The 72089-nt window shown below is 37.4% G+C and overlaps 2 protein-coding genes and 1 pseudogene across 5 annotated transcripts; 2 read left to right on the top strand and 1 right to left on the bottom strand.

Moving 5' to 3' along the window:
• The first annotated feature begins 16453 nt into the window (after nucleotides 1-16453).
• Nucleotides 16454-16945, top strand: LOC308252740 (nuclear distribution protein nudE-like 1; annotated as a pseudogene). Its single transcript has one exon. The product of its transcript is annotated as a nuclear distribution protein nudE-like 1 (transcript).
• Nucleotides 16946-20972: 4027 nt separating this feature from the next.
• On the top strand, nucleotides 20973-62938 carry WDR36 (WD repeat domain 36). 3 transcript variants are annotated; one of them, XM_080681511.1, is made up of 23 exons: nucleotides 20973-21267; nucleotides 23629-23656; nucleotides 25555-25655; nucleotides 27299-27416; nucleotides 28939-29071; nucleotides 31479-31533; nucleotides 33664-33796; nucleotides 34050-34225; nucleotides 34557-34677; nucleotides 35163-35228; nucleotides 36414-36500; nucleotides 37674-37819; nucleotides 43636-43750; nucleotides 44233-44398; nucleotides 45114-45222; nucleotides 47192-47271; nucleotides 53925-54032; nucleotides 55696-55793; nucleotides 56165-56310; nucleotides 60027-60146; nucleotides 60336-60417; nucleotides 61445-61632; nucleotides 62762-62938. In XM_080681511.1, exons 1-23 carry the CDS (start codon nucleotides 21106-21108, stop codon nucleotides 62912-62914), a joined length of 2691 nt encoding a protein of 896 aa, XP_080537637.1. In that variant the 5' UTR covers nucleotides 20973-21105; the 3' UTR covers nucleotides 62915-62938. The 3 variants fall into 3 exon arrangements, with proteins under 3 accessions (XP_080537637.1, XP_080537638.1, XP_080537639.1); XM_080681513.1 differs by having other exon boundaries at nucleotides 21242-21267; nucleotides 23629-23652; XM_080681512.1 differs by lacking the exon at nucleotides 53925-54032 and having other exon boundaries at nucleotides 20985-21267.
• Nucleotides 62939-69880: 6942 nt separating this feature from the next.
• LOC308253607 (large ribosomal subunit protein uL15-like) lies at nucleotides 69881-70321 on the bottom strand (the record flags this gene model as incomplete). Its single annotated transcript, XM_080679227.1, has 1 exon — nucleotides 69881-70321. The coding sequence occupies one exon, from the start codon at nucleotides 70319-70321 to the stop codon at nucleotides 69881-69883; it is 441 nt and encodes a 146-aa protein (XP_080535353.1).
• Between the last annotated feature and the right edge of the window lie 1768 nt (nucleotides 70322-72089).

Raw genomic sequence — 72089 nt, 5'->3', positions numbered from 1 at the left:
TAGTGATCAGACAAGAAGAAGAAATAAAAGGCATCCAAATTGGAAAAGAAGTAAAACTGTCCTTATTTGAAGATGACATGATACTAAACATACAAAACCCCAAAGACTCTATCAAAAAACTACTAGACCTAATAAATGAATTCAGCAATGTAGCAGGATACAAAATTAACACCCAGAAATCTATGGCCTTTTTATACACCAATAATGAACTCACAAAAAGAGAAATGAAAAAAACAATCCCATTTACCATTGCACAAAAAAAATTAAGATACCTAGGAATAAACTTAACTAAGGAGGTAAAAGACTTGTACTCAGAAAACTACAGGTCATTGAAAAAAAGATAGAGGAAGACATAAACAAATGGAAGAACATACCATGTTCATGGATTGGTAGAATCAACATCATTAAAATGTCCATACTACCCAAAGCAATCTACAGATTCAATGCAATCCCCATTAAAATACCAATGGCATATTTCAAAGATCTAGAACAAACTCTCCAAAAATTCATCTGGAAAAAACAACAACAACAACAAAAAATCAACCCTGAATAGCCACAGCAATCCAGAGTAAGAAGAACAAAGTTGGGGGGATCACAATACCAGATATCAAGCTATATTACCAAGCCACGGCTCTCAAAACTGCCTGGTACTGGCCCAAGAACAGACATATAGACCAATCGAACAGAATAGAGAACCCAGAAATCGACCCAAACCACTATGCTCAATTAATATTTGGCAAAGGAGACAAGAGCATACAATGGAGTCAAGAGAGTCTCTTCAATAAATGGTGCTGGGAAATTTGGTCAGATACATGCAAAAAAATGAAACTAGATCATCAACTTAACACCATACACAAAAACAAACTCAAAATGGCTAAAGGACTTAAATGTAAGACGGGAAACCATAAAAATCCTACAAGACTCCACAGGCAGCAAAATAGTAGACATATGTCCTAGCAATATCTTTATGGACACAGCCTTTAGGGCAACAGAGACTAAGGAGCAAATAAACAAATGAGACTACATCAAAATAAAAAGCTTCTGCACAGCAAAAGAAACCATCAACAAAACAACAAGAAAGCCCACTTTGTGGGAGAACATATTTCCAATGCTATTTCAGATAAGGGTTTAATCTCCAAAATTTACATAGAACTCATACAACTTAACAAAAGGAAGATAAATGATCCAATCAAAAAATGAACAAAGGACCTAAATAGACACTTTTCGAAACAGGACATACAGAAGGCCAAGAGACATATGAAAACATGCTCAAAGTAACTAATCATCTGAGAGATGCAAATCAAAACGACAATGCGATACCATCTCACACCTGTCAGAATGGCTATCATCAACAAATCAACAAACGACAAGTTCTGGTGAGGATGTGGGGAAAAGGAACCTCATGCACCACTGGTGGGAATGCAGACTGGTGCAGCCACTGTGGAAGACAGTATGGAGTTTCCTCAAAAAGTTAAAAATGGAACTCCCATTTGACCCAGTAATACCACTTCTAGGACTATATCCCAAGAAACCAGAAATACCAATCAGAAAGGATATATGCACCCCAATGTTCATAGCAGCACAATTTACAATAGCTAAGATTTGGAAACAACCTAAGTGCCCATCAGCAGATGAGTGGATTAAAAAACTGTGGTATATCTACACAATGGAATATTATGCTGCTATAAAAAAGAAGGAACTTTTACCATTTGCAACAGCATGGATGGAACTGGAGAACATTATGCTAAGCGAAATAAGCCAGTCGGAGAAAGATAAATATCACATGATCTCACTCATATGTGGGATATAATGAACAACATAATTTGATGAACAAGAATAGATCCAGAGACAGATGGTGGGGGGGAGGGTGGGTTAGTGAGCAACCAAAGGACTTGTATGCATGCATATTAGCATAACCAATGGACACAGACACTGGGGTGGTGGGAGCTTGCTCAGGGTGGGAATGGCTGGGGCGGGGAGGGTCAAGCAGGGAAAAAGGAGACATATGTAAAACTTTAGACAATAAATAAATAAAATAATAATAAAAAAATTGGGGAGAGGAAAATAGAAATAAAATACAGCTATGTTTTTTTGACATCCATTGTTTATAGAATAACAACTAATAAAGTTTCACTGATTACTATTATGTAAAAGTTATCTGTGCCTAAACCTAAAGATAATAGTTAAACATGAGGATAATAGCTAATTAACTTTCTTGACTCTCAGGTTCTGCACCTCTGAAATAAGGATGATGAGGTCTACATTAAAGAATTATTGTAAGAATTAAAGTACATAATAAATACAAATGGTAAAAAATATTTTAAATTAAGTATCCAAATGCCTATTTCATTATACAGATGAGAAAATTTGTATTTTATTTTATTTTATTTTTTTATTAATAAATCTTTATTCAGATTATTACAATTGTTTCTCCTTTTTCCCCCCATAGCTCCCCTCCACCCGGTTCCCACCCCACCTTCTGCCCTTACCTCCCCCCTCCACTGTCCTCATCCATAGGTGTATGATTTTTGTCCAGTCTCTTCCTGAACCCCCCATACCCCTTTCCCCCTGAGAATTATCATTCCACTCCCTTTATATGCCCCTGATTCTATTATATTCACCAGATTATTCTGTTCCTCAAGTTTTTAATTCACTTGATTTTTAGGTTCACTTGTTGACAGATATATATTTGTTGTTCATAATTTTTCTCTTTACTTTTTTCTTCTTCCTCTTCTTAAAGAATACCTTTCAGCATTTCATATAATACTGGTTTGGTGGTGATGAACTCCTTTAGCTTTTTCTTATCTGTGAAGCTCTTTATCTGCCCTTCAATTCTGAATGATAGCTTTGCTGGGTAGAGTAATCTTGGTTGTAGGTTCTTGCTATTCATCACATTGAAAATTTCTTGCCACTCCCGTCTGGCCTGCATAGTTTCTGTTGAGAAATCAGCTGACAGTCGTATGGGTGCTCCCTTGTAGGTAATTAACTGTTTTTCTCTTGCTGCTTTTAATATTCTCTCTTTGTCTTTTGCTCTTGGCATTTTAATTATGATGTGTCTTGGTGTGGTCCTCTTTGGATTCCTTTTGTTTGGGGTTCTGTGCACTTCCTGGACTAGTAAGTCTATTTCTTTCACCAGGTGGGGGAAGTTTTCTGTCATTATTTCTTCAAATAGGTTTTCAGTATCTTGCTCTCTCTCATCTGGCACCCCAATAATTCTGATGTTGGTACGCTTGAAGTTGTCCCAGAGGCTTCTTACACTATCTTCAACTTTTTGGATTTTTTTCTTTTGTTTTTGCTTTTTCGGTTGAGTGTTTTTTGCTTCTTTGTATTTCAATTCTTTGACTTGATTCTTGTGTTCCTCTAGTCTGTTTTTGGGTCTCTGTATAATATTTTTTATTTCAGTCAGTGTATGTTTAATTTCTAGTTGGTCCTTTTTCATATCTTCGAGGGTCTCGTTATATTTATCGGCCTTTTCTAGGATATTCTTGAAAAGCCTTATAACCGTGGTTTTGAATTCTATATCCAGTCATTTGCTTTCTTCCATTTCTTTCATTTGTGATCTGTTTCTTTGTCTCTGCATTTTCATTGCTTCCCTGAGTTTGAAGGGTAGATTTGTGTGCTAGGTTTCCTATATGGCCTAGTGGGTCGGCCTCCCCAGTTAACCTGAGGTGGACACTCTTGGTGCACCCCTTTGTGGGCTGTGTGTACAGCCTTGTTGTAATTAAGTCTTGATTGTTGTTGGTATCACTGGGAGGAATTGACCTCCAGGCCAGTTGGCTGTAAGGATCAGCTGTGTCTGTGCTGGGAGAAGTTTGGTGCTGGAGACAGCCTTATAGGATTAGACTTGCCAAATTGCAATAGCCTCTGTGCTCAGCTTGGATGGGGTGGAGTCTCAGGGCGGAGCAGACAGTCTTGGCTTCCTGTCAGCCTTGCCCTTGCACGCACGCGCGCACTTTCAGTCCTCTAACTTCCCCGGCTCCCGAGTCTCCGCCCGAGAGTCCAGATTCCCCCCACAAGAGCATGGGTCCCCAGGGGCTCGCCTGGAACTGGGGTCCAGTGCAATCAGAAATGGGGCTCAGTGCAGTCAGGAGCCTCCGACTCCCTTCCACTAGGGAAAGCCTGTGGCAACCTCCGCAGCCTTTGTGCGCACTGGCATGCGCGCGCCTTCAGATTTCCGCCTTCCCCGGCTCCCGAGTCTCCGCCAGATAGTCCAGACTCCCCCCACAAGAGCGTGGGTCCCCAGAGGCTCGCCCAGAACTGGGGTTCAGTGCAGTCAGAACTGGGGTTCAGTGCGGTCGGGGGCTTCCTTCCCCCTTCCACCAGAGAAAGTCAGCCAGGCTCTCAGCCGCCCTTCCTCTCTGCGCGCACAAAGACCCTTTGCCGTACCTCCAATTCTCTGTGAGCTTTTCTCTTTCCTTCTAGTTGTAGAATTTTCACTCAGCCAGCTTTCCTGTGGTTCTGGATGGTGTCCATTCTGTCTTTTAGTTGTAGTTTTGAAATTGTTGTGCGAGGCAGCAGTTTAGGTGCTTACCTATGCCGCCATCCTGGTTTCTCCCTCCCAGATGAGAAAATTTGTTGCAGAGTTTGGTATATCTGTTTTTAGTTTTTTGCTTTCTGTCTAGGACTGCTTTGTAGCAATGGAAAGAAGGCTGCTCAGAAGAGTGTTATCTCAATAAAGGAGAATAACTAGACCAAGCCTAACAGTTGCAACAAATCTTAACTATAAGACTTGAAAGGATCAACCTGTTTCCAAGTAACATAGCTGAATTTCATAACAAACCTCAAGAATATGTATAGGAATAAAAATATGCAACAAGGCAAAATTCACTATGTTTGGCATGTGATTTAAAATTACTAGAACTGAGGAAATAGGGAAATAGAACCCATGCTGAGGAGGAAAAAAATGAAACTTATCCACAAATAACAGAGGTTAAAATGGGCAGGCAAGAACTTTAAATAAATTTTTACAAATGTTTCAATATGTCCTAAATGTTAGAGAAATGGAAAATATAAAGACTCAAATCCAACTACAATGTGTGAGATGGAAAAGACAGATGGCATTAATGGGAGATTAGACATTGCAGAAGAAAAGATTAGTAAACTCTCATGCCAAAGTATTAAAGCCTTGGAGATGCTAGTTAAGATGCTACTTTTCCTCAATGTCCTCATGGCGGACCCTTCCCCCTCACCTTCTACTCTCTCTTCCACTACCTATAAGTCTAATGGGGAGAGGAATGACCGGGATTTCAAATTGTATTGAGAATGAACATAGGTTGTGTTTCTTATATATCTTAGATATGAAAAATTGCCGAATAATTTGGGGCAAATAGACCACATGGATGTGGAGTTTGAAGAAGACCTGGTGAAATCTTATGTGTAGTGCTCATACTTTATCCTGGTACAGTATCTAATATATAGTGGATTCTCAGTCAATATGCTGAGCAAATGAACAAATGAATTAAAATGAAATTAAAAGTCAAATGCCTGTTTCCCAAGAATAAACCGTCCAGGCCATTGTGAGTCAGGAGTTGGCAGCAGTAACTATCAGATGAGATATCAGATGTATGCCACTTGCTTTCTTCCTCCATTATTTCTTCAGGTATGTAAAATAAAAAGAAATTATCATACCCCCAAATTACCAATATTATTGTAGTCTGCTACTGTTCCCCACAGGCTTCTTTTCCAACAAGCCTCCACCACACACCTCCCCCCCACACACACACAAAAAAACAATATAAAAATTAACTTGCATTTATTCAAGCATCAAACATCCACAGAGCCTTTATTTGCATCACCCCTGGGCACACAGCTGAAAACATAGATAAAATTTGAAAATTCTAAAATCATACCAAGGATATTTATTATTTGTGAATCTTGTACACCCCCCTTCTATAATGCAGCTTTACTACTTCTAGAAAGAAAAACAAACTATCTTTTTTAAAATTAATTTTTATGTGATAACTTTCACACATATAGGCTTTCTCCAGGTTATATGAGAAAATAAACAACCACCAACATCTGAAGGCTTGCAACAACAGTTAATTCTCACTCACGTTACAATTGGCAATTGCAAGTCAGCTCCAGGTCTTCTGCATATAACTTGTCTTTCAGACTGAAAAAGCAGCCCCTGTCTGGGAAATGCTTTTCTCTGGTGCAGAGGAAAAGAGCAAGTGAGTTGGCAGAAACATGCAGTGACTTCAAGCTTCTGCAAGGACACAGTGCACATCACGTTAGCTCATATGCGATGACCAAAGCAAATAAAATGTTCCCTTCCCTGTCCACAAAGGATTTGCTACAAGGCACAGGCCAAAGGGCAGGGATACAAATCTTTTTGCAAGTTGGAAACATAAATGCATATTGGGAATGCTAAAGTAATATACACAATTTATTAGAAGGAAACATTTCACATTTTTAGCATTTTATATATTTAAGTGTAGGTTATTTTTCTTCCTGATAAATATTTATTGAGCACCTCTTTTTTTTCTAGGCACTGTTCTGGATGTGTGTTATGTATCAACAAGAAAAAAAAAATCTCCAGCATCAGGCATAGACTTAGAATAAAATAATAAGCCAATCATGTAATAAGAAGCTGTTATTCTCTTTTTGAATTTGAATAAATATTTATAAATAATTAGCATATTGGTCATTGTCAAGGCATGCCCCAAACATGGTAGAAATATGCACTGCTATTGAGAAATCCGGAGTAAAAATGAAAGTTCACGTAAGTACAACATGTCAAGGACCAAATAACAAGCTATCATTCTTGTTAGCATCTGCTCTTTAATTACCCAAATATCCAAATGTTTGATTCTTGTGTGCCAAGTATTATAAAATAAATCATTCTTGCTTAAGAATGCATGGGTGAGATATTCAAGCTAGCTAACAAGTTATTCTCATCTCCATAATAAAATAATGACATTTTAGAACTGGAGGAAACCTAAGAGATTATTTACTCATACCTCTGTTCATTAGAAATAATTGGTAAGACTTCTCATTACTGCCCTAACTGGTTTGGCTCAGTGGATAGAGCGTTAGCCTGCGGACTGAAAGGTCCCAGGTTCAATTCCGGTTAAGGGCATGTAACTTGGTTGCGGGCACATCCCCTGTGGGAGGTGTGCAGGAGGCAGCTGATTGATGTTTCTCTCTCATTGATGTTTCTGACTCTCTATCCTTCTCCCTTCCTCTCTGTAAAAAATCAATAAAATATACATTAAAAAAAAAAAGACTCATTACTGTCAAGTACAAATAGAGACATGCACATTTTTACTTATTATATAAGTCACTTGTCCCAAATCTTATTAGGGTGCTAAATTTCTTTTCATAAATGAAAAGCATATGAAAATAGTAAATTTAAAAAAAGAGGTTAATTTGTATGTTTAACTTTGGTCCTGGATTTAAGGTCACTGCTGTTTCAGTTCACTTTCACATGCTCAGACATTGTTGCTCAAACCACATCCTGTTAGGACAGCTGGCTCCTGAGAGGTGGAGCCTCTGCTACCTATTATAGCAGAATCAGCCCTCCCCAGGATGCTAAGGCACTTCTTAGTTCTACTCATCTGCCCAGACTCCCCTTCCCATTAGAATGGGCTTAGAGCCCTCTTTAGAGTCTACTGTCTGCTCTTGACAGAAGAACTCCGAGTATTACTTCAATCCACAGATCCCAATAACATTTAACTTTGATCCTATATTTTTTCCAGGAGGCATCTGAACTCCTCCAAGTTGCCCAAGTAACCAGTCCCATCCCCCAAGTCATCAGTTCTATTCAGCAGGCAGTCTATAAGGGCTCCCCTTTATTGAGTTTGAAATGTCCTATGTAGCTTTCACCCAGGACAAGCCAACATACTGGCCTCCCCTCTACATTACTGAGTTCATTCAGCTGATTTTTAGCATAACGACAAAAAGCTGCTCCGAGGGTACTTGCCTTCCCAATTCCCCAGCACCAATTAAAGAGGAAACCCAGGCCTAGTGAAGTTAGGTGATGTGGATCAAGTCGTTATCCATGGAAGTGGAGCTCTTGGGGGTACTGCTGGAATAAGAATTTCCCAAGGCCCCTATGAGAGGATGAGGTATTGTAGAAAGCTTTCTTTCTGTGGAATTACACCCCTGAGTTTCCAAAGTGCCCTTTCCCTTCATATCCCCAAGGAGGAAGTGTAGCTTCGGCTTCAACAGAGCTAGAATCAAAGTCAGTGTCCAGAGTTTTTACTCAGTGCTGGAGCAGTGTCCAGTCTAGCATCCCTTCCCCTATGAATTTGTGCTCCCAGTTGCAGTCCGACAGTTCACTGCATGTGTGGTCTGCATGGCTACATGGCTCTGGGGGGGAACACGGGTGAATGCAAGGCAGCAGGTGTAAAACAACAAACAAAATAGAGAACCAAGAGAAAGAGCTCTTTGTCTGGGGGATTATGAATCCCCAAATGTTCATGGGCTTGCAGTGGCCCTGCCTACTCTGGCCAATGATCTTTGTTCCCAGGTGTCTGACTGACAGACACCTTCCCTAGTCACCCCCACTTCACTGTACATGCATCTATCTCCCCTTTATTGGATCCCTCCCCCCATTAATTTTCAGGGAATGGGCCAATGGTTCCCTGTGGAGAGTGAAATTGCAGTTTCCTGGTGACGCTGCCCAGATGACATGCCTGTAATGTCTAGCCTTCCCTTGCTCCTTTTCTATCATTAATAACTAGCTGATTACAATGGCATCAAAATAATGGATAAAAGGCAACACCTAATTCAGTCTTCTTTCTATTACACTGCACTGTCTTTCTTATTTGACTGAAATGTCCATCTTCTTATTAACTGCGTCTGTATTCCTGAGGCTCTCCCACATAGTTTGGGACCAGACAAAGTCAGTCCATGGAGTTCTCCCAGGCTGCCTCATGAAGAATCACCACCCTATCAACACTGCTGGCACACACTTGGGCCACACTGATAGCCTGGCTTGGCACCCTGCACAGGTGCCGTCAGTTATGTTGCCTCTATCGATTTATTTTCTTTGTTCAGTGACTGGCAGGTTGCCGGCTGGGAAAAATCATTCCTCTACCTAATTCTCTGCCTTCTGGGAAGTCTCAGTTCTAATGTGAGGATCTTTACTCAATATAGGATATTTCCTGCATCCATAACATGGTTTGTAAGAATCATGGCATGACCTATTTTCCTGCTTTTCTATTAATAACAGTGTCTGCAAATACAAGCAGATTATTTGTACTCTCACATTGATGGGGAGCATAAGACATTTTTGGGGGGCTAGCAATCTGAATTTGTTCCAGTAACCTGCCTTCTATTGCATACTCTTGCTAGCCGATAATTAACTCCATTTGTGAAAGAATGTAGGAGACTAGCAGCCGGACTCTGTACCTAGCCAATCAGTATCCCTAATGCACATTCCTGATAGCCTATACCAGTGGTCAGCACACCGTGGCTCGCAAGCCACATGCGGCTCTTTGGCCCCTTGAGTGTGGCTCTTCCACAAAATACCATGGCCTGGGCGAGTCTATTTTGAATAAGTGGCATTAGAAGAAGTTTAACTTTAAAAAATTTGGCTCTCAAAAGAAATTTCAATCGTTGTACTGTTGATATTTGGCTCTGTTGACTAATGAGTTTGCCGACCACTGGCCTATACTGAAGTCACTGCCCCTTCCTTAATTATCTGGTCTTGCAAGAGCTATATACCTAAACACTTCCAATTTACAAGGGCCATAAACCAAGGATGTAACAGCTTAACTAGAGGGAGGTCAGTGGTGCCATCCAGTATGGCCATTAGATACAATCTAGTAAATTAGCCATTCTAACTGACTCGAGGGGGGCTGTGAGAGTCCACTACAGAAGCTTGGTAGTTAGGAAACAAAGAAACTCAGAAATATATAAGGAGAAAATCTCATTGTCTCAGTTGTTCAGGACCTGGATCTTTGAGTCCACTGAACCAGCAATGCTACTTTGAATAAAGGCTTTCCTGAACGTCCCGTGTGTTCAACTGTCTTCTTCCATGCCAATTCCGTAACAACATACTCTCTTTACTACTAAGTGGGACTAAATCATCAGGGAATTTTTTTAGTTTGCTTCTAATTATTTTCTATGTCTACATATTAACTCACCTCAGAGAACTGCAACCATGAATTATATGTTCTAGACCAAATCAGAAAGATATTTATTTATTTCTTGTATTGTTATTGATTTCAGAGAGGAAGGAAGAGGGAGAGAGAGATAGAAACATCAATGATGAGAATCATTGATTGGCTGCCTCCAGCACACCCAACGCCAGGGATTGAGCCTGCAACGTGGGTATGCCCTGACTGGGAATTGAACTATGACCTCCTGGATCACAGGTCAATGCTCAGCCACTGAGCTATGTATGCCAGCTGGGCAGCAAGATATTTAAATTATCATAATACTACATCACTTATATTCAAAATTCAAAAACAAATTTTAACAAAAAACAAGGATGTCTATGTAGTAAAGTAAAACAGAAAAACTATGGTAATTTTGTACTTTTAATGTATACATTTTATAGAGCAAAAATAATTAGATTTTATATAGAAGCACATTTCTGAAAAATGGAAGAAAAGGAACAGAAATTGATAGCATGAAGTTGACATTGAATGTTTAAATATATTTAATATATTCTTAAGATGTGTCTGAGAAATGTATTACTCTTTCTTATAAATGAGTGTTTTGAAGCAGCTAAGCATTCCAAAATACACAGTTATATTGTTAGGACATTGTTTGGGGTGATTTATCCTGTTTTTCCCGACACTCTGTTTTGTAACAAGAAATTGATTTCCAGACAGGATCAAACATGTAAACTTAACTGCATATTCAAGTTTAGTTCTTGTAAAGATAGCCAATTTAGATAAAATAAGTCATAAGAACCAAAGCTGTCTCTTAAAATTCAACATTAATTCATGTTTCCTGTCTTTGTTTTTGATAAAAAAAAAAAAAGAAGCCTGTATACTTGTTGACTCTCAATCCTGTCTCCATTTTACTCCCCCTGACAACTTGTTTTGTCTTTCTCTGCCCTAACTCTACTTTTAATTTTCACTATCAGGTTATATTGTATGTATCTTTTTAAACCTTTAAGATGTCCTGCAATAAGGTAGAGTGTTAATGTAAGTATACTACATAATAAATAAAATAGTAGCATGTTTATTCCTTTCCTTTTATAATTAAGAATAGTTCTGGGCAAAATGCCAACAGAATTTTCTTACCAACCTTGTTGCTCTCCATCACTATTATAGAGTGTTCCATGAAGCCATCTATGTTCCCTGACCATGCAGGTGGGTGACCTATTTGGAAAAACTAACAACACAAATGGTGGAGCAATTAAGTTATTTTCAATGTTCAAGAGATCCAGCCAAATACTTAATTAGATGTGGAAAGAAAAAATAGAATAGCAACAAGTATGGGCCTCAATGTTTATCCTAGGAGAAGATATGATAAATATAGACTTTTTAAATCCCTCCTCCAGAAGATCTTACTCATTTTTTTTCCTACTCCTATCTTCCAAAGAAGGGGAAAACTAGAAGAATAATTTATCTCATTTCTTTATCTTTTGCTGAAAAAGTCTCCTAAAATACCTTTGGATTGATAACCAAAGCATTTATTAAAACTGCTTGTTAAGTCAAAGGTAGAATGGATGTGATGAGGAAAATAAAACATTTTTGTGGGGGAGACCAGCAGCCTGACTCTGTACCTACGGTAGTTAGTCAGTATCCCTAAGGCACATTCTTGTTAGCCTATAATCAAGTCACTGCCCCTTTTTTAATGATCTAGTCTTGCAAGACCTATTCACCTAAAATACTCACATTTTACAGAGGCCATAAACCATGAACAATACACAACCCCCGGAGGGGTTATCAGCGCTGGTGCCAGGCCAGGCCTTTAGGTGTGGTCTTACGTTCCCCATCCCAATACTCGGGGGCTTTTTGCAAAGCCTGCAAATGGTCCAGAAGTCTGATCCATACATAGGGGACAAAGAAACCAAAGGGTATAAAGAGAAAGCTTCCTCCATATTGGTTTGCTCAGGCTTTGCAGAACTGTCCCCTGAGTCACTGTACTAGTACATGTGAAACATCTGAAAATAAATGTTTTTTTCCTGTATCTCTGGGTACTCCTGTGTATTTTTCAGTCGCTTGGTAAATTCTGTAACAGTTGTGCCATTATGAATATTCTAAATATCAAGTGTCAAATCTGATTAAGTAATTATCATTTAACACCTGTCTTTCCTCAATTTCTTACAAATTATAACATCCATTTATAGCTTTCAAGTAATTTTTTAAGAGAAAAGACAATATCATTAGTTTAAACACAGTGTAAATCTACATTAAGCACAATTATACACACATTGTGATCTCCAAAAAAATTAAAATTCAGAAAAATGAGCAAGTTAGAATTGAGAAATTATAGAACTACTAATTCAAATGTAATTAATTTAAGTGATTATTGTAAGTTTTAAAACTATAGCCTATCCCCAATTTTAGGTATTATGCTGTTTTTTCAACATTTCTTTCTTCCAAAACTGGCAGAACAAAAAAACATCAAATTGTCTAGGTGGCCATTGTATGAAGAGTTTCAAAACTGCAATGTTCTTGTATCAATAAATACATTTTTATTCGAATTAAGATATAGAGCTGACAATGCTTAACATTTCCCCTGTAGTTATTCCAAACCCACAGTTTAAATGATTATTGGGGCCAGTAAATGAAGACTAACATTGCAAGTGAAATTTCAGGTTATGAATATTTTTGCTTTAGTAGATAAGGACACTTGCTGGAACTATGAGTCAGAACTCAACACCTCATCTGCAAAATAAAACAGTATCCTGTTCTTAAGTTTTGGTGTGAAAATAATGCCAACTGCAAAAGCATTTTTGTTTTCTGTAAGTAGTATTAATATATCTTTTTACTAGAAAGAGAACAAAATAAATCATATTAAATTATTTCTCCAATTAAATCTACAAGTAAAATTGTGTTCGATAGATAATCTTTGTGCTGTTAATGCTAACAAATGAAATTTCGGAGTCTGGCCTTAGAATGCAATTTTAAGGGGATTTAGAAAATTATTACCAAAGGGGGTTTAGAAAAAAATGAAGGAGCTCTTTCATTCCTGCACCCACAGAGGAGAAGAGATCACTCTTTGTCATAAACTATTCCAAAGAATCTTGACTTGATAAAATAACATATTATAAATTTTTACAAGAACAGTCTGGTTTTCCTATGAAATATATAGACTTAAGTAAATAATCATAAATTTTTATCTATTTCTTTCTTGTCTGTTACTATAAATTATTTTTAGAAGTAGTTTTCTTTTGTTTGAGGGCTCTTATTAAGACTGAAGATTTTAGAAATTGTCCATTCTGTTAAAATAATTTCTAAAAATAATCTGTACTTCTGATTTGTGCCATTTTCAAAAAAAGGAGTAATATACTAGGAAGGAAAATCAGTAAATATAAATTACAATTTTTAATAGAACAAGACACAAAGTTTAGTGGAATTATTAATTAATATTGTTGTTAAAGTATTGTGGTTTGTTATTTTAGTTTAGAACCATGGAGTTTTAATTTTCTACAAGGACATAGTATAAAAAGATAGAACCAAGACTCTTCTTCTAAGATCTTGCCCTGTTTTATTTTTTTAAAAAGAGCTCAACTTTCATGTTTACCTATTATGAATAGCTCTTTGGATTGGAATATGTCAGAATACAAGGGGGAAATTCTATTTACTGGTATGCTTCAAGGATGCTGCTTTGATTGGTGACAGAGAACATCTCTCTCTAGAGATGCTGAAAATGCCAAATAGTTGTTTTTCCAGTCTCCCTTGCCACTAAAATGTGAATATACAACATAATTTTGACCAAACGGCTTGTTTTTATCAATAAGACTTGTTATTTTGTGCTTTCAACCCAAACATTTTCAACCAATTCAGGAAAAAAAAGGTACTAGGGTAGTAAGGGAGGATGGGTTGGGGCAAAAATAGTTTACTTAGGAACACCAGCTTCTTATTTTTTAAAAATATTCTGATACAAGCTTTATCTTGAAAAATAACTTCTATAGAATTCTACTTTTTTAGATTAACCTCTTCACACAAGCTCCTTTTTTGGAATAGAGCTAACCTCCTTAACATTATCGCTATAGCAAATTTCCCTTTGAAAATCACAATATCTGATTTACATGTGACAAAGGGGAAGTGAATGGTTAGCACATGTTTTCCTTTAATCCAAATCAGACTTTTCAGGTAGTTTGAGCATTTGACACAGGGTACTTTTGTTTTCTCTTGTTTCTTAAGGACCAGACATCATGCAAATTCACCAATATTTTCTTCAGATAAAAAGATGACTTGTTTGAGAATATAACCTTTTAAACATTCACTCATTCACAAACTCATACACTCATTTGTTTATTGTTCTCTTGTTAATTTCTTAGTGTGTAGTGAGCAAGCATCTGATTCATAAGAAAACTAAAGAGTAATAATAGTTACCCAAAGAAACAGTAGCTTAACTAGAATTACAATCCAGGGATCCAATTTGTAATAGTAAAAATTAGAAACAAGCTAACTGTCATATGATAAGATCTGATTAAATTATGATACATGGATAAATTAAAAAGCAAAAGAATAATTATCACAAAAGTTAGCAACAATTATGTAATACTGGACATTCACTTGGGAAACTTTTAAGTTACTATCAATGTTTTTTTTAATATATTTTTATTGATTTCAGAGAGGAAGGGAGAGGGAGAGAGAGAAGTAGAAACATCAATGATGAGAGAAAATCATTGATTGTCAATGTTTACTTTTTTCATCTGAATGGTGGTTACATTAACATTTGTTTCATTAACATTATTTAAATTGTGCATGCAATATAAGAATTAAGTAATATTGTCAATATTTAGTTATATGAGAATATAGTCATGATATAATAGGATACAAAAAAATATATTCTGTGATCCCAATCTGTTGTTCAAAGGTCACCTTCTCGATGAGAATTTCCCTGATAACTATTTAACATTGCAACTCTGACACTTTCTATTCCTCAACATGCTTCTCCCCTTCCCCCCCTCCTCCAGAACATTTATCAACATTCTTCAAAGTTATTGTTTACTTCTTTTTTTTATTGTCTGTGTCTCTTTCATAGAAGACAAACTCCATGAGCTCAAGTTTTTGTATGTCTGAAATGTCTTGTAAATCTTTTTTGATTTTAGCAATATCAGAAGCATCTGGAAGTGTCTGGTATTTGTTAGATGTTAAATACTTTTTGAATGAAATGTACATCACTCAGGTGACAAAAGACATATCAGTGCAAGATCACCAAGTGGCAGCTTCTGTCTGTGTTTTCTCTGGGACTGTTGAGTTTTCCTCAATCTTCTATTTGGAGGTAAATATAGGCCGAAAGGTTGGCTTTCTGGGAACATGGTGTGGAAGGAACTAGGAGGCCCACTGGTCAGTGTGTGATGTTCACTTGATCTTCCAGTCTCAGCTGCAACACCTCTTTGAACATGCTGTCCAAATCTGGATTACTTAGGGTTCATTTCCCTAGCAAGTAAACCCTCGTCTCCATAAGAATAAAATAATAGCCTCATTGTTCTTATTTTAAAGAGCTGTAAATAATTCTTAAATGCGATTCAGTTATTCCTTTCTCTGGAATTTACCTGAAGACTTCAGTGAATGTAATGAATTCAGGACCACATGTGACTGAGGTTTTCCATCATACAAGACTGTTATTTCAGTGATGCCTTTTTCAACTGGCGCCAGAGAATTTGAGGCCCTGATAACATGTACTGGCAGCACACATTCCATTATCTCATCCATTTCCAGTATCAAATAGCATCTCTGTGCCAGCCATTTCCTTAAAGGTCAATAGGTCTCAAAGTGGCTTGTGAACTACCGGCATCAGAATCACCTGGGAAGCCTGTTTAAATGCAGATTCCTGCCCCCCCCCCTTTCTTTCTGAATCAGAATATTGTTTTGTAGGGTCTCAGTGATTCTTTTGCATAGTGACCACCACCAGTGACAATTTAGTCAGACAGCCAACCATGTATTCAGTTATTTAGAATTTAAACTGACCCTTAAACATAGTTTAAACATATGGTCTTTTGAGGTATATGACAGACAAGGAAAAGAACTACAAGAACCCATTATTCCTTAAAATTTTCTACTTTTAGAGGGGTCTTTGATAGTCAGGGTATTGCTTCTGAGGAGGCCATTTTTGCAACCATGGGTACTGATTCTACACCAATGAGATAAGCATGGGAAATTATGCCTTCTCACCTCTATTGGTTAGAGAGAGAGAAAGAGAGAGAGAGAGAAATACTTACCCTCTAAAAAATTTCACACAAATAAATTTCACACAAAAAAGTAAAAAAAAAACAACAAAAAACGGTGGAACTCAGGCTGGGAGGCCAGCAGAGCAGAGATGTTGGGTGGCGCGAATATGTGCTTTTGATATGTTGGAGGCTTTCTTGATCATGGATGGTGAAGATATGCCAGATTTTTCAAGTTTAAAGGAGGAAATTGCTTATTGGAAGGAACTGTCCTTAAAGTATAAACAAAGCTTCCAGGTAGCTCGGGATGAGCTAGTTGAATTTCAGGAAAGAAGCAGAGAATTAGAAGCAGAGTTGGAGGCACAATTAGTACAGGCTAAACAAAGAAATAGAGACTTGGAAGCTGATAACCAAAGGCTGAAATATGAAGTGGAAGCATTACAGGAGAAACCAGAACATCAATATGCACCGAGCTACAAGCAGGTCTCAGTATTAGAAGATGATTTAAGTCAGACTAGGGCCATTAAGGAGCAGTTGCATAAGTATGTCAGAGAGCTGGAGCATGACCACCTAGAGTGAGCATCCATAGTTTCATTGGAAGACTTTAAGCAAAAGCTAAATCAGGCCATTGAATAGAATGCATTTTTAGAAAGTGAACTTGATGAAAAGGAGTCTTTATTGGTCTTGTTATTCTAACAATTCTCCAGATTGGTGGACACCTATAATCATAATGTCTTCATTTTGTGTGCCTTTTTTTTATGCTACTCTTAGTCCCTTAGTGTCAAAAAGGTGTGGTAATGAATGGAGAATAAAGGCTCTATTTCCATCAATGTAGCATGGGATATTCTTTCAAATCAGGATGAAAGAAAGGTAGTAGTCTCACTGTCAGTGAGTCTGCATGGGTCTAATATAATATCAAAAATCTATTCAGGGAAAAGGCTGTATAACATACTTAGGAAAAGCTGTTACATAAAAAGCAATGTGCTTTGGGAGCTGCATTTTATAGATCATTTGGAGGGGAGCTAGATTTCTGGCACTCAAGTCAGAACATTGAATGGCATGTTCTTAAGAGAACAGCAGAACATTGAATGGCATTTCCGTAATATCATCCTTTGATGTCCTTAGCCTACATGTCCTATTATACAAGCTCATTACAATGGAGTATTTCAGCTTTGAGCTCCCAGCATAATTGAAAAGGAAGTAAAAGGATCTTTAAAACCAACAGAATTTATCCAGCCAGACTATCGGACAAGATACTGTTGAATGACGCTGATAGTGATAGCAAACCTAAGCACAATCCCTCCAGGGAGCTGACTCTTCTTTCGGGCTAAGTACTAGCATAGGTACTATTGGAGAACTGTTTCATTTGCTGTTATTTTATCAGGCAAAGTTTGTTTTGAATTTTGGGAAAAGCAACCACCATCCATTTCCATGTTAAACTTTAATAAAGGAAGCAATTTTGATAATTCTCAGGACTGACTATGTAGGTAGTGCAATGTTATCAAAGTAAGTGATTAGAGAAACAATCAATCCAGATCTGGTCATAGACAAAACTGTGAAGCAGATTAATTTAAATTCCTTATTAATTTGAAAGCAGAGAGTAGTGTTTGATATGTGAAAAGGGATTTACATGAAAAGAGTTGAAATAAATGGTGTGCTAGTAAAGAGGTTTTCTATGCAACATTTAAGTGACATTTATCAAGGAGGCTGGCTAAAACAAGCATTTCCTACAGTCTCCAAACTCCAGATCAGAATTCACATGACAACATTTTAGTGATATGTACATGCTTATCTGTGGAAAAGTCAGATCATATTTATTCAGCCAACCTCTTCTTTCTACCCTGGTTAACATTTTGTTGGTGCAATGTGTATTCTAGTGGTACTACTGAGCCAGTAACAGACATGCTCTCATACATCTTCCACCACCAGGGAAAAAATGAACAACTCCCCAAAGTGGAAAGAGTCTTGGATTGAGAATAAGGAGAACTGACATGTGGTATGTCCTCTTCTACCACCACACTGCACATTAGTTCACACACCTATGAATTAAGGGGATGGACAAGAAAGATCTTGAAGCTTCCTTGTGTTTCCGATATGCTTCTGTCAACACAATGAAATGAAGTGTAAGAATTTCTAAATTTGATTAGCAAGCTAACCATAAATACATTAGTTATGTATTAATGTGTAACAAATTACCCTCAAAATTAGTGGCCTAAAACAGCAATAAACATTTATCATGTTACACAGTTGAGACAGAAATACAAGTGTGGCTTAATAGGGTTGCTCTGGCTCAGAACCTGTCATGAAGTTGCAGCCAATATGTCAGCACAGTTTCAATCATGTGAAAGTCTGGCTAGGGCTGGAAGATCTGCTTTCAAGGTGCTTACTGGCCCATCTAGCAAGGTAGTGATGGTGGTTGGAAGAGGCCCTCAGTTCCTTGGCATATGAAACACTCCATAGGACTGCTTGAGTACCTTCCCAGCAGGGCAGTTGACTTTCTGAGGAGTAAATGACTCAAGAAGGAACAAATCAAAATGTTCAGTGTCTTTTATGACATAGCCTAGATATACATGCCAACCCTATTTAGTATGAGAGGGGACTATACAAGGACATGAATACAAGGAGGTAAGAATTATTGAGGGCCATCTTGAGGGCTGGTGATCAGAGTACATGAAGTTAGTAACAAAAAGGAAATGGTCATTATTATATAAACTATTCAAAAACCATCCTATTTAACCTTTTTTAAAAAGTTATAAATGACATAGCTATATATTTAATTTACCTGAATATTGTGATGCCTCAATGCATTGAATAAAATTGAAAATGATCATCTATATATATAAAAGCCTAAGCTATATATCAATCATTCAACCCTTTGTCTGTTCGACTGGTAGCTATGACGTGCACTGACCACCGGGGGGCAGACAATTAACACACAAGCATGGAAACATGGAAAAGACTGATGAATCTCAGAGGGAAGGAGGGAGGTCGGGAAGAAATTAACCAAAGATCTTATATGCATACTAGAGGTCCAGTGCACCAATGGTCCCTCGGCCTGGCCTGTGGGGATCGGGCCAAAACCGGCAGTCCAACATCCCCTGAGGGGTCCTGGATTGTGAGAGGGCACAGGCAAGGCTGAAGGACCCCACCAGTGCACGAATGTGTGCACTGGGCCTCTAGTTTGTTAATAATATACGACATCAACTTTTTATTTAAATCTAACTTGGTATCAGCATCCTTGGGAACATCCCTAAATAAAAATAATAATAGCTATTCCTTTTCTCCCAGCACACACTCACACAATTTGCTGGCAGCTGAATAGCAAGTAACTCAGGGAGGTAACTGGTAGGAAGAAATAAACTCTCACGGCTATTAAAACTAGAAAATTCACAATCAGTTCATAACATCTTCCCTTTAAAGGATCACAGCACAACAGCCAACATGTATACCTATTGCTACTAGGTTTTTCATGACAGTTCTAATTTTTAAATTTGTGTCTCACTGTCCAGATTTAGGTCAAAAAACATAAATCTGATTGTCAGACAGGCCTACATTCAAATTGCTACACTACCTTTAATTAATTGACAAGTTAGGTAATCTCCAGGAACCTCATGTCCCTCATCTAATGTGAATCTACACCCATCATTAGACCCATTTCATCTTGATAATATGATTGCTGAGTGCATATTTCTCCCATCCTCCAGCTGCCCTTCAGTGATTCCCCCTTTTCCTTTTCTAAAAACTGTGTTACTCTGATTTGGGGCATTAAATAATCTTGGAACTTTGGACAAATCACTTAACCTCAATGCATCAATTCCCCATGTATTAAACAGCCCTACGATTTTTGCCATAAACACCTCTGAGACTTAATTTGAGGGTTATATTAAGATAAGTGTCAAAGGCTCTGTGAACTGTAAAGCCTGGTTGGGAAACGTTTCAATTTTCTCCCTAAACTGCCAATAGCTGCAGAAGTCTTTGCTTCTGATTATTAAAACAATGTGTGTATTATATACAATTTAAAAAATTATTTAAAAATGTTAATCTAGTAATTAAAATTGTGTGTGCATGTTCTGTAACAGAGAGGTAAACAATTAATAATCAGTTAATATTCCAGTCTTTTCCACTGTAAACAAACTCGGCACAAAGCAAATAAATAAATAAAGATTTTTATTATGAAAATTTCCCATTTTATTGGAAGTATCAGGATAGCATTACGAACACTCATATATCTATTCCCTAGGTTCAACAATTATCAATCTGTTTCATCCAAACCCGACATTATATCCCTAATTATTGGAAAGCAAATACGGGTATATCATTTTATCCGTAAATATATCGATATGTATATCCAAACCATAAGGGGCTTTAAAAAACATAGTAACAATACTACTATCACATAAATATAATAATCATCAAATATCCTGTTAGCGTTCAAATTTTCTCAATAGCCTCATGTTTTATAAGTTTTCATATTCACATGTTTAACCTGACTCATTTTGGTTTTAAGACTTGGATCTCCCATTCAACCTCCTGGACTTTAGCGCTCTCCTCCCCCAAGGTCCTGCTGAAAAGTGACCAATCAGCCGCAGCCGCACCAGAGCTGGGAGCACCGCTAACAATCTGGAGATTGTGGCCCGCGGAACCGGAACCGAAGTCGCGCCTCCACTGTAAGTCCCAGAGGGAGCTCTTTTTCAATTGCACTGAGCACAGTCTTCGCTGACGCGATTGGCAGGACGCACCGGAAGCGCTGGTGCGTCTGTAGCCCGGGCCCAGGCTTGCCCCACGAGCCGCGCTGAAGACCGGGTGCGTGGTTTCTCTCGGGACTGGAGCCCAGAGTCGACCGGACCCCCGCAGCGATGGAGCGAGACACAGGAGGCCGCACGGCCAGCGCACTGTTCGCAGGGTTCCGGGCCTTAGGGCTTTTCAGCAACGACATCCCACACGTGGTGCGGTTCAATGCGCTGAAGCGCCGCTTCTACGTGACGACCTGCGTGGGCAAGAGCTTCCACACCTACGACGTGAGTGACTTCTTCCATCACCCGCTCTCCGGGAACCACCCTCCCGGGCCCCCAGGTCTGGCCTGGGGTCATCCCGCTCTCCATCTCCCTCCCCCCGCCACCCCCGCCCACCTACTTTCTGCCCTTCTCTTCCTTAACCCCTTCCTGCTGCTTTTCACAGTCGCTTCACCTCCAGTGCTGGTTTAGACCTTGCAGTCCGCTGGGGGCGAGTTTCCGAGGCAGTCTGGTTAAGGGAAAGCACTAGAGAACATTTCAGTTCTAGGGTAATATATTTGTACGGTAGGTCATTATTTTAGTTCTCTTGAAGATGTAAATGTGATTGAGACAAGTCCTTAGACCCCGCACTCTTAATGAGGAAGAATTGCAAGGCATTTTGTCGTGCATTTGATGACACAGCTGAATTAGAAATTCAATAACATATATTGAGAGAGATGGAGAGGGTGAGATTAATTATGATTTAGGGAACTGTCCATATTTGATAGCAAACTAATTTCCCTGAACTTCCCCTGAGCATCAGTTTTCCACCAATGTTGAGGGTCTGGCATCTCATATCTCATGGGTGATTGAAATAGTCTTCTTTGCTGTTTACTTGTTTGTCTTCTCCAAATGAATGGATGCCCTGTGAAAGCAGGAACCTTTTCTTTATTAAAATTAAATTTATTGGGGTGACATTGGTCAATTGTGTCATAGGTTTCGAGTGTCCATTACTATGATACATGATATCGAATTGTGTATCCACCGCCATAATCAAATCATTTTCCGTCATCGTATATTTGGCCCCCTTTATCCTCTACCGCTCCTGTCTTCCTTCCCTCTGGTAACCACCATACTGTTTATCTGTGTCTCTGAGTTTCAGTTTTCTATCCCACATATAAATGCAATCATATGGTTCTTAAGCTTTTCTTTTATGAGGAAGATGATAATGGCAAGTGTTAATTAAGCACTTTTTCTGGAAACCATGCTATAAAGTTCTATTTCTTGATGGATTGTGAAAATCAAGTGGTTATTAGCAAGAAGAACTGGTTGTTGGTAGCCTGTTGAATTAGTGGAATAGGAAAGTGAAGGCCATGCCCAAGGTGGAGGTGATGGTAATAGTAGCTAACATTTATTGAGCAGTTATTATATGACTGGCTCCATTCTAAATGTTTTACACAATTTTTACTCATTAACTATCATGATAATTTTTTAAAGTAGGTATCTATATTCATCCTTGTTTTATGAAGACTTTGTGGCATAGGGAGCTTGAGTAACTTTCTCAAGGTTACACAGCTGGATCAGTAACCATAGATTAGGGTCAGCAAACTATGCTCACCATTTGTTTTTGTATGACATTTTATGTTTTCTCCATGTATTTTTGTGTTTATTCTAACATAACATGACAAGCTCCAAGTAAAATTTGCACAGTAGTAGGATGCAGTATAATCAAATTTGGCATGAGATGGAGACATGCATCTGCTCTTTTTTTAAGAAACGTAGGGTATTTAATTCATCGCTAAGGGCCCTTTCAACCTTAGCACTCTTGCATCTCTGGTGTTTGATTTCACATATACCCCTCTGGAGCTCTGTGCTTCTGAGATGGGCAGTTTACACATTTTTAAATGTTTAGGGGGAAAATCAAAAGAATAGTATTTCATGGCATATGAAAAATAAGGTTAAGTTTATTGAAATACAGCCACACACATTTGTTTATGCATTATATATGACTGCTTTCTTGGTACATTAGCAGTTGAGTAGACATAACAAAGACCACATAGCCTGCAAAACCCTAAAATATTTTCTATGTGGCTCATTATAAAAAACATTCACCTACCCTTTCCTTCACCATTCCTGATGAAATAGTTGAAATGTTAAGTTTTCCTAATAATGAAATTAGAATCAGTAATTGTCTTAGGAAGGACAGCATATCAAATTTATGTATGAGATTATATTTTGATCTTCAAGTGTTAGATTATTATAATTACTAGAGGCTGGTGCACAAAATTCATGCACGGGGGTGGGGAGGGTTGGTCCCTCAGCCCAGCCTGCACCCTCTTGCAATCCGGGACCCCTCAGGAGATGTCTGACTGCCAGTTTAGGCCCTATCCCTGCAGTCAGACATCCCTCTTGCAATCCAGGACTGCTGGCTCCTAACCACTCACCTGCCTGCCTGCCTGATCACCTCTAACCACTTGCCTGCCTGCCTGATCGCCCCTAACCACTCTGCCTCGGCCCCCGCCGCTGCGGCGGCTTCGTCCGGAAGGATGTCCGGAATGAAGTCCAGAAGGTCATTTGGCTGTCCGGTCTAATTAGCATATTATGGCTTTTATTATTATAGATTTTTGTTAGTGAGAATTTAATCATTTTTTTTCTCTTTTAAAACAGGTTCAGAAACTTAGTTTGGTCGCAGTAAGTAAGTGTAAACTTTATTCTGAATCTATGTATATTTTGTATCTTTTTAAAATTTCAACATAAATTTAAGACTTACAGAACATATAAGGAATCCAGTGTGTATTTATGTTAAACTTACATAGCAAAAAAAAAGTCAGGATTATGTGCTACATTTAGTTGTCATGTCTCTTAAATCTTCTTTAATGTGGAATAGTTTGTTAAACTTTCACTATGCTTCACATCATTGACATTTTTGTCTTTTTTGTTTTGTTTTACATCATTGACATTTTTGAAGTCTATATAGGCTAGTTCTTTTTTAGAATATCCGTTAAATTGATTTAAAAAAAATTTCTGTTATGATTAAGTTCAGGTTATGTACTATGTCGAGAATAACAAAGAAATGATGCTGAATTCTCAATGAATCATATCAGAACACACATGCTGTTGGTTAGCCCTTTTCCTGGCAGTGACAACTGACCATTTTGTTAAGATGACATTTGTCAGGAGGCTCCATTTTAAAGTTTTGCCCTCTGTAATTAATATGTATCTTGTGGTAAGATTCATTGAGACTTTATAAATATCCTGTTACTCTTCAAAGTGTCATCCACTGCTTTTATCATTCAGTGATATTTCTTACTTGAATCAGTAATCAGTATTATGATTACCAAATAGTGCTTTTCATATTTCATCATCACTTTTACTGTAAGGAAGACATTTTCCCTTTTCACACATTTAGATATTTTTCTAATGGAAGGAATATTTATTTTTTTCGAAACTGTTTAATAAAATAAAGGGCTTGCCAGGGTGCAGAGATTCTAGGTTTACTGTCAGTTATGATCTTTGTAAGAGAGACAGAAGAGAACTGTAGGAATCTATTGGATATATCTGATAACTTAAAATTTTTTTAAAGATTATATGAGGCAGAAGAACAATGAAACCAGTTGAATACAGAAGTGAATAATAAACCTATAAAAATAGCATTTTGTAAATGAAATACCAAAGTGTAATATGCAGCATTAAAAAAAAATGCTTAATCCTCTATCTTCTAATCCTCTAACCCCCTAAGCAGAAAATTTAAAAAATGCCAGGGTGACCATGACAGTGAGAGAGGACTCAAGAAATCATATCTTATGAGAAATGACAACAGGTGATAGGCATATTTACCTTAGAGAAGACGGAGTGGAAGCCAGATTGTTCATTTTAAGGGTCGGCATGTAGAATATCATATGGAGTATTTTTTTAAAAATCTATAATTTTATTGATTTCAGAGAGGAAGGGAGAGGGAGAGAGAGATAGAAACATCAATGATGAGAGGGAATCATTGATTGGCTGCCTCCTGCACGTTCCCTACTGGGGATCGAGCCTGCAACCCAAGGATATGCCCTTGACTGGAACCTGGGACCCTTCAGTCTGTAGGCCAATGCTCTATCCACTGAGCCAAATCAGGTAGGGCCATATGGAGTATTTTTGAGGGTACTCCAAAGTGTAGAGTTAGATGGGGTTCTAAGTTTTTATTTACTTTAAAAATTTTCCTGGAGTTATTAGTAAACTTGATGTTCCTGAAAACATTCACATATGGGCTGAATGACTGCCTGCTAGCGTTTTGTGTATTAAGTAAGGATTTTTCCCAAATAACCTCAAAAAGCTTCTTTTCACTTCCTTAGAATTTATGTTTTTATGTCTGCAAATATGAGACATTAGTTCTCTTAGTGAGAGTTAAGATAGTTTCAGCCTCATAGTTATTATTAGAAGTCTAAAATAACATTAAAGTCAACATTTTATACTCTGATAGTTAGCTTTCATATTTGTACACACACATATTTTTAAATTATAACCAGGAAAAATGTTATATGTATACTTGAGGTTTCCATCTGTTTCAAGATCTTAATTTTTTATCACTTCATATTTCTTTTTTCCTAGGTAACTCTCTTCCACAGGATATCTGCTGTATGGCAGCTGATGGGAGGCTGGTTTTTGCTGCTTATGGGAATGTTTTCTCTGCATTTGCCCGTAATAAAGAGGTTTGTATCACTGGACTGTTTTAATTTGATTGTCTTTTGCAATTAGTAGTCAATTGTCATGATAGTGGAGAGAACTTTAAAGTTGGCATTCTTCTTCTGGGACTTTATTCACATTGGCACCACTGCTTTATGAGAATTGGCTTTTAATTGTGGACAGCTCAGCTTCTGACTCCTTTTCTAAGAACTAAGTGCTTGTTCCTATATAGAGAAAGCTAGATTCTCTTGTTTGCCCCACTAATAACTTAGAATCTTTTTTTGTTCTTAATCTACCAATATTTTTTGTCTTAATCTAAGTTTGTCCTGGGAAAACTAGAGAGATGATCTGGCTTTAGTGGTCCAGAATGAAAGGGAAAGTGGCAGTAGGGATGCCTGGCCAAGTGATAGAATCATTGTACTTATTAAGAGTTGAATGGACTGACATTTGTTCCCAAAGTCCTCCATCACCAGTACTTGTGGTAGGATGGCAACTTACCTATGAAGTTTTTTAATGGGAGATGTTTGGGTTTTTAGAGAGTTAGGGAAAATGTCTGTTTTTTGCAAAGTATTGTAGTTTGTAGTTTTCTCTGAGAGATTATATACACTGAGTGGCCAGATTATTATGATCTCTGAACGCATAATAATCTGGCCACTCAGTGTATATCCTGTATAATAAAAGGCTAATATGCAAATTGTCCCCTCAACCAGGAGTTCGACCAGCAGGCAGGCCGGCCAACCACCCACCCATGTCCCATTCCCCTGGCCAGGCTGGCCGGACCCCACCCATGCATGAATTTATGCACTGGGTCTCTACACACACACACACGCGTGCGCGTGCCAGGTTATTATGCGTTCAGAGATCATAATAATATGGCCACTCAGTGTATATACTAGAGGCCTGATGCACGAAATTCATGCAAGAGTAGGCCTTCCTTCTCCCTGCTCCTGGCACTGGCTTCCCTCTGGCACCCAGGACCTGGGCTTCCCTCTGGCCGATGGCAGGCACCTGGGACCCGGGCTTCCCTCACAGCCTCTCTTCCTCCGGAAGGTTGTCTGGTCTAATTAACACATTACGCTTTTATTATTATAGATTAGATGTGGGAAGGCATCAAAGACTATTAACTGTAGCAAGCTGTCACCATCACTAGGTCCAAAGAGATAAGAAGAAGAAATAGTGTTATTGGAGCATGGTGAGAACTGAAACCATAGTTATTGAGGAACACAATACTTCTTCCCTAAAACAAAGCTATGGGAAAGAAGTACACTATATCTCTCTCCTTTCTCATCTCATCTGGAAGCCAGCTTTTGATGGAGTCTGGAGGTCAGCCTTCTAGAATATACCGCTTTTCTAGGATGCATGGAGTTGTGCTGGTTGGATTAAGTGAGGGACCCCAGCTGTGTGTGTGCCTCCTTCCTGAGCTCAGCTGAGAGGCTCAGCCTCTCAGATCTCATTTCTGTTTCCAATCCATGTTTCCTTATTATTGAACTGGCTGGAGAACAGTTGAAAATACCTGGTTCCTTGCTATTTGTTAATCTAGCATTGGATAGTCAAAAGTTAGATCACGTTTCCTTAACCTGAGCATCTTCAGGATTAACATGTTGTTGTGTTTTCTTGTTAATATGAATAATATTGCATGATGAATTAATAATATGAAATTCTTTTATAGGTAGTACATACCTTTAAGGGTCATAAGGCAGAAATCCATCTTTTGCAACCGTTTGGGGATCATGTTATCTCTGTTGATACTGACAGCATTCTTATTATTTGGCACATATACTCAGAAGGTAAGAATTAACCAATTTATTGCTTTATCTTGGGATGGCATGTTTAGAGATAGAATTGAAAAAATCTATACCAGATTTCACATATAAGCAGTAAAAAATTTTTAACAAAGAATCTCTAACATGTATAAGGAAAAAGGTTCTAAGTAAAAACTGGATAAGCAATTTTAGTCAGCTAGTTGAGCTCTTTGTAACCTGTTTAATGTGTTTACTAGTATATATAAACTAATACATTTTCCATTGCAGCTCTCCAAGTTTAGTGACATATTATATTCTCTGTGAAATGAATTTTGATATATGTTTATACCTGTTAATTCTTGGTTTGTATTTTCAACTTTTAGTAACAGTAAACTTGAAGATCCTGTAGTCTGAAGGAAAATGTACATCCTTTTTCTAAGGATAAGTCAATGTTCTTTAACAATGATATTCTCACACAGTGGCACTGAGCTATGTTTATGGGACTATATTATCTTCAAAGGTTAGGCATTCTCAGTAAAAGACTGTGGGTCTCTTATGAAATAAAGCTGTTTTTAAATCTGCTTACAATTTTATCTGATATTACCTCCAAAAGTAGTCCCTGTGCAGATGGATATTAAAAGGCCTTTTATAAAGTTTGAGAATCTGATTCTTAGAGTCCAACTGGCTTTCCATAGATGCTGATGCCCAGGTTTTTATTACTGTTAGAGCAGCACATTGTCTTCAGGGAGTTGTTTGTAATGATTTTTAAATGAAACTGTTAATTCAGATAACAATGAGAATCTTTTAAAAATAGTATTTAAAGTAAACTTTGTATAATTTTTACCTGTATCAATGCTTCTTAGACTGGGATACACATAGCCATGGGAGTGTGTAGCAGTGTGCTAGATAGTATGTGAACTAAAGATTAAGTGAAAAGTATCTTCTTGGATACTCAAATTTATTGGAAAATTTAGTAAAAAATTGTTTTCATTATGGATGAACCGTGTATGAAGTAGAAAACAAAATTCATACATAGGAATTTTAAACATATATAACATTTCAAAACATGTTATAGGTTCTTCTGTGGAAATATGTGAGGGACATGTTCTTAGTTTCACTGAGGTTTGCTTCTTACTTATTACATCTTTGAGGTATTTGGCTCTTCATTTCCTGGAAGAGCTCAGAACAAGCACTTCATGTGGAACATTCAGTATTGATTATAAAAATATTAAGGCTTATTTATTCCTATTGTCATTTTCTTTAAGTTCTTATTTTTCATTTCTATAAACCAATTTGGCAGTAAGAGACATTTTTAGTAGTATTGATATTGGAACTTTTAGAAATTTTTTGACATTTTAAATTATATTTACAGGTTGCCCCCATCACATTTATTTAATTTCTTACAGAATGTTTATAAGTTTGTAAAAATAAGTCTTTGATTTATATTAGTATATAAATCTTTGATGTGGTAGACTTATTTAAGTGCTGAATATATGGGTATATGAAAATATTTTGAACTAATTTATAAAAAATAATTACATGTTATTCATAACTTTTGCTTTTGTAGAAGAATATCTGCAATTGACTTTTGATAAATCAGTATTTAAAATTTCTGCAATTTTGCATCCAAGTACCTACTTGAATAAAATACTTCTTGGCAGTGAACAAGGAAGCCTGCAGTTGTGGAATGTGAAATCCAAGTGAGCACTTTATTTAGATTATAGTATGGGTGGCTCCTACCTTATCTATTTCTACCTAATGGGTACTTAAGTCTCTCAATTCTCTCTGCCTTTATATGTTTACTTGGAGGGCTTTCAATAAATATACATATTTTTGGAATTGTTACTTAATGGCATCACATATGTGAAAGTTTGGCATGTGGTCATGGCACATGGTAGGCAGCTTCATATATGCCCATTGAAAAGTATATACTAATGGCCCTAGTCATTGTAAAAAAAAAAAAAAAAAATTCCATGTAACTGTAGTAAAGTAACATAAATCCAGAAAATAATTATAAGATTGTCACTGGGCAGCTTCTAGTTTTTGATAAACTAAGGAAGTAAAAGAAGGCAAAGCAAATTGGTATTAATTTAGTGGGAGTATTTAAGAGTGGTTTCAGGTTAAAAGTACTCTTATCACCCATCACAAACATGATAGACATCCACTATAATATTGCTGGTATAGCTGGAGGGCTAGATAAATGATTTTCAATACCTCTACCTATTATTTGAACATTTATCCAGAGAAAAAAGTGGCAGCTCAGGCTTCTTTACATAGTACTTAAAAAGCAAACAAAAACATAGAACCTCAAGCTCTGGCTGGGTAGCTCAGTTGTTTAGAGCAGTGGTCGGCAAACTCATTAGTCAACAGAGCCAATATCAACAGTACAATGATTGAAATTTCTTTTGAGAGCCGAAAACCAACTTCTGTGCATGGGCCACGAAGTTTCAATCGCACTGTACGTGCACGCCCGCATGTGGTATTTTGTGGAAGAGCCACACTCGAGGCCAAAGAGCTACATGTGGCTCGCGAGCCGCAATTTGCCGACCACTGGTTTAGAGCGTTGTCACAATATGTCATGGTTGTGAGTTCGATCCCTGTCAGGGCACCTATAAGAATCAACCAATTGCCGAAACCAGTTTGGCTCAGTGGATAGAGCGTTGACCTGCGGACTGAAAGGTCCCAGGTTCGATTCCGGTCAAGGGCATGTACCTTGGTTGCGGGCACATCCCCAGTAGGGGGTGTGCAGAAGGCAGCTGATCGATGTTTCTCTCTCATCGATGTTTCTAACTCTCTATCTCTCTCCCTTCCTCTCTGTAAAAAGTCAATAAAAAAAATGTTAAAAAAAAAAAAAAAGAATCAACCAATGAATGCATAAGTGAAATAACCAATCTCTCTCTCTCTCCCTCCCTCCCTTTCTCCCTCTTTCCCTTTTCTCCTCCCTCCCTCCTTTTATCTCTCTAAAATCAATAATATATATCTGTGTATATATGTGTGTGTGTATATATATAATATAGGACCATCTAAATTATCCTTCTCAAAGCCCTTATAAATTCAAAAGAGAAAATAAGATAAAGTTTTTTTAAAATATGTTTTTATTGATTTCAAAGAAAGGAAGGGAGAGGGAGATAGAAACATCATTGATAAAAGACGATCATAAATTGGCTACCTCCTGCATGCCCCCTTCCGGGGATCTAGCCCACACCCCGGGCATTGCCCTGACCGAGAATTGAACCGCAAACTCCTGGTTCATGGGTTGCTGCTCAACCACTGAGCAATACCAGCCAGGCAAGATTATCAAGGTTTTAATATTTATCTTAGTTTTTAGTTTTAAATCAGTGTTTCTATTCAGTTTAACAAATATCATTGACTGTAGTAGGCTCAGGGATGACTGAGATACTATCTCTGCCTCTGTGTATCTTACTAGGCTCTTTATGTGATGTTTACATTTTTTATTGTATGTTAAATATCCCTTGGCTAGTCCTTGAGTGAACTAAACTGTGCCCACTTACAGAATTTAACACATGATTTAGTACTTCATTGATTTTAACTGTTTGCTCCATGGGCTTAGTTATTTACGGCTTGATTCTGAAATTTAGAGCAGCTTCACTATTGCCATATAACAGTTATATAACATACGAGTAGTAATGTAGTTATAATCCCTATTGATATGTTTCTAGAAACATTGCAGTGAAAAATGAGATTTGCCTATATTCTAAGATTGTTTTCTATTATAGCCTCTAAGATAAAGTAGTTTTTACTCATGTATTTTTTTTTCTATTTAATTTTTTAAAGAGTTGGAATAGTATAGTAATTAGCAGCTTGGGATTTAGAATTTATCTCTCTGGGCTCTATCAATTATTAGCTTTGGGACCTTAACTTAATTATTTCACATATTTTAAGTTTCTTGGTTTCTTTATCTGGAGAGTGGTATAAGTTTACCTCATTGGATTGTTTTGAGTATTAAATAAGTTAATATGTATTTTTAGAATAGTGTGGGGCAGAGTAAGAACCAAATAATTATCACTTGCTCTTTTACCTTTTGATATGTAGTTGATTTTGTTTTCCTCCCAGAAAAATAGCTTTCAACTGTTTTTCTTTTTGTAGTAAACTTCTATATACATTTCCGGGATGGAAAGTTGGAGTGACGGCTCTTCAGCAGGTTAGTATTTTTTTAAGTCAAAGAAGAACATAGATTTGTATCTTTCAGTTTCAGGGGTTGATTATATTTTTAGACCTAAACACAAAATAATATATAGACTAGTTCATCTTTATGAATATGCTCAAAATATTGTTTTGGAAATATAATTGAAAACAGATAATAAAACCTTTGCCTATAAACTTTGTGTTTTGCCTGAAATTAGGTTCTTATCTAGTGGTTGCTGTGGAACTATGTTTACCAATCATTCTGCAAGCATGTAGTCTAGTTCCTTGTACGGAATGGAGATGAGTTGTTCATTGTGGGTCACACAGACATTTGTCAGGTTGTTAAGATTTGTAGCTTGAAATAATTGGGGCCCAAATACTAATATTTTTTTCTGGGCTCTTTCAGAAATAACTGCTATTTGTTTTGAGTATAGACATGTCTGAATGAATAAAGGTATTTCTGCAGAGATTTTATATTTATACTAGAGGCCTGGTGCATGAATTCATGCACCAGTGGGGTCCCTCGGCCTGGCCTGTGGGATTGGGCTGAAACTGACTCTCTGACATCCCCCAAGGAGTCCCAGATTGCAAGAGGGTGCAGGCCAGGCCAAGGGAACCCGCTGGTGCATGATCGGGGCTGGGGAGGAACTTGGGAGGTTGGCCAGCTGGGGAAGGGCCGTGGGGGAGGGACTGTGGGATGGCTCCAAGGCATGTCCAGCCTGTCTCGCTCAGTCCCTATCAGCCAGACCCCAGCAGCAAGCTAACCTACCAGTCAGAGCATCTGTGCATGTAATAGCAACCAGCCGACTGGTGGTCAGTGCACATCATAGCGAGTGGTTGAGCAGCCTTAGAATATCATTAACATATTACACTTTGATTGGTTGAATGGCCGACCAGTCAACCAGACAATTAGTTTATTAGGCTTTTATTATATAGGATTGGACACAACAGGCAGCCAGTATACTCTTGTCTTTCTAAATATCTATTGTTTATACCTGTCCGATTTATATGCATTTCTTCATTCTTTCTTACTATCAACCTTGCTCTGTTTTTGCCTACCCCGAAGACCCCAAACATATTGGATGATTAGGTCCCTAGAGGGCAAGGGATATACTTGTTTTAGTAGCCATAGTATCTACACAGGGTCTTATGCATAGTAGTCATATGATAGCAAATTAATAAAATTTTGAGACAGATTCCATTTTATAATGGTACTAGAGGCCCAGTACATGAAATTTGTGCACTCGGGGGAGGGGGTCCTCCAGACCGGTCTGCGCCCTCTCGCAGTCTGGGAGCCCTCAGGGGATGTCTGACTGATGGCTTAGGCCCAATCCCCTCGGGTAGCGGGCCTAAGCCTTCAGTTGGACATCCTTAGTGCTGCCTTGGAGGCGGGAGAGGCTCCCGCCACTGCCGCTGTGCTTGCCAGCCATGAGTCCAGCTCAGGGCTTCTGGTTGAGTGGTGCTCTCTCTGTGGGAGCGTACTAACCACCTGGGGGCAGCCTCTGCCTCCTCGTGGTCAGTGCACATCATAGCGACTGGTCATTCTGCCATTCAGTCGATTTGCATATTAGCCTTTTATTATATAGGATTGGGCATTGATTTTCTGTGCTGAAATAGAGAAACTTATTATAGAGCCTGTATGTAAGACCATTATATAAAATGGAGATTATAATCATAGTCTATTCTAGCTGGAACAGACTAAGTATAAAACTTTTTTGCCTTTTAACATATTTTATAGGTTTTTCCTGTTTTCCTTGAGTAAACAACTCTTCACTTCCTTTGTAGTGGCCTTTTATGTTGTCATGAATTGGCCTTTTATGTTGCCGTGCATATGGCAAGCCTTTGTTTTCTAAGAATTGTCTTATTTTTCTGTTCACAACTATTCAATGATCTATAGTGATTTCAGACATGAACTTTCATTTCTGTTATGGCTGTTTTCTTATCAAGTCAGCCATGTTTTGGGGAAGGGGAGGTGATGGTAACTACTAGATTTGAAGGTGAGAAATTACTTGGGAAAATATTATTCTAAATACTTTTGTGCTAAATAACATGATTTCTTCTGATAACATGTAAATAAGGAAGCATATAATCAGGATTATTAAAGCTGTTTGAAAATATTTTAAAAGTTGAATAATTTAATTTTTAGGCACCAGCTGTGGATGTTGTTGCTGTTGGTCTTATGTCGGGTCAGGTTATCATTCATAACATTAAGTTTGATGAAACATTAATGAAGTTTCGTCAAGACTGGGGACCTATTACTTCTATTTCATTTCGCACAGGTAACTCTTAATTATTGCTATGACTTAAGAACACTTAAAGTGCATTTACTCTGAAACTCACAGAGATTTTCTTAATAGATGTCTTTTTGTAATTTAACAGAAAAGAATGAAATACTGGAGTATAAAGAGTCAAAGGAACATTGATTTTTGGTGTATAGTCTTTTCTCACTTTATGGATTAAAAGGGTAGAAAGAAGAATTGATTGATATTTTATGGTGCGTGTTTTTGTTAATGTATTTTATTTTAATAACAGATGGTCATCCAATTATGGCAGCTGGAAGCCCATGTGGCCATATTGGACTCTGGGATCTTGAAGACAAAAAATTTATCAATCAAATGAGAAATGCACATTCTACAGCAATTGCCGGATTGACATTTCTCCACAGAGAGCCACTTCTTGTCACAAATGGCGCTGACAATGCTCTTAGGGTATTATGATTATTGTTGTTGTCATCTTCCTGGCTCATCTGTCCTACTCTTCAGGTTATTACAAGTCTGCTTTAATATTTTAGCCTGAAACCTAGAAGGTGGAAGGAATGTGGAATAAGATACTGGTAGAGATGAAACAAAAACACAGCAGGTTACATTGATTGCAATGAAGTGAGAAAGCATTATAGTTTATCGCTCCCCTAACCCTCCACTGCAGGGTCAGCAGACTGGCTAGCACTACCCAATGCCAGTTGATTTATGTCAAAGATGATTTGGCTGCTTGCAGATAACTTACATTGTGGAAGAATCTTACCATTTTATTTCTTGGCAGGTATGGATATTTGATGGTCCCACCGGTGAAGGCCGGCTTTTGAGATTCAGAATGGGACATAGTGCTCCTCTTACCAAAATTAGATATTATGGACAAAATGGACAACAGATTCTTAGCGCAAGTGAGTTTCTGTGCATACTATTAGTTGATTCCAGCAAGTATTGAGAACAGGGTGCTTAATATTAAGTTTGGTATTTGCGCATTTTAAAATTGAAATGTCTCTTTAATTTACTGGGAAATGTGGGGAAAGGGTAAAAGGAAGCGAAGAAGAATGTGTTAACTTTGAATACTCAGGAAACATTGTAGATGGTAATTACCTTCATTTGGAGTGTCATTCTGTTTACTAATTCTGAGAGAATGGTCAGATTATGAAAATGTAGCCTTTGCCTATTCTAATAATATACTGAGAATTATTAATGTTTCATTCTATTATTTGTTCTTAATAAGTGCACAATTGAATACTGTAATGAAGGATGTAGTTGCAATCTGACTGTCCCAAACTATAACTTCCATCTTTTCATAGAATATAATTTTATAAGGTCTGTGATTTAGATGGTCCATGGTTTTGATGAAGCTTGATAAGGCATTTTCTATATATGTCAACAGGTCAAGATGGAACTCTTCAGTCATTTTCCACAATACATGAAAAATTTAACAAGAGCTTGGGACATGGTAGGTCATTTGCAAAAAAAAACTGTTGGTTATAAAAACATTTAAAGATTCTTTGAGATGACCAGAAGAAGTTTTATTGATACATTTTCTCTTTTCTTAATAAAATTAAAAAACCCTTGTATGAAGGGCAGTAGTAAGATTCTTAAGATCAGTGTTGCTATAGAAGTGGTTGAGGTGCTGCTGTAAGATTATTGAAAAGAGTTAGACATCTTGGGTGTAAAAACATAAGGCTGCTACCCAAAAGACCTTGATGGTCTAACTTGAGCCATCTGTAAAGTGCAGAATTTTAAAGGTGGAAAGGAGCTTAGAGAAAGCATCCAAGTATCCCATCTTTTTTGTAAATAGGGCACATTTTGTTCTCTGTCCCTTCCCAGGGTTTCCCAGCATTTGAAAGATTTTGTTTGCTAAACAAAAATGTTTCCCAGTTTTATTCATAATTACTCTTTTTTGTAAGCTAATGTCCTGGCTCTTCCTGCATGTATATACTTACAGATGAATTTCAGGATCATTTTAAAAATCAATATCCAAAATAATTTCTCTTAAATTGAAGAAATTTGATAACTTTAAGAATTTTCACATCTAGCAATATGATATATCCTCATTCAAGTCGTCTTTTCATTTCCTGAGTGAATTTTTTAGTTTTCCTGCTGTTCTACATATTTAAGATAACTCAGTGGTATTTTACATATTTTAATATGATTTTCTAATATTTATTAATTTGCTAACATGAATGGGATCTTTGTTGCAGTTAGAAATATAATGTAATACAAAAAATATATAATATTTTATTATACTGATATTAAATATTGCTGCATTGTAGGGAACTTGCTGATTTTTTTTGTGTGTGTGTATTGGTTCGGTATCTGATCCAGTGAAACTATTATTACTTTTAATAATTATTTGGCTGTTTCTGTTAATTGACATGACTGTATCACCATTACTTCACCTGCAGAAAAAAAGATATTTTTACCATCTTTTATAAATTATTTATATATCATAGTTTAATTTTCCATTACTTAGCTAAACTTGACAAGCAGTTTAATGATAGTGGTAATAACATCTTTATTTTGCTTCTGACTTAAATGAGAATATCTTGAACTTTATAGTTATGTGACAGTGAATAACTTTTATGTACATTTCATTAAGAAGGATTCATAGTTATATTCCCCTCTCCCCCAACCCTAGGATTAATAAATAAAAAAAGAGTCAAACGTAAAGGACTTCAAAATACCCTGTCAGTGAGACTTCCTCCCATCACAAAGTTTGCAGCGGGTAAGTAACTTACTGTGTTTTGGGAAGTTCTGCTTTGTCATTTATTTCTTAATATACATTTCTTTATTTTTTTTCTATTTTAATAGATGTTTTTGCAAATGTTAATAAGCATCTGGAAGGTAACCCAAGTGCATGCTAATCTTGTGTGAAGACTGAAAAAGAGTTATTTCTAATTTGAACTTGTTATCTATTAATTTCAGGCTTTGCTCAACTCTAAGAGCTATTAATAAACAATATTTGATATATCACTTTGTAGCACTTTTTATTCTGTCATATGCCTAATATAATGAAATTCACTAGTATAAAAAGGCAAGAACTGAGGACACAGAGCTCTGACTAATTTAATAAGATCTAAATACACTGAGATCTTAATACCTACTATCTCATTTGAGCAGTGCTTCATTCAAAGAAGTAATTTGAAGAATAATAGTGCATAGGTAATGGGATTGAAATTATTGATTGAAAACTATCATAGAAAAACTGTATAAGCATTTTTACTTCAAGGTTATCTTAACAACCTGATGACTGATATTTTTTTTAAACTTTAATTTTGACCATCCTCCTTTCTGGTTTTTATCTTAGAACCAAGTGACGTTTCTAAAAAGATATCTGAATCATGTCACTCGTCTTAAAAATCTTTCAGTGGCCCCTTATTACCTTTAGGGTGAATCTCTTTTCTTTACATGGCTTTCAAGACACTTTGCCGTGTGGCCCCAGTTGCCTTGCCCTCCTCTCTCCCCACAAGAAAATGCTTCACTTACTTGCTGTGCTTAATTTTGTTCAGGTTACTCTTGGACCTGTGTGCACCCTTCTACCTCATCCTCCCAGTTAATTTTTACTTGTTTTACGGCTTCTTTCATGGAGCCATTTATTACTCTTCCCAAATTTCTACTTGTTTTGCTGCTTCTTTCATGGAGCCATTTATTACTCTTCCCAAATTTCTTAGCAAACTTCCTGAGTGCTCTTATTAGGCACAATCATACTTCACTGTAATTTCTGCTAATCAGAATCTCTTGTTAGATTGCAAGCTCATTACTATCAGGAATTACATTTTTATAATTGTGTCCCTAATGTCTAATGATAACATGGAAGATTAGGTGCTTAATAAATGATAGGTGAAGAAATGAGTGGGGGAATGAAAGCAATTGGTTTATGATTTTAATTATGTTTTAGAGGAAGCTCGTGAAAGTGACTGGGATGGTATCATTGCTTGCCATCAGGGTAAGCTATCTTGCTCAACCTGGAACTATCAAAGATCTACAATAGGTGCTTACTTTCTTAAGCCAAAAGAGCTGAAGAAAGATGACATTACTGCAACAGTAAGTGAGCTTGTTTCCCCCCATAAAACCATCTTGTAATCTTGTTATACTCAACTTTATTGATGATAATATTGGTTGAAAGAACATAAACATTTTCAAATTAGTCCCTAATAGTATTAAGTTTTCCAGCTTACAGAGAATTACTTTAGGTTTAAGTTAAGCTTTGCTTAATCAGATGTAGTATGTTGGTTACTTAAATTTTCTTATTCATATAGGATTACTCAGAATACCCTTTGAAGATTATTTCAGCATTAATTAATATATACATATATATATATATATATATATATACGTTTTAATATGTTTTTTTTTAAATGAACTATATTTCTTTTTTTTTTTAATATATTTTATTGATATTTTTTTACAGAGAGGAAGGGAGAGGGATAGAGAGCTAGAAACATCGATGAGAGAGAAACATCGATCAGCTGCCTCCTGCACACCTCCCACTGGGGATGTGCCCGCAACCAAGGTACATGCCCTTGACTGGAATCGAACCCGAGACCCTTCAGTCCGCAGGCCGACGCTCTATCCACTGAGCCAAACCGGTTTCGGCTGTTTTATTGATTTTAAAGAGAGAGAGAGAAAGAGAAAGAAACAAACATCGATGTGAGAGAAACATAGTTTGGTTATCTCCCACTTCTGCCCCAATCAGGGATGGAACTAGTAACCCTTTGGTGCATGGGATAAAGCTCCATACAACTGAGCCACATCAGCCAGAGCTACTAATATATTTTTTCACCTGAATTATGTTGAGTGTACAGTATTGTATTCAATAAATATGAATCTGAAGGTTTCTTTCCCTCTTTATTTTCATCCTTCCTTACTTCCTTGATTTCTTTCACTATATGAGTAGGATTTAGGTAAATCTTTAATGAGTAATAGGTGTAGAAGTTATTTTAATCCTTTATTGCTTGTTTTTCTATGTATGTCTATTGTGATAAATGCATTTTAGAGAAATTCTGATTGAGTACTGTCTAAGCATATTTAAATACAGATTTTAAATGCCAGTGTTTATTTTTAAGTTCTTATTCCTCTTTGAAATTTTATTTTTGTTTTCTTTTGTTAATATGTGAATCTTCTGTTAGGTTCAGATTTAAGATAAAAAGAAAAATGTCAAATTTGGTTTGCAGAAATATTGCCTCTGCTTTTTCTTAAACAATTTTATTGAGATATAATTCACTCATTTAAAGTGCACAATTAATTCAGTGGTTTTATATATATTAATAGAATTGGTGCAATCATCACCAAAATTTTATCAATCTAATTTTAGAACATTCCCATCACCTCAAAATGAAATCCTGTACTGTACTTATTAGCAGCCATCCTCAATCTCTCACTTTTTTTCTCTCCCATCTCCCTAACCTAGACAATCACAATTTACTTTTTAACACTATACTAGAGGCCAGATGCACGAAATTCGTGCAAGAGTAGGCCTTCCTTCTCCAGGCTGCTGGGACCCGGGCTTCCCTCGCAGCCCTGGCTTTGTCCAGAAGGTTGTCCAGAAGGACATCTGGAAGGACGTCCAATCTAATTAGCATATTACGCTTTTATTATTATAGACTAGAGGCCCGGTGAATGAAATTCGTGCACAGGGGGTGTGTCCCTCAGCCTAGCCTGCACCCTCTCCAATCTGGGACCCCTCTCACAATCCAGGACTGCTGGCTCCCAACTGCTCACCTGCCTGCCTTCCTGATTGCCCCTAACTTCTACCTGCTAGCCTGATCACCCCCTAACCACTCCCCTGCCAACCTGATTGATGCCTAACTGCTCCCCTGCCAGCCTGGTCACCCCTAACTGCTCTCCCCTGCAGGCCTGTCCCCCCTCCCCCACAACTGCCCTCCCCTGGCAGGCCTGGGTCCCCTCCCAACTGCCCTTCCCTGGGTCCCCTCCCAACTTCCCTCTTCAGCCGACCTGGTCACCCCTAACTGCCCTCCCCTGCAGGCTTGATCGCCCCCAACTGCCCTCCCTTGCAGGCCTGGTCCCTCCCAACTGTCCTTCCCTGCTAGCCATCTTGTGTCCACATGGGGGCAGCCATCTTTGACCACATGGGGGCAGCATCTTGTGTATTGGAGTGATGGTCAATTTGCATATTACTCTTTTATTAGATAGGATATTAGATAGGATAGATAAACTAGAGGCCTGTTGTACGGGATCCCTTGGCCTGGCCTGCAGGGATCAGGCCTACACCCACTCTCCGACATCCCCTGAGGGGTCCCAGATTGCAAAAGGGCGGTTCACAGGTGACACACCCCAGAGTTGGGCTCTGGTTCTGGGTGTGTCACCCAAGAACCGCAGCTGCCAAGTCACTGCAGCTCCAAAGCTCCTACGTTGAGTGCCCCCTGGTGGTCAGTGCACATTATAGCTACCGGCCTATAAATAGCTTGGGCATATATATATATATATATATATATATATATATATATATATATATATATGATAGATATATAGATTTGCCTAGTCGGCCATTTCATATAAAGGGAATCATACAATATATGATCTTTGTGATTGGCTTCTTTTATTTAGCATAATGTTTTCTAGGTGCATCCATGTTGTAGCTTGTATCAATACTGTATACCTTTTATTGCTGAATAATACTCCATTTTGTGTATAAACCTTATTTTGGTTAGCCATTGGTCAGTTGATGGACATTTGTGTTGTTCCTACTTTTTGGCTATAAATATTGCTATGAACATTGGTATACAGATTTTTATGTGGACATGTGTTTTATTTCTCTGCATTTATATCTAAGAGAAGAATGGTTAAGTCATATTAATATAACTGTTTAACATTTTTGAGGAACTGCCAACCGGTTTTTCAAAGAAGCTGCATTTCTAACCAGCAATGTATAGAGGTTCCAATTTCTATACATCCTAGCCTTGTTACTGTCTGTTCGTTTGATTATTGCCATCCTAGTGAGTATCTCATTGTGGTTTTAATTTGCATTTCCCCAGTGACTTAATTATGTTGAACATTTTTCATGTGCTTATTGGCTGTTTGTGTATTTTCTTTGGAGAAATGTTTATTAAATCCTTTGCCCATTGTTTAATGGAATTATTTATCTTTTTATTATTGAGTTTTAATAGCTCTTTATATAATCTGGGTACAAGTACCTTATCAGATACATGATTTGCAGATATTTCTCCCATTCTCTGGGCCATCATTTTGTTTTCTTGCTGGTATCATTTTCTGCCTAAGATTTTTTAACTTTAGTGAAGTCTAACCTATTCTTTTTTTATATACTGCTTGTAGTTTTAGAAAAATCATTGCTTAACCCAAGGCCATAGGGATTTACCCCTGGCCATAGAGATTTACCCCTGTGGTTTCTTCTAAGAGTTTCATAGTTTTAGCTGTTATTTTTAGATCTATAATCATTTCTGAGTTAATACTGATATCTAGTTGTTCAGCATCATTTGTTCAGAAGATTCTTTTACCACTGAATGATCTTGGCACCCTCGCCCAAAATCACTTGGCATTATGTGAGGGTTTACTGCTGGACTCTCAGTTCTCTTTTATTGCTCTATATGTCTATCTTCATGCCAGTACCAAACTGTCTTGATTTTGGTATCTTTTACCTTTGTAGTAAGTTTTGAATTCAGGAAGATTCAAATCTTCCGAGTTTATTCTCCCGCTCTCCACCCCCCAAGATTGTTTTGGCTATTCTGGTCCCTTGCATTTCCATATGAGTTTTAGGATGAGCTTGTCAGTATCTGCAAAGGAAGCAGCTAGGATTTTGAAAATACTTATTAAAAGTTTAACTACACATTTGATCCTATTTTTACAAGTTTATTTGTAAGTATGTATGCTCTATTAGCCATAGTACAAAAATCCAATCTTAAGATTTTATACTATTTTCTAAATAATAGAGATTCTGTCTTAAGTGTCTTAAGTTTACCTGCTCAGTTTTGTGTAGTGGTTTTGATAGAAGTGGTAATGATAATTACAGTTAACAGGTTTTTCTGTGCTTGCTTTGTTTTAGTGTCTCTGCCTAGCACATTATTGTATATTATCCTCACAACAATCTTATGATATGGTCTATTGTTAGCCTCTTTTTATTGACAATAAAACTGAAGCTTAATATAATGAGTAACATGCCTAAGGTCAGTAAAGCTAGTAAATGGAAGAGCTGTGATTTGAACCTAGACCTATTCAATTTAGAACCTGTGTTCTTAACTTACAGCCTATAATGATAACTAATAGATCATTGAGTATATGCATATTAAGTATATGTATATACTTAGTCATATGTTTGGCAAACTCAGCTACCTGGAACAAAACCAATAACCAGTAAGTAATAAGCAAAAGTATTTATTAGACAGCCCATGCACTAAAGTACAATTTGTTACTCAAAGGTAATCCTCTTAGTTTACTCATTTTGCTTTGTTTATGCTGTCTTTGATAAGAGATTAGCGTGAATAAGTGAAAAAAGGAGATTATAGAAGCAGGCCCACTAACAACAGTAAATTTTATTAAAATGAATACAAGTTCACCCAGGCCGATGTGGCTCAGTTGGTTGGACATCATCCTGTGCACTAAAAGATTGCCAGTTCGATTCCTGGTCAGGGCACATGTCCAGGTTGCGGGCTCGGTTCCCTGGTAGGGGGTGTGCAGGAGGCAGCCGGTCTATATTTTGCTCTCACATGGATGTTTCTCTCTTTCTCTCCCTTTCCTTTCCTCTCTCTCTCTCAAAATCAATTAAAAAATAATTAAAATAAATAAATACAAAGTATAAAAGGAATAGCAAGCACATCGGGGTCCTTTGCTACTTGTAGGGTATAGCCTACTATCTCCATTAGTTCCTGATATTATAACTACAACATAGTGCAAACATTTATGAGTTTTTCATGTTTGTGGTAAGATTATGTTTGTGTTCTGTTTAGAAAGAGAGAATGCTTTTTTAAAGATTAGTTTATAATATATATTTTTATGGAATAAGCTTTAATTATCTAAAAAAAATAATGTAAGTGGGACATACTTAGGTGAATGCTATGTAAGTATGTCTTGACTTGGGTCATAGTGTATCTGAGTCAGGACATACTGCTTTGAACAGTAACATAGCCTCTAATTTTTTATTTTAGGTTTTAAAGTTTATTTCTTTAGGCATAAATTTAGTAGTATTTTCAATTCTTCCTTGGGTGGGTAATATCTGACTGACACACAGTCACAATCAGGGATTTCTCTGGCCACGACCCAATATGGAACCAGTCTCATGTTTTTAACATAGAAAAAAAGACACCTCGTTAATACAATATTGACTGACACTTTAAGTATTAAGATATGAGTTTATTTTAGAGAAACTGCTTATAAACTAATGTTTTCTATGTAATGCCTCATGTATTCTCTTCCTAATATGTCATAATTAAAATATTTTGAGCTTTTTTATTGGACATTTAATGGTAGGTTTTTAGTTTTATATAGCTGTAGAAGCAATTACAAAAGTAAGGTAAGATAAAGACAAATTAGGGAATGGAATGCTTTGACTTTAGCACTGTGGTGAATAAAAATTGGAGGCCAGATAATAACATAATTATTCTGACTTTGTAAATTTCACCTGAGTTACTTCGGTTATGTTTTATGGTCTTGGATAATAACTTCTTCATACTTCTTAGAGAAAGGAGATAGGATCAAGCAGATATTTATATATCCAAATATGGGAATGTTTAAGAAAATTAATGAACTAATTAATTTATCATGCCATGCTTTATTTTTAAAAAGAATAAGGTAATTAGTAGATAAAAAACACTATGGAAGCTAAAGTACAATAAAAATATTAGTTATTTGCTGTGTCACTTGTGTTTAATTTTTTTTTTTTCCCTAAGGCAGTGGATATAACTTCTTGTGGAAACTTTGCTGTAATTGGTCTCTCATCAGGAACTGTAGATGTATATAACATGCAGTCTGGTATACATCGAGGAAGGTTTGGTGAGGATCAAGGTATTGCATTTTTTTCTTATTAAAAAAATAATATAGATAAGTATGAGGCTAATAACTCATTGGCATGCATTAAATTCTTGACTGCCAGCCATTTTGCTACAGTTATGGATGGGCTATTGTCAACTCTGTATGACAGATACTGCCATTACATCTATAGCCACCATGTTGAAATACTCAGAGAATTAAGTCACAGATGTTACGAGAAAGTAGATAATATACAAATTGAAATTTTTGTTTTCTTCTTGCTTTAAGCAGAAAATCTTAACTGTTTTTTGAAACCTTTGTGTATTAATCTGATGGACTTTGTTTTCACTCGAGCAATATAATAATCTCCCTACTCCCTAAAATTCAGAGTAATACCAAATTTTAGGGAAGGTAAATATTGGAACTTAGATATTTAAATAAAGGAATCACTCTTTGTGCAGTATTCAGAAAGGCAATATCAATTCTTATTCTTTTTTCTTTTAACATATGCTTTAAAGCTCATAAAGGGTCTGTTAGAGGCGTTGCAGTGGATGGATTAAACCAATTGACAATTACGACTGGTAGTGAAGGATTACTCAAGTTTTGGAACTTTAAAAACAAAATTTTAATCCATTCTATGAGCCTTGATTCATCTCCAAATATGATGCTGCTACACAGAGACAGGTAAAGTTTCTCTTTTAACGATAATGAATTTTCCTCTTGATGTTTTTGGTGAAAGTTCTTAATTTAAATAAAGCATATAATTTACCAAGTGGGGGAAAAAATCAGATTTTTTAAAAATATATATTTTAGCCAAAACCGGTTTGGCTCAGTGGATAGAGCGTCAGCCTGCGGACTGAAAGGTCCCGGGTTCGATTCCGGTCAGGGGCATGTAACTTGGTTGCGGGCACATCCCCAGTAGGAGGTGTGCAGGAGGTGGCTGATCGATGTTTCTCTCTCATCGATGTTTCTGACTATCTATCACTCTTCCTTCCTCTCTGTAAAAAATCAATAAAATATATTTAAAAAAAAAATAAAAAATAAATAAAAATATATATTTTATTGATTTTTTTACAGAGAGGAAGGGAGAGGGATAGAGAGTTAGAAACATCAATCATCTGCCTCCTGCACACCTCCTACTGGGGATGTGCCCACAACCAAGGTACGTGCCTTTGACTGGAATTGAACCTGGGACTTTTCAGTCCACAGGCCAACGCTCTATCCACTGAGCCAAACCGATCAGGGCAAAAATCAGATTTTTAACATAAAAAGAACAGCATTTTGCTTATTCATAATCCAAAGGTACACTTGACTTAAAAAATTACAATGTCTGTGAGATTTTAGTTCAAGTTTTTGTTTGTTTGTTTGTTTATTAAAACTGATGCATTTATCTTGCTAGTGGCATTCTGGGACTCGCCTTGGATGACTTCTCCATTAGTGTTCTGGACATAGAAACTAGAAAGATTGTCAGAGAGTTTTCTGGACACCAAGGCCAAATAAATGACATGGTAAAACAAACTAAATGTTTAAACAAAACTTGACTCATTTCTGCTTCTATTTAGGTTAAAAATGTTCAAATAATTGAAACCGTTTTCCTTGAATAGCATTAAACTACCCATCATACTAGTATGAGGAAATATTTAAAAGAAATAATTTGGAGAATAATTTTCAGAGATTTTTAAGGAAAATCCAAAATTAAAAGGAAGTTTAATATTTCTCAGGGAGTTAATGCCATCAGATTAAAATATATATCGCAGAGTTTATCTTTTTCTCTTAGACTGCAAACAGGACCAAAATATACTTTAGAGATTGAAACATAAGTATATCTTTTCTGACTTAATATTAAACTAGGCTGAAGGAACTTATTTCTGGTTTTCTACATGCATAAAAAATAATACTAGGAGACTTGGAATATCTGGTACCTGGTATGTGCTAGTTTTGTTTTATTTCTAGAGTTTGTATAGCTTAATTCCAAAAGAGTTTAACTGATAATGTGATTTAGCTTACTATTGTATTCTTATGGAGGGATGTATGAGATGATAAGAAGCACTCTGCTTTAAAAAGTGTATGTAGAGGACCATATTAAGTTTATATTGTCATTTTGTATCAATTGCAGATTCCTTGATTTATTTGAAAAGAGAAAAAAATAAAAATAAAATCCTAGCTACTGAATGCCAGTTCCAATAGCTACTTTTACTTATTCATTCTCATACCAAAAATCAGAATTTGCAATGCTTACCCATTTCCTTAAAAATAAGGAGAAATGGTCAGGAAATGGTGTTCTGGAGATTGGAGATTGGTAGAACTACCCATCAACAGAATTTGTTGTGACAGTATCTATAGAAATGAGGGTGGGAGTGAGGTAATTATGGTGAAATAGCATTTTTAAAAACATCTGTCAGGGCCAATAATCTTCCTGTTGTTGTTTTTTTCCTTCTCACATTTTCAACTTGTGTGTCTGGAGTTTCTACTACTCAGTATTAAATTACTCCTCTTAAATTAAATCTATGAGATTTACTTATTATTTTCCCCGTCCTTTAATAGCTTGTTCTATTCTGTAAATTGATCTCTCTATACCTTAAGTTTTGAATTTCCACAATATTACTGCAGCCCTGATGAACAAATTAGAGTTCACTTATCCAAATATCATGTGCTAATATGGATAGTCATGATCCCTGTGATGTGCTTAGACTTCTGGATGAATACAATCTACTGCCATTATAAACCCTAAAGTTTTTCCTGTTGGGCCTTCTTCCACATCTGACGTGATTTAAGCCTCAAAACACTTGCTACAGCCAAGGAGAGAGCTATTATTACTCATTTTTACTGATAGAAAAGCTATACCTTCTTTATGAGTAGTTTATAGTGTAAATTTATTTTTAAACACTTTCTGCAGATTTAAGTTATATTTTGGAAATCAAACATGATTAATAAAGAAAAGATTTTTAACTGAAACTATAAGTAAAAGTATAATGACTTTTTTAGTAACTTTAATATTTTAAGATAATTTGCATTCAAAATTAGGTTTATTCTTAGAAAGCTAGACTCTTTTCAAGAAAATGTAGTTTTTGTTGCTTTCACAGATACATTGTAATCAAATTAGGTAACAAAATATTTCTACTAGTAATTGAATGCTCTCAGAACAGCAGCTTTATATTTAAAAATGATTTGTAGTTAAACACAGTTTGTTAATTGTCTATAAATATAGGAGATTCTGGAGTAAAGATTTAATTCTATAAAAGCCTAATCCTTATCTATATCCAAATCAGTGGTATATAAGAAATGGTTTCTTTTATATAAAATAAGGTAGTCTAAATTTTACTCAAACTTAGTTTTTCATGTAGTCTGCATCTTTTAATTTATTGCATTCTTTAAGCTGTTAAAAATGCAGGCACAAACATTAAAAACATACATATACATGTATACACACACACACAGATTATGTATATACTCTTCTTTATTTTTTTTAACTTAAAGGCTTTCAGTCCTGATGGTCGTTGGTTAATAAGTGCTTCAATGGATTGCTCTATCAGAACTTGGGACCTTCCTTCTGGGTGGTAAGTTTATTTTTAAATCCCTAACCTCTATCAGAAAATTTCTCAATCATTATCTTTTACCTGTAATTAATGGATTATGTGCTTTTAAAAATATGACTCAAACTTTTATTTTGTATGGTTTTTTGTTCATATTGAATTTAGTTAAAAGGTCAAAAACCTTAACTTTCCTTGATGTATGTTATATATTCTCTGTCTCTAACATAATTCTTGAAGGAAGACATTTTAGATACCTTCAAGAATGAAAAGATTTGGGTAAAACCCAGTAGAGTTCAGAAATCTATCTGATAGACTTAAACTTGCTACTAAAACAGCTCTCAAAGAGAAAACATTATCTAATTCCATTAATTAATTTGAACATTGGAGACTGAGAGAACGTGTGTATGTGCTTTGTTGTTGTTAAAAATTATATAGGAATAGCCCTGGCCTTTGTGGCTCAGTTGGTTGAGCATTGTCTCATGCACCGAAGGGTCACAGGTTTGATTCCAGGAATATACCCAGGTTTTGGGTTCAATTCCTGGTTGTGGTACATTCAGGAGGCAACACATCATTGTTTCTCTCTCCCTCCTCTCTCTCAAAAATCAATAAAAAAATATTCTTAAAAATTATATAGGAATAGATGCAATTTAAAATCATATTAACATAGAATTGCTTAGGAAGGAGTGATGGGAATAGCAAAGTATCTAATTAACAAGAATATACCATAAGGAAAGACATTGGTGAGAAAGAAGATGGTACTTTTTAATCTTCTGAAATATTTCTAAGTTACTAAGCTCTGTCTAATTCTACTTACTCTTTTTTTTTTCTGAGGAATTAGATAAGCTCATACTTGAAAGCACTTTGACCTTTAGAAAGGAAAAACCCTGATGTAATCATTTCCTTTCAAGTTTGCTATAGGAATGAGGCACAGCTATTTATCCAGCAAAGGCATCTGATTTGGAATATGTGCAAAAAAGAGTGTTGCTAATTAGTCCAGCTCTAATAACTAGGAACTTTTGTCCACACATGTTTCTCTTTTTCACTTAAAATATAGTAAAACAAAATTTAGTTACTGGACTGTGTCCTCTGACTTCAAAAAGTTCACCTAAAGTTGGTATTTCCTTACTTTAAAAAAAAAAAGGCATCATTAGAAATATTGGTAGTCTAGGATTTTTGCTATTTTTCTAAAAATGAACATTGTAATTTGAATTGCTTTAATTATAGTAGGAAAGTTGTACAAGTAATAGAGTTGACATATGCCCTTGTCATTTTCCTTTTTAGTAGCTTTAGTTCACATTAGATGGGAGAGATAGGTTAATGTTCAGTAGTACTAAATTGGCAAAATATTTTTACAAAGTGGCAAGTTTATCTTTGGAATGGAAAAAATAGGATCTAGAAGCATTTAAATGTATCAGTCTTTGACTCAGCATTAGTCTTTCTGCTAAATCTTTTATTTCATTAAAAAGTTGAGCAGATTTAAATTTGATAAGTTTTGATTCTGATATCTTTAGGTGAACACTGGGGTTATTTTAAATGAATACAAAGGCATGAAGTTGGCAGAGACACAAAAACAAGAAATGAGTCACACAGGGATTATTAAAAGAAAATGTAATTATATCTACATTGATTAAACCAAAGCCTAATTTTAATAAAGACAAAAATAAGGACTACTTTGGCTAAGATTGGAAATGGAATAAATGAGGAAGCTTGAAAACATGTCACACAACTGCTGCTGTCTAATTGCAACTAAATTAGCATTTACCATTAGCAACTAAGCACTTTATATACTTTTATTTTTCATCTCCCCTCATATTTGAATGGGTGTAGGTACTATTACTATTATTAGTTCCATTTTACAAATGAGGAAATGGAGGCTCAAAGAGAAGCAACGTGATTTGCCCATGGTGGCATATTTCATAAATTACGTTTTGCTGCAATAAGCATTGGAGGAAAAAACATTTCCCAACAGTTGTGCTTTCCACCTTGCTTGGGCTGTGTCATATGTTATTAAGAATGAACTAATTTTCTTGATGTAGAAGATAAAGAAGTGAGGATTAGTGTTTCATCATACACCCATATGTAATTGTTGGGGTTTTTGATTCCCCTGTTTTTGAATCATAATTTGTATAACAAAATTTGGAGATTCCTAGTTCTTTCTTCAGTATGCAGCTTCGTCATTTACATAACACGTTAAATATTTAAGGAATGAATATGCTCATTACATAGTCTGAAAAGTGAAACTATTGATGAGTAAACCTTTGGGTGTGGTAACATACAGGTGTTATCTACCTGGAATTGTGCCTGTCTAAAACAATTGCATAGGCACTGAACTGTTTCCTGTAAAGTTATTTTAAAGTAGAGAAAGTTTTCTTATTTTGTAGGGTGCTCAGAGAAGCAGAGTTGAAATTTTTTGTCATTCCCTACTACTATCATCTTTATTTCTTCTTTTTCAATCTACTGGAAGTACATGTTGAACTCGTTTGGGGATGAGAAAAGTATAAAATAGCTTTAATAGATTTTTTTAAAATATGTTTTTATTTATTTAGGAGAGATTAAAGGAGAGGGAGAGAGATAGAAACATCCTATCTAATAAAGAGGGAATATGCTAATTGACTGCCACGCCCTCAAAGATGGCGGCGCCCAGTCCCCTCAGCCCCACTGGGGTGGTAGGTGCTCAGCCAGTCTGCGCGCCTGTCTCCAGAGTCCCCCAGTCCCCTCAGCCCACCAGCTGCCCAGGGCTGGCCCGAGGCCCAGGTAACCAGGGCTGGCCAAGGCTTGCGCTGCCGGCAGTGGCAGCAGCAGAGGTGTGATGGGGGTGTCGCCTTCCCTTGATCGCCGGTGGCCTCCCGCCCCTGAAGGCTCTTGGACTGTGAGAGGGGGCAAGCCGGGCTGAGGGATCCCTCCACCCCCCCTCCAGTGCATGAGTTTTTGTGCACTGGGCCTCTAGTCAATGTTAAAAGTGAATCATTGATCCACTGCCTCCTGAATGTCCCCTGCTGGGAAATAAGCCTGCAGCCCGGGCATGTGCCTTGACCAGGAATTGAACTGTGACCTCTGTGACCTCTTGGTTCATGGGCCAATGCTCAACCACTGAGCCACACCAGCTGTGTAGCTTTAATAGAATTTTGCATTTTGTTCTGTCTCATTGCTGTTTTCTGAGGAGCATTACATGAGAATAATTGGAATAGAATATTATTTTGCATTTCTCCCTGAGGCAAAACCATCCCTTTCTTCTACTCATTAAAGATTTTTGTGTAAGGTGATTCCATCACTTTGGAAATTGATCATCTACACACTGTCTGCATTTGTTCAGGATATAACCCAGGGGTGGGGAACATCCAGCCTGTGGGCTTTATAAGGCCCTCGGAATCATTTGGTTTGGCCCTGGCAAGGCATTAGATGAGTTAATTAAATGTTTAACCAAATATAGCAGGCTAATTTTTAAGTTGACAATATTATTTGACCCACAAATGATGTTATAAATATCCAAATGGCCCTTGGCAAAAAATAGGTGTCCCACTCCTGATATAACCAGAAATGACTTAGTATACAGGGCTCTGTGCTTGAAAATCTGATTTCTTGCAGTGAGGATTTTATTAATGTTCTCTCAAAAAGTATATACCTTATCTGGGACTTTTCATTCTGTGACCTTGGCAGGGACTATATGGTAGTTAAGTCTGGGATTAAGCCTTCACACTTACACTTTATGAATTAATATGGCCATGTAAAATATGCTTTGTATGTGGAAATCATCTTCCTCAATTTAATGCTTTTACATAACGGAAGGTCTGTCTACCCACACACAACAGCTGTGGAATCAAGTTGCACAATGAATTTGACAAAATAATTACAGTATTATATAAAATAAATTTGCTCAAGCAGTAGATTTTAGATTCTCTTTTTAGCAGACATGTTAGGACGTTTCACCCCTCACATAGTTAAGTTAATGCACAAATATTGATCAAGACAAGAAATGGTAAGATCTGAAACTAATGTGTTTAAGCTTAATTTTCATCTATATACATTGGAGTAATGTTTCTGCTCTGGGTTATTTGGGTTAAATAACATAAATAATTTAACAGTCTTTGGTATATAATAAGTGTTTACCAAAATTTTATTTTCCCCAATTCTCTTGATTCTCAAGAGAAGGGATTCTTGTGAGCTTCCAGAGTAAGTTTGAGCAGAAATCAGACGGGTTATTATTTACCTTTTCCCCCATAACTAAAAATTAAATAACAGTCATTGTCCTGAGCACACTTTGGTGTGTGTTTCCAGTGTTCCTAATTTTAAGGCTTATTTTCCTATCATTCATCATTTAAGTTGTACAGTATTAATTACATTCTGAACAAATTGAGAGATTTTTAAAAAAATTAATCCTCACCTGAGGATATTTTCCCATTGATTTTTAGAGAGTGTGGAAGGGAGGGTGAGAGACAGAGAGAGAGAAACATCAATGTGAGAGAGACACATTGATTGGTTGCCTCCCGCCTGCACCCAAACCACAGCCGTGAATCAAGCCTACAACCTAGGTATATGCCATAGATTGGAATTGAACCCAGGACCCTTCAGTCCATGGGCCGATACTCTATCTACTGAGCAAAACCGGCTAGAGCGGGAGATTTTATTTTTGACAAGTCACTTAATGTCTCCACTGGAGAGACTTCATTCACATCTGCACTGCTCATGAATCACCAGTGTAGACATTCCCAGTATGTAAATGTGCTGTTGAGCTGCTTTTTATACTTTAGTTTCAGCAGTGGTTTTACTGAGTTTATAGTGATTAAGGGTACAGACTGCTTATATGACATTCTTGGCTCAGAACTACCTTGAGCAAGTTTTTAAATCTTACTGGGCCTCATTTTCTGATCTATATGTATAATCTATCTATCTATATAAATAGGTAATATGCAAAATAGCCAGGCGTCACGACCGGCCCAGGAGGAGGCTGCATCATGACAGCTCAGGCCAAGCTGTGCGCTGAGAGGCAACTGCGTGCTGCCCCCAGCCCCAGCGGACACACACCAGGGGAGGGGGCGTGCTCTGAGTGGCTGCGGTGCGGCTCGGAGCATGCCCCTGGTGGGTGGCGGCAGCGGCCGGAGTGAAGCAACCCCAGTCCCAGGTGCCTGGCAGCGGCTGGAGCAAAGCAGCCCAGGTCCCAGGTGCCTGGCGGTGGCAGGAGCAAAGCAGCCCAGGTCCCGATGGGTGGCGGTGGCAGATAAAGCGAAGCAGCCCAGGTCCTGGGTGCTGGAGGGAAGCTGGTGCTGGCAGGGGAAGCAAGGCCTATTTTGGCACGAATCTTCGTGCATTGGGCATCTAGTTTATATAATAAAAAAGACAGATCTGCCTTATAGGGTAGTGAGGATTCAATTAGTAGACTCAAAGGCTCAGGATACTTCTTAGCATGGAATACTAAAAAAAATTGTTAACTATTGTTACTGTTTTTCTTGAAATGATGTTTTATTTAATGTAGATTCTGAACTTCAGTCATTTTGTTGTGCCTTCCCATGGATAATATACTGCCTTCAGTGAATAAAATAGTTTTTAAAATAGCTGTAATTAAAACAGTATATTTCTCTTAAAGTACACAAAGTATTCACACCCTTTGCAGAAGCTTCCTTTGCAGATCTTTCTCTTTGCTCATTAAATTCACTTATGTCACTTCCTGCTGTCTCCATCCTAGTTCAGATCTTTAATGCTGTTAGATGACTGCTAGCACAATTTCACTCTTCTTCCTGTTCAAATATACTCTACATTCTGATGGCAGATTTATTATGAAAGTGAAGATTACTATCTGCTCACAAGCCTTCAGTGACTTTTCATTGATTAAAGTAAAAACAAACTTAGGTGTTTTGTATTTAAGAGCCTGTATGTAGCCTTATGCTTATGTACCAAACTGCACTCCTCACTAAACCCAGTTGTGTTTTCCTTCGCCTTGCCCTCCACACTTCCCTCAGCCAGGATATGCTTTCTCTACCATCAACATCCATTGAATCGTATCCATTTGGAAGGCTCATCTCCAACACTGTGTTTTCGGAGAAGCCTACACTGAGCCTCCTACCTGGGGGTGATTACTCCCCCTTCCTCCCCAACTCTTCAACCCCTCCAACTTTTCAAGCTATGAGACTAATTTTTATACACTGCTTTATGGTTATGCTCTGTAGACTGAATTCTTTCATATGTTTCATGTATAGTGTGGTTACCTATTTGAAAAACAGACTTGCTTGAGTTTTTTCCATTACTATTTTCTTTTTCTTATTTATAGTCATTTTATTTTAATTTCTTCTGTTGCCTAAGCCTTTTATTATTTTCACTGGGATAGCAAAAATACAAAAGAGTACTGATAATTAGATTTATTTAAATGTGTGACATCTTCAGAAATGTTCCCAAGTCAGTCTACCAAAATTCCAGAAAAAGAGCATTTCCTCCTGTGTTCTCCCTGTTGAAACTTTCTCTGGCTAATTAATCAGTTTGATGTTCTGGGTCATTCTCATTAAGAGAGGTTATTTTCACATAGTAATATTACTGACAAAGCTCTTTGTTATTGATGCCTTTCTGGTATTGGTGATTATTAAAAAATAAAAATGAAACTTTTCTGTATTATCTCATAGTATTTTAACAAAAATATATTTGTGAATTAAATGTTTTGGTAGAGTTTAACATCTTGATCCTTTTTATAGCCTTATAGACAGCTTTTTGTTGGACTCAGCTCCTCTCAATGTTACTATGTCCCCTACCGGAGACTTTCTGGCCACTTCCCATGTGGACCACCTTGGAATTTATCTGTGGTGAGTTCATTCATATAGTTCTGTTTGGGGTAAGGAGGAGAAGGAAGATGATATTGTCAGACAACCATAGTTGCTAACATCACCTTTTTTTTTTTTTTAATTTATAAAATGGAAATGTCACATTGTTGACAGAGGGTTAGTTTACCATAAGTTTATGGCTAATTCAACATCTGCTTGATAATTTAGAGACCTTTGTTCAACCACACAATTGATTTTTATCTGTTATCTTATTTAGCTTTTATTTTGCAGAAAGGATATGTGAATTTTAAAATGTTAGAAAAATAGGACTCCCTAGCCAGGTCCTGGCCCTCCTGCTACTACCCCAATACTGCTTTATAACCTTAGTGAGTCACCTGTCAACTTCAGACTACTTTATCTAAAAGGCATTGTTTGGGAAAGGTGCTTGCTAAGATCATTCTAGTTGCATAACTCTTTACACCCAACTCCATTGTGACGAACATGTAAGAGGTCAAGGTAAATGGTCCATCATCTGGGCCAAGAAAAAGTGTTGGGTATTTCCTAAGGTCAGATGTCTATGTCTTTTAACTGTTATTAATTATTGGGGAAGAAAAAAAAACTTACCTTTTTTTTCTAATTATAAAACTTTCTAATTAAATTTTTATGACACAAAAGTAAATTCAGTATGCCATTGAAATACACTCTATGGCCGAAACCGGTTTGGCTCAGTGGATAGAGTGTCATCCTGCGGACTGAAAGGTCCCGGGTTCGATTCCGGTCAAGGGCATGTACCTTGGTTGCGGGCACATCCTCAGTGGGAGGTGTGCAGGAGGCAGCTGATCGATGTTTCTTTCTCATCGATGTTTCTAGCTCTCTATCCCTCTCCCTTCCTCTCTGTGAAATATCAATAAAATATATTAAAAAAAAAAAAAAAAAGAAATACACTCTGGCCACCTTAATAAGCAAAATGGAGTATCTCCTGGAATCTGTGAGGCCTGAACAATCAAGATAAGAGAAGAATAGTAGCTATGGGACCTTAGCAGCTATGTAGTATCACTATTAATATAGCTCAGAACCTGATTTCCCCAACTTTTATTTTTCATTCTAAATTCATAATGTATGGAAAACAGAATCTGATTAACTCACTTTGGGATAGGAAGCTACATCTTGATTAGTCATCCAAGGTCATGGTCATGGTCATGGTGCAGGGTTAAGGTAGCAGAAACATGGCCACTTAGAGGGCCATTCTATGGAAGGAGAAATCCACAATCTCAGGATCTGATTATCTTATTCTGTGTCTGACTTAACTCTCTGAGTCTGTCCTTCCTTCAGTTAGGTATTATTTTCTTAACTGAAGGTTGACAATTGTCAAAACAATATAAGGATATGGAGATTGTTACTTTATAAAAGTACTACTTAGTACTGATCTCTCAAATACTTTTGTGTACTACATTAATGATGTTTATGCACAGCTTTCTTGTGGTAACATCTATGACATGAATCAAGGCATTTTCAAATTAATACTATTTTATTTATCTTTGAGGTTGTTTTTAAGTTGTACATGATTAGAATCTGTAGCCAAATTCAAGATTGTAGAGTAATTGAAGTTTTTTTGTTTGTTTTTTAGACCAGTAATTGAAGATTTTCCCTAAAAAAACCCTATATTTATAAGTTTTAAAATATGGCTTATGTTTTTATTTCTCAGGTCCAATATTTCCCTGTATTCAGTTGTTTCATTACGGCCACTTCCCACAGATTATGTTCCTTCAGTAGTGATGCTTCCTGGAACTTGTCAAACCGAAGGTAATCACAAAATAGTAATTTTTTGAAGTGTAATATCATAAACCTAACATGGGGGTATTGCTACTGAAGGCAAAGTTTAATCTATTCAATCAAAGTATTATTTAAATGATATGAAATATTTTGAAGGAATTCATAATTTTTTACAAAAATGTGATTGATAAGATTATCTATTGGTATTAGGGAGAAGTGTTTTAGGTCTTGTGATGGGAATTATAGTTAATATGAGAAGATGAAGAAATTAAGAGTTTAACAAATCTACATTGAGTAAACGTGTTATGAAATACTAATGGATTTGGTCTGAATTAAATTTCTTTTACATGATAAAAATATTCTGTGTTAATTTTTTTTTACCCCCAAATTTTTGTTTTCAGATGTAGAATTATCAGAAGAAACCATAGAACCAAGTGATGAAATGATAGAGTATGATTCCCCAGAACAGTTGAATGAGCAGTTGGTGACTCTATCCCTCCTTCCTGAATCACGGTGGAAAAACCTTCTTAATCTTGATGTTATTAAGGTACTATTATAGCACAGTGAATATTCACCCCTAAAGACACATCACAGAAGCATTTTCTTTAGTAGAAATAGCTTCCCCAACTTTGAGAGCTTGAAAAGGAACAGTTAATACCTAAGAGCATGCCATTTAGTTGAATCCTATTTAATCTATCCAGAATTCTCTTTATATATATTAATTTTGAGAGCATTCAGCAGACCTTTGGATACAGCAGAATTACAGCGTACAACTGCAGAGCTATTAAAAATTTGATGTTTTTAATCCAGCCTCTATACTACTTTTTTTAACTCCTAAAACAAGAAAAATATATTGCCACCACATGTGATATCTATCACTAGTCATTTGGAAATGAAAAGACTTTCACTAGTCTTTTTAAAATTAAGCTTCAATAGCATTTATTATTCTTATGCTACTCTGCCAACTATAAGAAGATGTTTAGAGCTTGCTGTGTTGGATCCAGGCATGTAAGTGAATAAGAACTAGGTACTAGGTAATGTCCTGTGGCAGTGCCAATGAAAAAAACCTGGTCCCTTTGTATTTGAGGAAATTATAATTTTACATAAAAAACAGATAATATATTAGTGTTTTTCAAAGCATGTTTCATGATCCTCATTTGTGAGTAGTGAAAACAATTGAGAGGAATAGACTAGAGTAGAAAATTTTAGAGGTCATCCTGTGATAATGCTAAGCATCCTAGCTAATAAAAGAGAAACATGCAAATTGACCGTACCTCCGCTACGCCCACAAGCCATGCCCACCAGACAATCAGGAGCAAGTACGCAAATTAACCCAACAAATATGGCGGCGGCCACAGAGCTGGAGCAAGCAGGAGGCTTGGGTTGTCCCTGGCGATGGAGGAAGCCAAGCTTCCCACCTGCCCCGGCTGGCCCTGGCCTCCTCTCAAGGCTACAAAGTTTCAATTATAGAAGATAAATAAATCCCAGATACCAGGGCCTCCTCTTGGGTCGCTGGGGGCGTGGCCGGCCTGCAAACCACCACAGGCTCCTTGCCCAGGCCGCCCCATGCCCCAAGGGAACCCTCACCCTGATCCGGGACACCCTTCAGGACAAACCAGCCAGCCCCCACCTGTGCACCAGGCCTCTATCGCAGTGGTCAGCAAACTCATTAGTCAACAGAGCCAAATATCAACAGTACAACAATTGAAATTTCTTTTGAGAGCCAAATTTTTTAAACTTCTTCTAATGCCACTTCTTCAAAACAGACTCACCTAGGCCATGGTATTTTATGGACGAGCCACACTCAAGGGGCCAAAGAGCCACAGGTGGCTCGCAAGCCGCAGTTTGCCTACCACGGCTCTATCCTATCAAAGAGTAATATGCAAATTGACCGTCATTCCAACACACAAGATGGCTGCCCCCATGTGGACACAAAATGGCCGCCACAAGATGGCCAGCAGGGGAGGGCAGTTGGGAGGGACCAGGCCTGCAAGGGAGGGCAGTTAGGGGTGACCAGGCCAGCAGAGGAGGGAAGTTGGGGGCAACCGGGCCTGCAGGGAAGGGCAGTTGGGGGGAGGGGGGTCCCAGGCCTGCAGTGGAGAGCAGTTGGGGAGGACCAGGCCTGCAAGGGAGGGCAGTTGGGGGGACCAGGCCTGCAGGGGAGGGCAGTTAGGGGTGACCAGGCCTGCAGGGAAGGGCAGTTAGGGGTAATCAGGCTGGCAGTGGAGCAGTTAGGCATCAATCAGGCTGGCAGGCAGAAGCAGTTAGGGGCAATCGGGTAGGCAGGCAGGCGAGCAGTTGGGAGCCAGCAGTCCTGGATTGTGAGAGGGATGTCCGACTGCCCGTTTAGGCCCGATCCTGGTAAGATTGGGCCTAAATGGGCAGTCGGACAACCCTCGAAGGGTCCCAGATTGGAGAGGGTGCAGGCTGGGCTGAGGGACACACCCCCATGCACGAATTTCATGCACTGGTCCTCTAGTTGATTATGAAGCTTGGTTTGGTTAGATATACACATACATTCACTGGAGGTCATATGTATGCAAGTCATATTGTGGGCTGGCCATAAAAAAAGTGTAAAGACTTCGATAACTATGACAAAGTAGTAAGTATTTTTGTAACTAATAACTTAGTACCCAAACAGATAGGAGTGTCTTGGGTAAGGTAAGTTTTCACATGTTAATTTCCTCAAAGCTGTTGCCCAATCTGTCAGCTAAAGGTAGTGCTCCATGGACTAGCTTTAAAAACGATGCATGAGCCCTAACCAGTTTGGCTCAGTGGATAGAGCATTGGCCTGTGGACTCAAGGGTCCCAGGTTCGATTCCAGTTGGGGGCATGTACCTTGGTTGGGGGGCACATGCCCAGTGGGGAGTGTGCAGGAGGCAGCTGATAGATGTCTCTCTCTCATCGATGTTTCTGGCTCTCTGTCCCTCTCCCTTCCTCTCTGTAAAAAATCAATAAAATATATTTAAAAATAAATAAATAAAAAATAAAAGTGACTTGGGGAAAAAAATGACACATGAAAAAGTATAAGTAATAGATGAGTGAAGGGAGTAATCAGTAATGCCCAATTATTAAGCTAAGTTTTTGAACTACTCTGTTTCTTGCTAAGATATAGTTTGTTTTGCATAGAAACTTAAATAGAAACCTTAGTGAATGATTTTATGAGAAGTGCTCACTTCCAATATTTTTATATCCTACTGAATGAAAAATGTTAGAATTTTATATTTGTTTTGTGGCAATTTTTCTACTTTTGGTTTTCTGTAGGAGATAGATAATCTCCAGAGTGCTGTGTCGCTCCTCCAAAGCCTTTTATTTTTATTTACAGTTCATGGACTGTCTACCTTGTCACTCTGTAGCAGTGACTTAGAAGTGAAACTGTGACTCTTATTCCTCTACCATCTCAAAGAAGGGCTGTACTTACCCTGTAATTTAGCAGTACTTTATTCTGTTTTCAGGTAGTAACTTTCTTTTATTCCATTCCTCTTTAAGGCCACCAATATCCCTAGTTTTCTTTCAAAAAGCAAATCTCCCTAAGGTTACAGAGCTCCTGGGATGGAAGAGGAATAGTGGGAGGTAAAATTGTGAGACCCCTCTATCAGTCAGTTTACCATACAAAGCCTCCTCATCAAATGCTCTTGAGATAGTGATGTGTAGTGTGTAGTCATCAAAACTAAATTCTGTTGGGAAATCCGATAGTGGTTTTCCTGATTGAATTTTACTAACACTTAAAACATTTTATAAACAGGCAAATAGTATTCTCTTGCTTCTTAAAAAACACAAATTACTAAGGAAAAATAAAAAATTTCAACAACGTAGAAGAATTAGGGATAAGCTTCACAAAAATATTACACCTAATTACTTCTAAAGGCTCTGGGCTCTGTGAAAATATTGAGCATTTGTAAATTTTGCTTTTTAGCCCATCTTGATAAAAAGTTTATATTTTAATATTAAAGAATTTCAGAAGTGTTTGATTATTATTTCTTCACCTAAATATTCATGTTTCAGGAAAACGAGGTGTGTTTGTCTTAGGGCTTCTCCTGAACCCTGTCATTTCCCTTCTGCCTTATTAGCAGGGGTTCTGGAGATTTGCATTCGGAAACCCACTTTAAAGATACCTGTGATGGGATTTTATTTTAACATTCTAATCTGAAAATTTTTCATTCCTTTTTGGACTTCTTTTTTTAATTTCTTGAGAATTAAATATTAGTAACTGTTAGCCAGATGATTACTTGCTTGTCTTTTTATTTTTTTCTCTTTAATCAGAAAAAGAATAAACCAAAGGAACCTCCCAAAGTACCCAAGTCAGCACCATTTTTTATACCAACAGTTCCTGGCCTTGTACCCAGATATGCTGCGCCTGAACAAAATAATGATCCACAGCAGGTAAAAACCAAATTGGAGCGTTCTAAGTATATGGGGAGGGGTGGGTGTTTGTATTATGCAGTTGTAGTTTTTTTTTTACCAACACTCAGTTTTATGCATATAGAGTAAATTAATGATAGCTTTTAATTATAGACTATATATATTTTTTGTTACACTTGTGTTTTTGAATAATGTGTATTTGTTTTTAAGTCTAAAGTGGTAAATCTTGGAATTTTGGCTCAAAAATCAGATTTCTTCTTGAAACTTGAAGAAGGACTCGTGAATAATAAATGTAAGTTAAATTATAAAATATTTACCAAGTATCTTTAGCTTATTTTACTTTCTATGAAAAGAAATTGAGTGAAATATTAGCAGGTTTCTCAGTAGCTAAAAGAAGATAGTAAGAATTAAAAGGGTTGAAACTTGGGTTTTACTCTGAAGTAACTTTAGCTTTTCTACTGTTATATTAAACTAGAGGCCTGATGCATGAAATTCGTTCAAGAATAGGCCTTCCTTCCCACAGCTGCCAGCACCGGCTTTCCTCTCATACCCGGGACCCAGGCTGGCTTCCCTCCAGCCGTCGGCAGGCACCGGGGACCCTGGCTGGCTTCCCTCCAGCCCCGGCTTCATCCAGAAGGACATCCGGTCTAATTAGCATATTACCTTTTTATTATTATAGATGAGTGACACTAAACTAAGATGATATTGACATTAGAATAGTCTTTTGAAAATCTTCATACATTTTACATGGAAAATTAGATTTTTTTCTAATGCTTTTATTTTTATTTACAAAAATAGTTTGCCATACATTTTGGGAATATAACAGACTTTTGTCTTCAATGATTTTAGATATTCCCAAATTATCTCATCTTTTTGAAAGCTATAATCTGTAGCTAGTAATGATAAACAGTAAGAGCTATAAGCAATTACAAAATCACAATCACTCTCTTATTTGATTTATCCTCTTGTCTGTTCCAAATGCTTTTGTTTTTGTACCAAAATCACTCGAGCCCACATTTGCAAAGTCAAAGAATGGTACTGATGACTGAAGAATAGCAAGCTCATAAAAGGAGTTTTATTTTAGGGGTGGGAGACAAAGAAGAGAAGCACTAGTGTAGAGTTTTTAGTACTTTTTATTGTAATTCTCTCATTATTCGTACTGGTTTTATTTAATTTGGTTTATTCTACTACTTAACAGAAAAAAATTAACCCACAGAAAGAATTTCCTGTGCATTTTGCTTGGGGTATGAGTGGAAAAACTAGTTTCCTAAGTGAACTGATGTAGGTAATAACAGGATTCTTTTTAAAACTTAATACAGATGATGCGGCTCTTAACCTTCTGAAAGAATTAGGTCCATCGGGAATTGAAACAGAGCTGCGGAGCTTGTCTCCTGAATGTGGCGGGTCTGTAGAAGTTATGCAGAATTTCTTAAAAATGATCGGAATGATGTTGGACCGAAAGCGTGATTTTGAGTTAGCCCAGGCATACCTTGCATTGTTTCTAAAGGTAAGTCTAATGTAAGACAGTACTTCACAGCTTGCCTTCCTCTGAAGCAATGTCTTCTCATTGCACTTTCTGCAAAGATGGAAATTTTCTATGCCTGTGCTGTCCAGCATGGCAGCCATTTGTCATATGTGGCTACTGAGCACTTAAATGTGGCTGATGTGACTGAGAAACGGAACTTTTTATTTTATGGGAATTCAATTAAATTTAAACAGTCACCGGTGCCTTGTGACTACCATACTGGGCAGCTGGACTACGCAGTTTTGTAGTTTTTAATTTAATTTAATTATTTATTTATTTAAATTTTTTAGAAGAATTTTGACTCAGCTCTGAATTTTCTATGACATCTATTAACTTTTTAAGTAGTTACATTTTGGCTGTTTTTCTGTGATCATGAAGAGAAAGTCAGGTTTTATATTAATTTTTTGCTTTGTTTTTTCTATGCTAAGGTAAAAATACTTTTCTTTTGGTTGAAGGAGTTTCAAGTGATTTGGCAATAACAGAATTGCTATCATGACTAATATAATGGAACACTCATGTTAATTTCAGTAGAATAATGGATTGAAGGAGGTAGATAATGCTGATTTTCAGTGATAGCAGATATTCTTCATCAGTGTATAAAATCTTTTCACTTGATCTGGTTATTTAAAATTATTTATAAAGTAGATAGTTGGTAGCATGTGGTATAAAAAAATAGAAATGCCACTAATTGTTCCTATATCCTTTCCCAAATTTATCAAAAAAAAGAAAAAGTTACTTAAATCTTTAGAAAACAAAATAAAGAGCCCATCTGCATGTATTACCAATGGGTTACAATTGAAGGAAAAACTTAAAGAAGCATAGAAAAAGGATTTAGTGTAAGAACTATGTCCTTGCTTCTGGGTCTATTTGAGGACTATTAGTGGAGGGGAATGAGGACCACTTCACTTCTGCTAAGGGTGTGACAGTACATAAAGGAACTCAAACTAAGAAAAGTTTGATAGAGGAGAGGGAAATGGGAGATGGTAACAAATCAGCAATTAAGAAAAAAAATATTCAGAAGGTGTCTTCTGACATTTCTTAGTAAAAATGTTGAGTCCAGAATAGACAAAATTTAATTTTCTTAAATGTTCAACTATTTTTTTTTCTTCAGTTACACCTTAAAATGCTTCCTTCAGAACCAAAACTTCTAGAAGAAATGACACAATTGTCATCCCAGGTGGAAGAAAACTGGATTCATTTGCAATCACTCTTCAATCAAAGCATGTGCATTTTAAATTATATTAAAAGTGCTTTGTTACAATGAAAATAAATTTGTGATTTTTATAAACTGAAGACTTTTCTATTAAACTAGAGGCCCGGTGCACGAAATTCGTGCACAGGGGTGTGTGTGTCCCTCTCCAATCTGAGACCCCTCGAGGGATGTCCGACTGCCTGTTTAGGCCCGATCCCACTGGGCCTCACAATCCAGGACTGCTGGCTCCCAACTGCTTGCCTGCATACCTTCCTGATTGCTCCTAACCACTTCTGCCTGCCAGCCTGATCACCCCCTAACCACTCCCCTGCCAGCCTGATTGATACCTAACTGCTCCTCTGCCAGCCTGGTCACCCCTAACTGCCCTCCCCTGCAGGCCTGGTCACCCCTAACTGCCCTCCCCTGCAGGCCTGGTCACCCCTAACTGCTCTCCCCTGCAGGCCTGGGTCCCTCCTAACTGACTTTCCCTGCAGGCTTGACCGTCCCCAACTGCCCTCCCTTGCAGGCCTGGTTCCTCCCAACTGCCCTCCCCTGCTGACCTGATTGCCCACAACTGCCCTCCCTTTAAGGCCTGGACTCTCCCAACTGCCCTCCCTTGCTGGCCATCTTGTGGTGGCCATCTTGTGTCCACATGGGGGCAGGATCTTTGACCACATGGGGCAGCCATCTTGTGTGTTGGAGTGATGGTCAATCTGCATATCACTCTTTTATTAGATAGGATAGAGGTCCGGTGCACGGGTGGGGGCCAGCTGGTTTGCTCTGAAGGATGTCCTGGATCAGGGTGGGGGTTCCCTTGGGGCATGGGGTGGCCTGGGTGAGGGACCTGTGGTGGTTTGCAGGCCGGCCACGCCCCCTGGTGACCCAAGCGGAGGCCCTGGTATCTGGGATTTATTTATCTTCTACAATTGAAACTTTGTAGCCTGGAGTGGAGCCAAGCCTTCTGCTTGCTCAGAGGCAGCAGCCTTTTTTGGGGGGATTTATGTATCTTCTATAATTGAAACTTTGTAGCCTTAAGCGGAGGCCTGGGCCGGCCAGGGTGAGCGGAAAGCTTGGCTTCCTCCATCACCGGGGGCAACCCTAGCCTCCTGCTCTTTCCAGCTCCATGGCAGCCGCCATTTCTGTTGGACTATTTTTATCTTCTATCATTGAAACTGTGTAGCCTTGAGTGGAGGCCTAGGCCGGCAAGGGCAGGTGGAAAGCTTGGCTTCCTCCATTGCCAGGGAAACCCAAGCCTCCCTCCTGCTCTCTGTGGCCGTAGCCATCTTGGTTGGGTTTATTTGCATATTCTCTCTGATTGGCTGGTGGGCGTGGCTTGTGGGTGTAGTGGAGTGAGGGTTAATTTGCATATTACTCTTATTAGATAGGATGGGTTCAGTTTAACTCATATTTTGTTTTTCAAGTTTCATTGTAAGAGAAAATAAATGCTAGTAGCATTACTGACTAGTCAGTCATTTTCCACTTAAAAGATAAATAATTGGCTTGAAATAAAATTATACCAGCCTTTCATTTTAAAAACTTAAAGAATGTACTCAAATAATTTATTTTCTGGGCCTCTTCACATTAATTACTTAGGTATGACTTTTTAAAAAATTGTCCTCACAAGCTCATGTTTTTTTGAATATTTGTAGCATATAAGAGATTCTGGATATTTCATGAAAAATGTTGCTTAATCATGTTGAAGATAAAACTGATCTATAATCCTACATAATAAAAAGCTAATATGCAAATTGACCAAACAGTGGGATGACTGGTCGCTATGATGCTCACTGACCACCAGGGGCAGACACTCAATTCAGGAGCTGCCCCTGGTGGTCAGTGCACTCCCACAGGGGGAGCACCGCTCACCCAGAAGCTGGGCTCACAGTTGGCGGGCACAGCAGTGGTGGCAAGAGCCTCTCCCACCTCTGCCACAGTGCTAATGAGCAGCGAGCTGAGCAGTAAGGAGCAGTGAGCAGGGGGGTGGTAAGGAGTGAGGGGTCCTGGACTGCCAGAGGGATGTCTGACTGAGGGCTTAGCAGGGAGTGGGCCTAAGTCGTCAGTCAGACATCCCCTGAAGGCTCCCAGATTGTGAGAGGGCACAGGCCAGACTGAGGGACCCCCCCTCCAAGCTCACAAATTTCATGCACTGGGCCTCTAGTACAGTTATAAAAGCACCTTTATGATATGAAGTAAAAAGGTGTGTTTCCTTTCTTGGTGGCCTTTGCTGAACATGGGGATCATTGATTCTTAGAGCTGGGAGGCTGTCAGACATTAGTGCAGCCCTCTTGTAATCAGAGGAGGAATCTGCTAATGTCAGCTTGGGACCTCAGCATCAGAGCCAGGTTTTCTAACACTGCCCTAGTGCTCCATTGTAACCTTTCTAAATGTTCTTTTAGGAATGTGAGAGGCACTTTGACTTGGCAAATTGCTGAGGAGACAGTTGAACAGATACCTAGGATAGATGAGGGAAATTCCAAATTCCATTGAAGATATCCTTCAAAGGTTTTTCTTCCTTATTGATGACCTCTTTAGTAAGAAACTGCTGACTCAACTTTTCTCTCATCACCATTGTGAAACCAGAAAGCTCTGGCAATTCCTCCTTTCTCACCATTATTTTCCTTTCATGGTTCAAAACTCTAGCAATACGTGAATTAAAAAACAGCAATTCTTAAAAGCACAGTGCTCTAAAAACAATTTTTAGCCCTAGCTGGTTTGGCTCAGTGGATAGAGTATTGGCCTGTGGACTGAAGGGTCCCAGGTTCAATTCTGCAAGGGCACATGCCTAGTGGGAGGCTTGCAGGAAGCAGCCAATCAATGGTTCTCTCTCATCATTGATGTTTCTATCTCCCTCTCTGAAATAAATAAAGATATATTTTAAAAAATTAAAAAAATAAGTAAAAACAATTTTTAGTTTATATACTTAAAAGTAGTGTAATTCACAAAATTCACCTGGTTGTATTTGAATGCCAATATAATTCTCATTAGGGTAAGAAGGTTTTACAGAATAATCTCCAGAAGGAACAGTCCTCACAAAGAGTTTTCAGTGATAACTTATATTAAGCATGTAGTTTAAATATATAAGGTAGAATTAGTAAACTGCTAACGAAATAAGCCAATCTGATTTTATGCTCTTGTTTTTCTTTTAGAAGTGTCTATAAACTTACAGCCACTGATCAAAATATTAATGACTTAAGTTCTAACTTTAGAAACTGTATTTCCCTCTGGCCCAGTACTATATTATAAAGTTGTGGCAAAATTCCAAAATATAAGCATGTACCATGTGAAAATTATAAATGACAAAATAAGAGCTCTAAACTGAAATTGTATTGCTTTTATAAATCATGAACTGAATTTTTTTTTCTCTTCAAATGAGAATACAGAAGTTGAGTGTTTTTATTTGAGATATTATATTCAGATAGTATTACATCCTCATTTTTAGGTACTCTAGGGGTCCTCAAACTTTTTAAACAGGGGGCCAGTTCACTGTCACTCAGACAGTTGGAGGGCCGGACTATAGTTTAAAAAAAAAAAAACTATGAACAAATTCCTGTGCGCACTACGGGCCCGGGATGAGTCGGCTGCTAAAGCAGGACAGGCAGCGGCACCCGGTGGGCCGGATAAATGTCCTCGGCGGGACGCATGTGGCCCGCGGGCCGTAGTTTGAGGATGCCTGCTCTAGAACCTTTCCTGTGTGTTTGCCATCAGGGAAGGGAGAAAGAAGGAAATACAAAGTAAAATTTGTGTGTATAGTTTTTCCGAAAATGCATGTCTTTGCATACTGCTTTTCCTTTAAAATTTAAATTACAAATGTATTATATGGCATTTGACTTGTAAAAACATCAGACAGTTCTATATTTTTACATTGACCTTCAATCTCAATACCCTCCTTAGAAGTAATAATTGTTGACTTTCCATCTACACCTTTTTTTATACCTTTTTCTATGAATATATAGATGTTACATATAGCCACATGAAATAAAATGTGTGTAATTCTTGTTTTTTACATAAATATATGTATATCATTTAGCAACTTTTATACTTGGTATCTTTCATTTCATTATAATCCTACCTCTTTTGTATAGTAGTCCACAATCTATATAGCCTATAATGGAAACTTAGGTTAGATTTATTTAACTTTTTTTTTAATAACAAACAGTGCTGAAAGAATGTCATCCTGTATTATTCTCTCTGCATATAAGATTTGTCTGGGTACATATACACAATGAAATACTACTCGACCATAACAAAAAGGAATCTTATCTTTTATGACAGCATGGATTGACCTAGAGGGTATTATCCTAAATGAAATAAGTCAGACAGAGGAAGACAAAAACCATATGATTTTACTTACATGTGAAATCTACAGAACAAACTAAAATAGAAACAGACTCAGATACAGAGAACAAACAGTTGATAGAGGGGAAGGAGCTTGGGGATCTCAATGAAAAAGGTGAAGGGCTTAAGTACAAATTGGTAGTTACAGAAATGTAAATTATAGCATAGAGAATATAGTTAATAAGATAACTATGTATGGGGCCAGATGAGTACTTGAGATAGGGGGACACTTTGTACACAATTGTCTAATCACTGCTGTACACATAAAACTAATACAGAATAATATTGAACATAAACTGTAATCTATAATAATAAAAGCATAATATGCTAATTAGACCGGATGTCCTTCCAGACAGCCGGGGCTGTGAGGGAAGCCCGGGTCCCAGGTGCCTGCCAGCGGCCAGAGGGAAGCCCAGGTCCTGGGTGCCAGAGGGAAGCCAGTGCCCGCAGCCAGGGGAAAAATGGCCCACTCTTGCATGAATTTCGTGCATCGGGCCTCTAGTTGAAAAATAAAAAGTAAGAAGATTTCTCTATAGTATATGCTTAGCTTTTGAATGGCTGGGACAGAGCTAGGCAGTTTTAAAGAGAGATACTTCAGTTGGCTTCTAAAATGACTATTAACAATTTACAGTTTCTCCTCAGCAATGAATGAGTACCTGCTCCCCATATCATTAAGGATATTAGATTTTTAAGTTTTTTATTAATCTAATGGGTGAAAACTTATTTTTATTGTTTTAATGTAAAAATTTCTGATGAAGTGAGAATGGGCATCTTTACTGTTTATTTTAGAGCATTCTTCTATTTCTCACGTGAATTATCTTTTGCACTGCTGATTTTTCTATTGAATGATTTATCTTTTCATCTCATGGGTTTGTTAGGAGTTCTTCACATAGTTTAGATAGTCTTTGACGTCTATTAGTAGAGTTGGTCTCAGTTGGTTACTTGTCTTTAACTTATGGTATCTTTTTTGTAGATGTTTCATATTTATATATAGTCAAATTGATAAATAATTCTTATGGCATTTCAAAATACAAAGCATATTCTGTATTTTCTAAGACATTTATTATTTTTGCAACTAGATCTTCATCTGAAATTGAATTTTGTGAAGAGTGTAAGATACATTAAAAGCATTTCCACTGTAAGAGCTACTTTTATTCAAAAGTCCAAAATCCATTTTCCAAAGTCCATTTTTTCTTTACTCACTGATTTGAAATCACTGTTACTATGTGCTAAATTCTTTAATTGATATCTCTAATAAATAATGTATTGCTTTTATTATAGTTTTCTGGTATGTTTATAGATTTGGTGGGGGAGAAAGCCTAATGATTTTTAAAAATTTCTTGGCTATTGGTGAGCATATCTTGAAGTTTTGATTATGGTTGCACTAAAATTATAGGCAGAAGTTTCAGTGTATTCTTAGAAAATCTAAAAGAATCTCACCTTCTGAAATTGTAAGACTTCATTTCCTATTCAGTATTGGTATTTCATGTAATTGTTTTGTTAGAATTGCTTCAGTTATGATCTGGCATATGATGTTGAATAATAGCAGTGCTTAGCAGAAATTGTTTACTAATTTCAGTGGAAATGCTTTTAATGTTCCACCATTAAGGATAATGTGTGCTTTAAATTTCTGGTAGATACCTTTTGTTAAGTTCTATTGTATTAGTAATTTGGTACTTTTTAAACTAGAGGTAAATATAGAATTTATCAAGAGATTTTTCAGCCATAGCCAGTTTGGCTCAGTGGATAGAGCATCAGCTGTTCATGGTTTTGATTTCAGTTGCAGGCTCAATTCCTAGCCCCAGTAGAGGCACATGCGAGAGGCAACCAATCAATGTGTCTCTCACATCGATATTTCTCTCTCTATCTCTCCCCCTCCCTTCCACTCTCAAAATCAATGGAAAAATATCCTCAGGTGAAGATTAACAACAAAAAAGATTTTTTAGCATATATCAAAAGATCAGTATTTTCTTTAATTGTTGCAATTCAGTGAATTTTAGTCAAAGATTTTTATTATTGATTCATATTTTCATTCCTAGGATAGAACTGTTTGTAGGTAAGGTGTAACTGGTGCTTTTGTCTGTTTCCTGTCGATAAATTTTTACCTATATATTTAAATTTGCCTCATCAAATGGTGAAAAAAGTCTTGCATAAAGTCTTTATTATATGGTGATTTTTGTCTACTGAATTTTTTCTATGATTACTAAAATAATTGGATTTTCTGTCTCAAAAATTTATATTTTTCTTATAAATCATGACTTTAATATAGATTCCACATTTATTAGTGTAAATTATTATGGTTATGCCTTTTTATTAATCACGCAGATGCAAATGACAGAAGCTCAACTCAAATACATCAGTGTCTGCAAAGTCCAGGGATAAAAATTGGCTTTACCTACTGCTAGATCTAGGGGTTACTTGGGAATCAGTTTCTCCATCTCCCCCTTTTGCTTTCCTCATTATTGGCTAAATGTTCAGACAAGATGTCTTCTCATTCCTTGATTCTTCAGATACTTATTGAAGATACTGTGTGCCAGAATTTCATTTGTGCTGTGAGATATACTAGATTAAAACTTGAGGCAATTCAACGGCCAGCAGCTCTGAATTTACATATCCCCCCTAAACTAATTAGGAAGTGATTATCTTTTTTTTTTTTTTTTTTTAAGTACTTGGACATTTTAATGAACTTCCCTCCATGTAGCTTCAAGCTACCAGGACACAGGTCCCACCAACACCCTTAATCTTCTCCTCGGCTCTTCTGCTGAAGAACTTGGCCTTCACAATGACAGGCTGCTTTGGGAGCTTTCCCTTCCCCAGAACTTTGTAGTAGCCCGATCGCACCGCATCAGTGATAGGAGCAACTCCAGTCTTGCTTTTGGCAGCAGTTACCCGTGTCTGCTCACTAACCAGGGTCCATAGTTTATCGAGGTTGACAGTTGGGCAGAAGCTCTGGTTCCTCTTTAAGTGGTAATGCCTCACACCAACTTTCCCAAAGTAACCTGGGTGATATTTGTCGAAGTTGATCCTGTGATGATGCAACCAGCTTACCACGGCCCCCGGGTGCTTCCTGTGCTTGCTGATGCGGCCGTGGCCGTGACTCACGTGGCCCCGAAGTTTTTGGATCTTCCTGAGTCTGGATGGCATGTCGGTGGCCGAGCTGCAAGAGCAGAAGTGATTATTTTTTAAAAATATATTTTTATTGATTTCAGAGAGGAAGGGAGAGGGAGCAAGGGAAGCATCAATGATGAGAGAGAATCATTGATTGGCTGACTCCTGCACGCCCCCTACTAGGGATTGATTCTGTAACCCAGGTATGTGCCCTTGACGAGGAATCGAACTGTGACCTCCTGGTTCATGGGTTGACACTCAACCACTGAGCCAGCTGGTTCTCAGGCAGAAAGTGATTATCTTTTTTAAAATCCTGAAATAGAATCTTATGAGCCTACTTAAACTTTGAGCCATAGTGGAGGGGTATGGTAACATATTTAGGCAGAGGGAGAGGCTGTGGCAGCTCAGTTTTCCATGACTGCATAATGTTGGGAGAGCTCTGGAAGTTTCCACCTGCTTCCTTAGGGCAACAAGGGAGGGAGCTGAGATATAATGCCAACAGGCTGGCTGTGGAGCCGCTGTGGCAGAGTGAGCCGTGACCCTAGGGTGGCAGCAACACCCTAGCCCGGGGCCCAGTTGGAGCGCTGAGACAAGGCATAGGATGGTGGGAGGTGGAAGGAGCGTGAGGGAATGATCTGGCAAGACAGAAGGCTTCTCTTTATCAGCATGGCATCTTGGAAAGAAAAAAGGAGTGGACTGAACTGCTGAGAGGAAAGAAACAGGCTTAGTTGAAAATTTGGATATAAATTTTCACAAATATTCAAAAGAGTCTAAACTAAAGTGAAAGAAACTGAGAAACTATTTGGTAATTTTGCACTCCTCCCCTCCAAATTCAGCAGTTAGAGGGCTTCTGATGAAATGTAATCAGTTATATCAAGTAATAAATTCTGTAGGGATTTTCTCTTGAACTGAAAATTTCTACTGAATTTCTACTTCCAATTATGCTAATTTCCAATTTCAGCTGAATTCTACTAAATGTCCCTAAGGAGTTATATAAAATTTTCATTAGTTTTAATCTCCAGTTTTTAAAAATTGTCCATGTGTTATATCCACAGACATATAGATAACGATTTAATAAGACTCGCTGGAAAAAGTAAGAATGGCATAAATCCTAATAATTTTCAACTATGTCACTTATTTGTTGTGGCCAGGAATTTCAAATCAGCATTTTTTTGCTACCATTTAAATTTTTCCACTGTTTAACTAAATTTCAGTCTTTCCAACTTCTTCGTTTTGGGCACTTTCCCCCACTTGAACGTTCCAATCTGGCCTCTGTCCCATAACTGGTTCCTCTTTCCTCACTCCTGACCACACCCTGCTTTCTAGAGTAGTCTCTAAGAAGTTGACTTATTCATTTCATCAAAGACAAGGTACCTATACCGTCTCAGATGCTGTTTTGTGCTCTTGAAATACAGGAGAAAACAAAACATGCAAGGATTCCTGGTCCTTGTGGAGTTTAATTTTAGCAAATCATTCTTTTATATTTCTCCCCTGGCCTCTTTGCCTTTGTTCTTCTTTAGACAAAGACGAAAGAGAAACTGTTTCTAAGCCTTCACTCTTTCCAAAAAAAGGGATTGCCAGGTGTTTCTCTCCTTGTTTTTCAGTGTGGAATACATGTTTTTCAGTGTGCGTATGTGAGTGTGTATATGTGTATGCCTGCAGACAGAAAGTCTCAAGTAGCTTCTAATTGTACATGCATATCTGCATGGAAGAAAGTACAGTATGACAAAAGGCCTGCATGCTGTTTTACTGCCATTCTTGTTTTAACAAAGAATTTGATTACAGCATAGAAATCAATACATAT

This window comes from Plecotus auritus, assembly GCF_963455305.1.
Source record: "Plecotus auritus genome assembly, chromosome: 7".
NCBI lineage: Eukaryota > Metazoa > Chordata > Mammalia > Chiroptera > Vespertilionidae > Plecotus > Plecotus auritus.
Note: the sequence above shows the minus strand (reverse complement) of the source record. Positions and strands in the feature narration are given on the sequence as shown.

What these genes read in the sequence shown, in the direction of transcription:
- WDR36 (XM_080681511.1), top strand. Translation starts at nt 21,106, where the DNA reads ATGGAGCGAGACACAGGAGGCCGCACGGCCAGCGCACTGTTCGCAGGG. An exon ending in ACTTAGTTTGGTCGCAGTAA is followed by an intron (nt 23,657 to 25,554) that starts GTAAGTGTAAAC and finishes CTTTTTTCCTAG; the next exon opens with GTAACTCTCTTCCACAGGAT. An exon ending in AAGGCCAAATAAATGACATG is followed by an intron (nt 45,223 to 47,191) that starts GTAAAACAAACT and finishes TTTAACTTAAAG; the next exon opens with GCTTTCAGTCCTGATGGTCG.